General features: G+C 33.2%; 3 protein-coding genes across 3 annotated transcripts; 1 reads left to right on the top strand and 2 right to left on the bottom strand.

The window, feature by feature from the left end:
- The first annotated feature begins 35,065 nt into the window (after window positions 1-35,065).
- LOC139858001 (uncharacterized) lies at window positions 35,066-38,748 on the top strand. Its single transcript, XM_071846856.1, has 6 exons — window positions 35,066-35,132; window positions 35,230-35,272; window positions 35,400-35,480; window positions 36,804-36,993; window positions 37,190-37,457; window positions 38,502-38,748. Exons 1-6 carry the CDS (start codon window positions 35,076-35,078, stop codon window positions 38,706-38,708), a joined length of 846 nt encoding a protein of 281 aa, XP_071702957.1. The 5' UTR covers window positions 35,066-35,075; the 3' UTR covers window positions 38,709-38,748.
- Window positions 38,749-44,689: 5,941 nt separating this feature from the next.
- LOC139857019 (UDP-glucose 6-dehydrogenase 1-like) lies at window positions 44,690-47,451 on the bottom strand. The gene is made up of 2 exons (XM_071845726.1): window positions 47,385-47,451; window positions 44,690-46,415 (listed from the first exon to the last, which is right to left on the bottom strand). The coding sequence occupies exon 2, from the start codon at window positions 46,407-46,409 to the stop codon at window positions 44,967-44,969; it is 1,443 nt and encodes a 480-aa protein (XP_071701827.1). The 5' UTR covers window positions 46,410-46,415; window positions 47,385-47,451; the 3' UTR covers window positions 44,690-44,966.
- A 2,573-nt stretch (window positions 47,452-50,024) lies between these two features.
- On the bottom strand, window positions 50,025-63,869 carry LOC139858729 (sister chromatid cohesion protein SCC2). Its single transcript, XM_071847567.1, has 28 exons — window positions 63,536-63,869; window positions 62,467-62,576; window positions 60,493-60,629; window positions 60,316-60,412; window positions 59,958-60,220; window positions 58,933-59,040; window positions 58,662-58,773; window positions 58,351-58,456; window positions 58,057-58,243; window positions 57,543-57,980; window positions 56,923-57,449; window positions 56,604-56,814; window positions 56,459-56,509; window positions 56,211-56,369; window positions 55,953-56,120; window positions 55,499-55,795; window positions 55,273-55,422; window positions 54,251-54,420; window positions 53,502-53,610; window positions 53,074-53,241; window positions 52,896-53,000; window positions 52,557-52,790; window positions 52,293-52,426; window positions 51,869-52,159; window positions 51,413-51,770; window positions 51,166-51,258; window positions 50,815-50,940; window positions 50,025-50,704 (listed from the first exon to the last, which is right to left on the bottom strand). Exons 1-28 carry the CDS (start codon window positions 63,772-63,774, stop codon window positions 50,465-50,467), a joined length of 5,388 nt encoding a protein of 1,795 aa, XP_071703668.1. The 5' UTR covers window positions 63,775-63,869; the 3' UTR covers window positions 50,025-50,464.
- Between the last annotated feature and the right edge of the window lie 8,220 nt (window positions 63,870-72,089).

The following is a 72,089-nucleotide window of genomic DNA, read 5'->3' as shown; positions in this document are numbered from 1 at the left end:
GTGTATACACTGGGTCATGGATTTATTCAAGATAATATATATATATCGATTTATTTTTGTACATCTAATTGTGGACAACTAATTGTAGGTTACTAACGAGGACAGCTGACTTAATAAACTTAAAACATTAAAATGTATTAAAAATGGTGTAAATATATTTTAAACATACTTTGATATATATGTACATATTTGTTATAGGTTCGTGAATCGACCAGTGGCCAAGTCTTACTTCCCGACGAAGTAAAAATCTGTGAAAGTGAGTTATAGTCCCACTTTTAAAATCTAATATTTTGGGATGAGAATACATGCACTTTTATAAATGTTTTACGAAATAGACACAAGTAAATGAAACTACATTATATGGGTGAATGATCGAAGCCGAATATGCCCATTTTGCTTGGTAACGTAAGAATTAGTAAACCGATCTACTAATTGACGTGAATCCTAAAGATAGATCTATTGGGCCTAACGAACCCTATCTAAAGTACCGGATGCTTTAGTACTTCGATGTTATTTTATCTTGTCCGAAGGATTTCCCGAAATGATAGGGGATATTCTTATATGCATCTTGTTAATGTCGGTTACCAGGTGTTCTGTAGTGACCCGAACTTTTCCATGTTTATATATATTAATTGAGATTGATATTTACATGACTAAATGTTTCCAACGTGTTAAGCAATCAAACTTGTTAAGACTTGATTAATTGAAATAGGTTTCATATAGACAATTGACCACCCAAGTTGACCGGTGATTCACGAACGTTAAAACTTGTAAAAACTATACGATGACATATATATGGTTATATATATAGTTAACATGATTTGATTATAAGTAAGTATCTCATTAGGTATTTTAACAATGAGTTATATACATAAAAATGAGACTATTAAATTAAGAAACTCGAAAACGATATATATATATATAACGATTATCGTTATAACAACGTCTTACTAGGTACATATAAATCATATTAAGATATTGATACACTTGTTTAATTATGTTAAATGATAAGTAAATATATCATTAAGTGTATTAACAATGAACTACATATGTAAAAATAAGACTACTAACTTAATGATTTCGAAACAAGACATATATGTAACGATTATCGTTGTAACGACATTTAACTGTATATATATCATACTAAGATATATTATATATTATATAATATCATGATAATGTAACAATTTAACATCTCATTTTATATAATAAACAATGGGTTAACAACATTTAACAAGATCGTTAACCTAAAGGTTTCAAAACAACATTTACATGTAACGACTAACGATGACTTAACGACTCAGTTAAAATGTATATACATGTAGTGTTTTAATATGTATTCATACACTTTTGAAAGACTTCAAGACACTTATCAAAATACTTCTACTTAACATAAATGCTTACAATTACATCCTCGTTCAGTTTCATCAACAATTCTACTCGTATGCACCCGTATTCGTACTCGTACAATACACAGCTTTTAGATGTATGTACTATTGGTATATACACTCCAATGATCAGCTCTTAGCAGCCCATGTGAGTCATCTAACACATTTGGGAACCATCATTTGGCAACTAGCATGAAATATCTCATAAAATTACAAAAATATGAGTAATCATTCATGACTTATTTACATGAAAACAAAATTACATATCCTTTATATCTAATCCATATACCAACGACCAAAAATACCTACAATTACTTTCATTCTTCAATTTTCTTCATCTAATTGATCTCTCTCAAGTTCCGTCTTCAAGTTCTAAGTGTTCTTCATAAATTCCATAAGTATAGTTTCATAAAAATCAAGAATACTTCCAAGTTTGCAAGTCTACTTCCAAGCTTTCTAATCCATTCCAAGTAATCATCTAAGATCAAGGAACCTTTGTTATTTACAGTAGGTTATCTTTCTAATTCAAGGTAATATTCATATTCAAACTTTGATTCAATTTCTACAACTATAACAATCTTATTTCGAGTAAAAATCTTACTTGAACTGTTTTCGTGTCATGATTCTGTTTCAAGAACTTTCAAGCCATCCAAGGATCCTTTGAAGCTAGATCCATTTTTCTCATTTCTAGTAGTTTTATCCAGAAAACTTGAGGTAGTAATGATGTTCATAACATCATTCGATTCATACATATAAAGCTATCTTATTCGAAGGTTTAAACTTGTAATCACTAGAACATAGTTTAGTTAATTCTAAACTTGTTCGCAAAAAAAAGTTAATCCTTATAAATTGACTTTTAAAATCAACTAAACACATGTTCTATATCTATATGATATGCTAACTTAATGATTTAAAACCTGGAAACACGATGAACACCATAAAATCGGATATACGCCGTCGTAGTGAAATCGGGGGCTGTTTTGGTTTGGATAATTAAAAACTGTGATAAACTTTGATTTAAAAGTTGTTCTTATGGAAAAATGATTTTTCATATGAACATGAAACTATATCCAAAAATCAAGGTTAAACTCAAAGTGGAAGTATGTTTTCTAAAATGGTCATCTAGACGTCTTTCTTTCGACTGAAATGCCTACCTTTACAAAAATGAATTGTAACTTATATTTCCGACTATAAACCTATACTTTTTCTGTTTTGGATTCATAAAATAGAGTTCAATATGAAACCATAGAAATTTGATTCACTCAAAACGGATTTAAAATGAAGAAGTTATGGGTAAAACAGGATTGGATATCTTTGATCTTTTTAGCTACGGGAAATGTTTAACAAATCTATACAAATCATATCCTAGCTAACTTATATTGTATTATACATGTATTCTAATATATTATGTAATCTTGGGATACCATAGACACGTATGCAAATGTTTTGACATATCATATCGACCCATATATATATATTATTTGGAACAACCATAGACACTCTATATGCAGTAATGTTGGAGTTAGCTATACAGGGTTGAGGTTGATTCCAAAAATATATATACTTTGAGTTGTGATCTAGCCTGAGACGTGTATACACTGGGTTGTGGATTGATTCAAGATAATATATATCAATTTATTTTTGTACATCTAACTGTGGACAACTAGTTGTAGGTTACTGTGATGACCCGGAAATTTCTGACCAAATTTAAACTTAATCTTTGTATGATTAACATTTCTGACACGAAAAGCAAAGTCTGTAAAACTGAATCTCAAAATTTTTGAACTACTTTTATATATTTAAATACCCTTCGGTTGTTTTTGACGATTCGCGAACAATTATATGTAAATACATACATATATACTATAACTTGAAAAGGTAACAATGTATTAATTGTTTGATACCGTACATTAAACTTATTGTTTTAAATATTTATTTGAATATATATGATAAGTTGAAATATTTATTATTAAAATTTATTTATAAATAACTTCCAATGTGTATTTAAAAACTGATTTATGTATATTAAAAAGATATATACATATATATAATTTCAAGTTATTTAGTAAACGATAGTAACATTCGTTTATTGATTCGATTGATATTTAGATAAGTTAACTAAAGCATTTAAGATGAACCAGTAAAACACTAATTTGCTACAGTATTTTCAAATTGCTACAGTACCCAAAAATGCTACAGTGTTTTCGAAAATCACTATTTGCTACAGTGAAATTGACTTTGCTACAGTGAATTGCTACAGTAAAACACTATTTTAAAATGTATTTTAACAAATAGCGAGATGATGATTTATAGAAGTAAATGACCAAAACACTCAAATGTATAAGTTATATTTCGAGTGATATAATTTAGGGATAATTTAAGGCTATATTTTGACTAAGGTACGTGTCCCAAAATGTAATGTACAAGTTTTCTCAGCGTACGAAAGGACATTCGAAAAACCGGAACCGGGACATAAGTCGAGTGACGACGTACGACATATCGAAACAAAAATTACAAGTCAACTATGCACGTGAATTTAATATAATATATAATTAATTATATAAATTATATATATTATATATTAATATAAAAATTATGTCGACAAACGTTTGGACAAAAGCTTTGTGAGCTGGAAAAGGACCCCATGCGATCGCATGGGAATCCTTCTACCAAGCCATGCGATCGCATGGCAGTGGATTTCAGGCCAAGTGCTATAAATTCGATCGAATTCTGTTTTTGTTTGCTCATCCACTTCTCTCTTATATTCCTCCGTATAAATATATTATTATTATTATTATTATTATTATTATTATTATTATTATTATTATTATTAAGATTAATATTATTATTTATCTTAATATTATTATTAGTAATATTAGTATTAGACATAAAATACTACGACGAGGTCATGAGAGTGTCACTTTCAAAATGAGTTTTGAATGGGTTAGAGCTAAGGAAACTATGGGTTATTGCCAAGGAGGTTATGGGTAATGTTCAAGGGTATTGTTCTCAAGTCAAACCTAGTGTTTATCATCTCTGTTGCGTCTACGTACTTTTCTAAAATATTAAATCACAATATTGATACGTTGAGATCTACGGTTATTTGGTAATCCGAGTTTCGGTCACATTTTGGTGAACGACTTTATATGCTGCTAAGGTGAGTTTCATTGATCCCTTTTTAATTACTTTTGCAATATATATTTTTGGGCTGAGAATACATGCACTTTATTTTAAACGCAATGGATACAAGTACATACTAAATTCTACACTGAGTTTGAACCGAAAATCCCTTAGCTTTGGTAACTGTTAACTGCCAGTTATAAGAACTGGTGGGCGAGAGTAGTAGTATATGGATCCATAGGGCTTGATATCCCCGTCCGAGCTAGAGCACTAGCCTTTTAACGGACGTATGCTATTTGAGAAGCGTACACGTTGGTTTGCGTGTATTATTAAGATGATTATACAAAGGGTACAAATTATATATACGTTAAGTTTAGTTACCAGGGTGCTCAATTTCGTAGAATATTTTGATAAACGTTTCTGGATGAAACAACTGAAATCTTGTGATCCACCTTTATATACAGATTATACGAAACATTAAAACTATGAACTCACCAACCTTTGTGTTGACACTTGTTAGCATGTTTATTCTCAGGTTTCCTAGAAGTCTTCCGCTGTTTGCTTTGATGTTAGACAAGCTATGTGCATGGAGTCTTACATGACATATTTTTCAAGGAAACGTTGTATTCACCAAATCATCACCATGTATCTTATTTTGACTGTATTGTCAACGGAAGTACTGTTGTAAACTATTATTTATGGTGATTGTCTATATGTAGAAATCATCAGATGTCAAAAACCTTTGATTTAAATATTCATTTATGGTGTGCATTTTCAAAAGAATGCAATGTTTACAAAACGTATCATATAGAGGTCAAATACCTCGCAATGAAATCAATGAATGACGTGTTCGTCCATATGGATTTGGAGCGATCGTCACAGTTACTAACAAGGACAGCTGACTTAATACACTTAAATCTTTAAAACATAATAAAAATGGTTGTAATTATATTTTGATCATACTTTTATATATATGTACATATTTATATAGGTTAGTGAATCGATCCGTGGCCAAGTCTTATTTCCGAGGAAGGAAATATCTGTGAAAGTGAGTTATAGTCCCACTTTTAAAATCTAATATTTTTGGGATAAGAATACATGCAGATTTTATAAATGATTTACAAAATAGACACAAGTACGTGAAACTACATTCTATGGTTGAATTATCGAAATCGAATATGCCTCTTCTTATTAAGTCTGGTAATCTAAGAATTAGGGAACATACACCCTAATTGACGCGAATCCTAAAGATAGATCTATTGGGCCTAACAAACCCCATCCAAAGTACCGGATGCTTTAGTACTTTGAAATTTATATCATATCCGAAGGGTGTCCCGAAATGATGGGGATATTCTTATATATGCATCTTGTTAATGTCGGTTACCAGGTGTTCACCATATGAATGATTTTTATCTCTATGTATGGGATGTGTATTGAAATATGAAATCTTGTGGTCTATTGTTACGATTTGATATATATAGGTTAAACCTATAACTCACCAACATTTTTGTTGATGTTTAAAGCATGTTTATTCTCAGGTGAATACTATGAGCTTCCGCTGTTGCATACTAAAATAAGGACAAGATTTAGAGTCCATGTTTGTATGATATTGTGTAAAAACTGCATTCAAGAAACATATGTCGATGTAATATATTTCTATTGTAAATCATTATGTAATGGTCGTGTGTAAATAGTATATTTTAGATTATCATTATTTGATAATCTACGTAATGTTTTTAAAACCTTTATTGATAAAATAAAGGTTATGGTTGTTTTAAAAATGAATGCAGTCTTTGAAAAACGTCTCATATAGAGGTCAAAACCTCGCAACGAAATCAATTAATATGTAACGTTTATAATCAATATGAACGGGACATTTCATGTTCACCATATGAATGAATTTTATCTCTATGCATGGGATGTATATTGAAATATGAAATCTTGTGGTCTATTATTATGATTTGATAATATATAGGTTAAACCTATAAATCACCAACATTTTTGTTGACGTTTTAAGCATGTTTATTCTTAGGTGATTATTAAGAGCTTCCGCTGTTGCATACTAAAATAAGGACAAGATTTGGAGTCCATGCTTGTATGATATTATGTAAAAACTGCATTTAAGAAACTTATTTCTGATGTAATATATTCTTATTGTAAACCATTATGCAATGGTCGTGTGTAAACGGTATATTTTAGATTATCATTATTTGATAATCTACGTAATACTTTTTAAACATTTATCGATAAAATAAAGGTTATAGTTGTTTTAAAAATGATTGCAGTCTTTGAAAAACGTCTCATATAGAGGTCAAAACCTCGCGACGAAATCAATTAATATGGAACGTTTATAATCAATATGAACGGGACATTTCAGTTGGTATCCGAGCATTGGTCTTAGAGAACCAGAAAATTGTATTAGTGTGTCTTACCGAGTTTGTTAGGATGCATTAGTGAGTCTGGACTTCGACCGTGTTTTTCTTCAAAAACGATTGCTTAACATTTTTTTTGTTGGAAACTATATATTATTAACATGTAAATATTATGTGATACATTAATCTCTTAACGTGTTTGATATTGTGTGATGGATGTCTACCTCTAGTACAAATCCAATTGATTCACCTAATAGTAATGAAGAGTCAAATATATTTTGGGAAGATTCACAAATTCTTGAAGAGGAACCGGAAGAGGAGGAACCAGAAGCGGAGGAACCGGAAGAAGAGGAACCAGAAGAGGAGGAATCGGAAGAGGAGGAACCCGAAGAAGAAGAGGTTCCGGAGGAAGAAATATTGATACCTATAGCAAATCGATTAAATAAAAGAAAATCCTCAACCAACGGACCAAAGTTAATAATGGTTGATAATGATAAAAACGAACATATATTTCATAGCATTATCCCTCAAGAAAGACAAGCTTTTAGTTGCAATTGTTCTATTTACAAGTGATATTCGGTTAAATAATAAAAGGTGAAGACAAAAGATAGATTCGACGAATTGAAGACGCAAACGACCAAAAAGCTCAAAAGTACAAAATATAATCAAAGAGGTTCCAATTATTGATAAGAAACGTCTCAGAATTACAAGAGTACAAGATTCAAAACGCAAAGTACAAGATATTAAATTGTACGCAAGGACGTTCGAAAATCCGGAACCGGGACCAGAGTCAACTCTCAACGCTCGACGCAACGGACTAAAAATTACAAGTTAACTATGTATATAAATATAATATAATATATAATTAATTATATATATATATATATTATATTTATATATTAAAACCGTCGGCAGACTAGGATCCAAACTTGTGTGAGCTGGAAACCACTGCTCCGCACTCGCGGAGCCTATAAAGGCAAAAACCTCCGCACTCGCGGAGGTCTGAACAGTAAACGTGGTCCTATAAAAGGCCGAGCATTCGGCCGAATTTTACACATCTTTTTCTTTCCATCCTACGTAAACGTATATATATATATATATATATATATATATATATATATATATATATATATATATATATATATATATATATATATATTTTAATTTTAATTTTAATTTTAAATCCTAATAATAAGGGTATGTTATGGACAAAAACCAGACGGACATATTAAATAATCCAGGACAAAGGACAATTAACCCATGGGCATAAAACTAAAATCAACACGTCAAACATCATGATTACGGAAGTTTAAATAAGCATAATTATTTTATTTCATATTTAATTTCCTTTATTTTATATTTAATTGCACTTCTAATTATCGCACTTTTATTTATTGTCATTGTATTTAATTACACTTTTAATTATCGTATTTTTAATTATCGCAATTTTATTTTATCGCACTTTTATTTATCGCAATTTCATTATCTTTATTTACTTTACGCTTTAAATTAAGTCTTTTATTTATTTAATATTTTACATTAGGTTTTAACTGCGACTAAAGTTTTAAAAATCGATAAACCGGTCATTAAACGGTAAAAACCCCCCTTTATAATAATAGTATTACTTATATATATATTTGTATTTTTATAAATTAAAACTAATATAGCGTTAAGCTTTGTTTAAAAGATTCCCTGTGGACGAACCGGACTTACTAAAAACTACACTACTGTACGATTAGGTACACTGCCTATAAGTGTTGTAGCAAGGTTTAGGTATATCCATTCTATAAATGAATAAATATCTTGTGTAAAATTGTATCATATTTAATAGTTTTTCCTGGTAAAATATAAAGGTATTTCATATACACCTCGCAGAACATCAAGTATTTTTGGCGCCGCTGCCGGGGAACTTAAACGCCGAAAGCGCAACGCTAATGATATAAAAAATAATAATATAATTTTGTAGAAGTTTTTATTAAGTCCTTCGTATAAAAATATAAGTTTTAAAAATATAAAAATACAAAAAGAGTTTGTTAAAAAAAACATATAAATTTAAAAAGTATTTTTATTTTTGAGTTTAAATATAAGTATTTTATTGTTTTATAGAAATATTTATTTATATATATATATTTTATATTTTAGAAAAACAGAAAAAAAAAAAAAAAAACTGAACCTGTGCAAAATCTACCCCTTTCTCAGTTGAAATTTAACCCTCCGCGACTCGCGGAGGTTTTGAACCGGGACCAACCGCACTCGCGGAGGTCCACTGACAGGCTAGGGTTTGACTCTGCAAACTGTAATAATTACGGAGTATTATTAATTATTACTATTAAACCTAATTAGGTTATTAATTATTTATAATTAGTTTAGTTTTAATTATTTAATTTGTATTTTTAAGTTTTAATTAATTTTATAAATATATAAAAATTAATACTTTTATAAAATAAATAATATAAAAATAATATTTTTATAAAAATTGTACTTTTTACAACTTTTAGTATATTTTTATATTTTGTCTCTTTTCATTTGTTTTTAGCGTAATTTTTATATTTTTTGCTCATTTTTACTTTTAAGATATAGTTTTTACCATAGTTATTTTTATTTCTAGATTTTTAGGCTTTGCCGTAAAATCCCTTAAGTGCTTTTTCTTTAGACTAAGATTTAGGTGCTTTAGAATTTTGCGACGTTTTTTTTAGTTTTTAGTACCTTTTTAAGTTATTGCCATTTGGGATATAGTATTTCTTTTAAGCTTTAATATTTTTAGACGCAACTTTTTAGTTTTTAGTTCCTTTTTAAGTTTTAACGCGCTACTTTCTTATTTTTATTTTTCGACGCCTTTTACCTATGTATCAATTATCACTCCAATTAGTAATCTCAATTTGCAATTTTAATTTTAAGTTAGTGATAATAATAAGGTTGGGTTAGTCGAGTGTTTTTAAGTTTTATAGTCACTCTTTTTCTTTCTTATTTTTCGACGCCTTTTATTTTTCAACCCTTTTCTTTTTCGACCTTTTTTGACGCGCTCTTTTTCTTTCTTATTTCTCGTCATTCTAGTTTTTAGGACATAGATTTTTTATTCTATTTCTTCTCTAAATTTCTTTAAATTACGAAAATTTATTTTAAGTGGTTAAATTGATAGACATCAAAATTTTCTGGTTCGTAGTAATAGTTGGATTTGTACGTGGACCGGGTTATTGGAGCCAAACAGTACTCAATTATATTGAGACCAAACGAATCCTGCCCCTCTGCTGCATCTTTTGGCTATTCGAAACGTGGGCAAAATCAGAAAAGTCTATTAATTGGATAACTTATATAATTTTTCTTTCCTTTTAAAAACTAATAGGATATTCAGTGAATGCACCGACCAAGACGTTCACCACCTTTTGTACGTTCACCACCGGTAACTCGATCAAGACATCTAGCAAATATTGTCGCCGTTGATTTTTCTTTAGAATCGTCATCCAGTCGACCAAGTACTCCAATTCAAATTTTCGATAATCCATTTTTTGAACCCAACCTCACAATTGAGAATCCGGAGAATATTCAGGGACAATTCATAGATCCTGAACCATTAATTTTTCCTTCGGAACCACCAATCATTCAAACAGAGATTGTTGAGGAACGAACCATTAAATCAGAATCCTCTAGTGATTCAGATTCAACAAATTCAATTATGGAAAATCTGGAACCTTTAAGTATGGAAGACCGAATAAGAGCTAAACGCACTGGCCAAGGTCACGCAATTACTCATCCAGACATTAATGCGCCAGATTATGAAATCAAAGGACAAATTCTACACATGGTGACTAATCAATGCCAATTTAGTGGTGCGCCGAAGGAAAATCCAAATGAACATCTTCGTACCTTTAATAGGATCTGCACACTATTTAAAATCCGAGAAGTTGTGGATGAACAGATATATCTCATGTTATTTCCCTGGACTTTAAAGGGAGAAGCCAAAGATTGGTTGGAATCGTTATCTGAAGGGGCGATTGATACATGGGACGTTTTAGTTGAAAAATTTCTTAAACAATTCTTTCCGGCATCTAAAGCCGTAAGACTTCAAGGAGAAATTGTTACGTTCACACAGAAACCAAATGAAACTCTATATGAGGCGTGGACAAGATTTGGAAAGTTATTAAGAGGATGTCCGCAACATGATTTAGACACTTGTCAAATAGTACAAATATTCTACCAAGGATGCGACATCACTACAAGAAAAGACATCGATATAGCAGCTGGTGGTTCCATTATGAAGAAAACAGAAACTGATGCTTACAAAATTATTGATAACACTGCTTCCCACTCACATGAGTGGCACCAAGAAAAAGATATCATTAGATCATCTAAAGCAGCTAGAGCCGATTCTAGCCATGACTTAGATTCCATTTCTGCAAAGATAGATGTTGTCGAGAGACGAATGGAAAAGATGACTAAAGATATCCACTCAATACGAATTAGTTGTGAGCAGTGTGGAGGACCACATTTGACAAAAGATTGTCTCAGTATTGAACTAACAATGGAACAAAGAGAGAATGTTTCATACATAAACCAAAGGCCTGGAAATAATTATCAAAATAATTATCAACCGCCAAGACCAATTTACAATCAAAACCAGAATTATAACCGAAATATTCCATACAACAATCAACAAGGTCCTAGTAATCAACAAGTATCCAATAATACTTACAATCAGCAAAGACCTAATTTTCAAAACAAACCACCACAAACCGATGATAAAAAGCCGAATTTAGAAGATATGATGACGAAGCTAGTTGAATCTCAAACACAGTTTTTCACATCTAAAAAACAAACTAATGAACAAAATGCTCAAGCATTTAGAAATCAACAAGCTTCTATTCAAAATTTGGAACAAGAAGTAAGTAACCTAGCAAGGTTAATAGGTGAAAGAAAACCGGGAAGTTTACCTAGTGATACAAATGCTAACCCCCGGAATGAAACAGCTAAAGCCATTACCACAAGAAGTGGTATTACACTTAAACCACCTGAAATACCTATAATTTATGATGAAGCTATTTCTAATCCACAAGAACCACAACCTGAACAAGATAATGAAAAAGAACCGGTAGTTGAAAAGGTTAATGAAGATAACACAGTTAAGGCTAAACCTTATGTTAAACCATACCAACCACCACTTCCTTACCCGAGTAAAATGAAAAAAGAGAAACTTGAAGCCGAGCAATCCAAATTCTTGGATATGTTTAAACAAATAAATGTCAATCTTCCTTTCATTGATGTGATTTCAGGAATGCCTAGATATGCTAAATTTCTGAAAGATCTAATCTCGAATAGAAAGAAAATAGAAGAACTCTCGGCTGTTACTATGAATGCTAATTGTTCAGCAGTGCTGTTGAATAAGATACCAGAAAAATTATCTGATCCAGGAAGTTTCACAATTCCATGTTTTCTGGGTAGTCTTAGTTCAATAGAAGCATTGGCAGATTTAGGTGCTAGTATAAATTTAATGCCGTATTCACTATACACTAAACTAGACCTTGGAGAATTGAAACCAACACGAATAAGTATACAACTAGCCGATCGATCAATAAAATATCCTAGAGGGATAATGGAGAGCATGCTAGTTAAAGTTGGTACTTTAGTATTTCTAGTAGATTTTGTTGTTCTGGACATGGAAGAAGATTCTCAAGTTCCTCTCATATTAGGAAGACCATTCTTAAACACGGCTAAAGCAATGATAGACGTGTTTGGTAAGAAATTGACCCTAAGTATAGAGGACGAGAGTGTTACCTTTTCAGTTGATAGAGCAATGCAACAACCACAATCTGCAGATGATACATGTTATTATATTCAAACTATAGATTCACATGCAGAATTGTTAGAAGAATTTCCAGAATTACAAGGAACAGGAGAATGTTCTTTAGGAGAAGGTACTGAACCAATTGATGAAACTGAAATGTTAGCTACACTAATGACTAATGGATATGAACCAACAACAGAAGAAATTCAAATGCTAAAAGAAGAAGACAGTTATCGATATAAATCATCGATAGAAGAACCTCCGACATTAGAGTTAAAGCCACTTCCAAACCATTTGGAATACGCTTATTTACATGGTGAATCTGAATTACCTGTAATAATATCGTCTTCTCTTACTGAAAATGAGAAATCGCAACTCATTTCTGTGTTAAAAGCTCCTAAACCAGCCATTGCATGGAAGATTCATGATATTAAAGGAATAAGTCCTTCGCATTGCACACATAAAATCCTTATGGAAGAAGGTCATAAAACGTATGTGCAACGCCAACGAAGACTAAATCCTAATATGCAAGATGTTATTAAGAAAGAAATTATTAAACTACTTGATGCAGGTTTAATTTATCCAATTTCTGATAGTCCATGGGTAAGCCCAGTTCAATGCGTGCCTAAGAAGGGTGGCATGACTGTCATTACAAATGAGAAAAATGAGCTTATTCCTACTAGGACTGTAACAGGATATCGTGTATGTATTGATTATAGAAAATTAAATGACGCCACCAGAAAAGATCACTTTCCCTTACCTTTTATTGATCAAATATTGGAAAGATTAGCCAGAAATAGTTACTATTGTTTTCTTGATGGTTTTTTCGGATATTTTCAAATTTTAATAGCACCCGAAGGCCAAGAGAAAACCACATTCACGTGCCCTTATGGTACTTTTGCTTACAAACGCATGCCATTTGGACTTTGCAACGCCCCTGCAACCTTTCAAAGGTGCATGATGGCAATTTTTCACGACATGATAGAAGAATGCATTGAAGTTTTTATGGATGACTTTTCAGTCTTCGGTGATACATTTGAATCATGTTTAGTTAATCTGGAACGAATGCTTATTAGATGCGAACAATCAAATCTAGTACTTAATTGGGAGAAATGTCATTTCATGGTTAAAGAAGGTATCGTTCTTGGACATAAAATTTCAAAGAAAGGAATTGAAGTGGATAGAGCTAAAGTAGATGTAATTGCTAAACTTCCACATCCCACCAATGTTAGAGGAGTTAGGAGTTTTCTAGGGCATGCCGGTTTTTACCGACGTTTCATAAAAGATTTTTCTAAAATTGCCACTCCTATGAATAAACTCCTAGAAAAGGATGCTCCATTCATATTTTCAGATGAATGTATCAAATATTTTAATATTCTTAAAGAGAAACTCACCAATGCGCCGATCATGATAACACCAAATTGGAATCTACCATTTGAACTAATGTGCGATGCAAGTGATTTTGCAATGTGAGCCGTTTTAGGACAAAGGATTAAAAAACGATTTCAACCTATATATTATGCTAGTAAGACGTTACAAGGAGCACAAACAAATTACACAACTACTGAAAAAGAACTCCTTGCTATTGTCTTTACTTTTGACAAATTTCGTTCATATCTCGTTCTAGCAAAAACGGTGGTCTATACCGACCATTCTGCTCTTAGATACCTATTTTCGAAACAAGATGCTAAACCAAGATTAATCCGTTGGATCTTACTCTTACAAGAGTTTGATATTGAAATCCGAGATAAAAGAGGAGCATAAAATCTCACCGCTGATCATCTTTCTCGTCTTGAAAATCTCGAATTAGAAGTTCTAAATGAATCGGCCATACAAGACAACTTTCCTGATGAATATCTATTGAAGATAGATTATAATGAAATTCCATGGTTTGCAGACTATGCAAACTACTTAGTATGTGGATTCCTTGAAAAAGGATTATCGTACCAAAAATGAAAGAAATTCTTTAGTGATATAAAACACTATTTCTGGGAAGATCCACATCTGTTTAAAAGTTGTCCAGATGGAATAATACGCCGATGTGTATTCGGAGATGAAGCTAGTAAAATCTTAAACCATTGTCATACAGGACCAATAGGAGGGCATTATGGGCCTCAACTAACAGCAAGAAAAGTTTATGATGCTGGATTCTATTGGCCTACAATTTACAAAGACGCACACCTTCTTTGCAAATCCTGTGATGCATGTCAAAGGGCCGGAAAAATAAGTCAACGTGATGAAATGCCACAAAATGTCATTCAAGTATGTAAAGTATTTGACATTTGGGGTATTGACTTTATGGGTCTATTTCCAAAATCGCATAATAATCTATATATTCTCGTTGGCATTGATTATGTATCTAAATGGACGGAAGCACAAGCTATCCCAACTAACGATGTACGAGTTGTAGTCAACTTTTTAAAACGTCTTTTTGCAAGGTTTGGAACACCGAAAGCTTTAATAAGTGATCGGGGAACTCATTTTTGTAATAATCAACTTGAGAAAGTTCTTAAAAGATATGGAGTAACTCATAAAATCTCCACTGCTTATCATCCACAAACAAGTGGACAAGTTGAAAATACCAACCGAGCTTTAAAACGTATTCTAGAGAAAATCGTAGGATCAAATCCGAAGGAATGGTCCATTAAATTGGAGGATGCACTCTGGGCTTTTAGAACAGCCTACAAAACTCCAATTGGAACCACACCTTTCAAACTCGTTTACGGAAAAGTATGTCATCTTCCAGTAGAAATTGAACACAAAGCATTTTGGGCTTTGAAGACATGTAATCTTGATTTACATGAAGCCGGACGTCTACGGTTAAGTCAACTAAACGAATTAGAAGAATTAAGACAATAAGCATACAAAAATTCGTTAATCTATAAGGAAAGAACGAAGAAATGGCATGATAAAAGAATCAGAAGTTCAAAAGAATTTAAAGAAGGAGATAGAGTTCTTCTTTTTAATTCACGATTCAAGCTATTTTCTGGAAAATTGAAATCAAGATGTTCTGGACCATTCATAGTCAAAAGAGTTTTCCCATACGGAATAGTAGAATTAATAAATTCAAATGGGATTGAATTTAAAGTTAATGGTCACAGAGTTAAACATTACATAGATAGTCCAATGGAAGTTGACAACGAAGTTAATCACAATTTCGATACCACAGCTAACTAAGTGTGGGGAGAATCAAGTCTTTAAAGGATAATATATATTTCTGTTAGAGTTAGATTTTCTGTTTTCGTGTAGTTCTCGAAAATGGAACCCGAATGGTCTTTCCTTAGCAGACCCTAAAGAACTAGTCTTCTCCCTCCATTCTGAATTTTTATTTTTTTAGGTTTTTACGAAATGAAGACTTCCTGTGAACTAAACCATGGTCTAATGCTACACGCTTTGATCACTAAACGTAATAATGACACACTTCCGAGTGAACTGGTATCAGTAATCAGAGAAAAATTGGACGGAGTAAGAAAAGAATCCAGATGCGAAGATAATAAGTTACAATTTGGTAAAGGAAAATCAAAATCCGCAGCGAAAAGAAGAGCACGACACCTTGAAAGATGTCACAAATGCGGAAAATGGTCACACGAAGGTAAATATTTAAATAATCAAACCTATTCAAACACCGAATTTGTTACTTTATGCAGAGATGGACCGTTCATATGTTTAGAAGAAAAAACGTTAAATGCTCGAGGTTACGCCTATGTAGCCATGGAAAACCAATTAGTCCGACTATCTTATGAGTGGGCTAGAGCATATCACTAAGAAATCTATATCACAGGTAAGTTTGTACAGTTTTCATTTTTTATTTTTATTTTTAACCTTTTGATAATAAACGATAATTTGTTCGCTATAAAGTATTAAATTGGTATTCGATAAAATTAGGTCTTGCGACTGAAATTATTGATATCATTCAAAAATTTATTACATCACTGCGAAATTTACCGTTTATTCTTAAGGTATAAATATCTTTAATCAATCAAACCAAAATATTTCAAAAATTCGTCATGAGTTAAATTAGGTCATGGAACCGAAATTACTTTACCGAAAAGAGGGGCGCATATTTTTGATAATATTTGATTGATTAAAGTGGGATAAAATCCAAAAAAAATTTAATTTTATTTTTACCATGTTTTTAAAATTAATATATAAATATTAAATTAATATTGTAAACTTCTTTAAAATTGCAAATATTTGAAAAATTAATATTTTTAATATAAGTTTGTATGTATAAAAATATAAATATAATATAAGTTTGATGTAAAATTTTATTAATATGAATTTTTAATTTTATGTATTTTAAATTTAAGTTTGGTGTGAATTTATAATATGAATTTTTAATTAAGTTTGGTGTGAATTTAAAAACGAAAATTTACTTTATTTCGTTAAGTTAAAAATATGATTTTTAAAATTCGTCGTGAGTTGAAGACTAGGTCATTGAACCGAAATTGCTTTACCCGAGGGAGGGACGAGAACTTTTATTATCATTATTTTTAATCTTATTGAATTAAAGTATGCCAAAAATATTAAAAAACTCAAAAATCTTTGCTTTTAAAACCGCGCTTAAAAATGACAAATTTCAAAATTTTGTCGAGGGACGGACTAGGACATCGATCCGAAACGCCCTCATCCTAAAAAGAAACAAAATTTTAATTTTTGAATTAATTTTATGTTTTATAAAGTTATAAGATTTTATTTAAAAAAAAAAAAACCATCGCGACTCGCGGTGATTTAAACTGGCCCACCACCGCACTCGCGGAGGTCACAAAACCCAGATGGTTATCTGGTCGAACAGACCAGTTTCAATACACACACACACACACACATTTTTACCCGAAAAACCCACGAAAATTCATCACAAATTTGCCATTTTTCATCAAATCTTTCATAAAATCGCAATGAGGAGACTATTATCAAGGAATTACACAAGGAAATCGGTAAATTTCTACACCTAAACACCATTAAATCTGAATTTTAGTATTCTTAAACAATTTCATACATAATTCGATTTTGATGCTTTCTAGTGTAATAATGCTTCAATTGTTTGTGTATTATGCTTGTATAACCTAGATTGATGCTATTTAACATGATTAGAAGCTTTGAACTTCAATTTTTGAATAATCTAGGGTTTGTGTTCTTGAGTAAAATTAGGGCTTTTTGATATAAACATGTTATGGCCGATTTTTGTCATGAATTATTGTTAAATTGAGTAGTATAACATGTTTAGGTAGTTAAATGATCCAAACATTGATCCTAAACATGATTTTTGGAGATTAAAGTGGACTTTTTAGGTGCAAAATTCATGAACTTGATTAATTTGATATAATTGCCATTTGAAACTTGTTTAATTGTTAGTAATGACTATTTTAACATGTTATTTGAGTTAAATGCTTATGAACTTTGTCTACATTTTCATATGTGCTTATTTGGAAAAGTATAGAATTGTAAAAAAAAAATTGTGAAAATGTGTATAAGTTTAATTTTGATTTAACATGTTATTGTGATTGTTTTAAGTTGTTATCTTGCTAAAACTAATGCATATTTGGATGCACAAAAATTGTGTTTGATATATTTTGCAGACTGAAAGGGGTGAATCTTCATCCCAGGCTCGCAATGCTCCTCCGAAAGATGCAAATCAACAGGAAATTAATAGCCATTACCGACAAGATATGCCTCACCCAATTGTTTCATATTCAAACACTCATGAGGTAGATTTACATCCGAATTTGAGATTTGATAGATATTGGATAGACTATCCAAAATATCAAAAGAACCTGCACAACCTTGTGTCTAATAATGTTGAGGTACCCAGAGTTATAGATTGGGCACCATTAGAGGTAGTGGAATTTGCCGAGCCAATCAGGGAATTACTTGCTCAAAGGTATGATAATTCTATTTTTAGTGATTGGATACGTTTTTTCAACATGCGTAGACCTGTGTATAGAGAATGGTGTATAGAGTTATTGTGTACTATTGAAATAAATGATCGGGTAGATACTTTAACCGATCGTAGTTTTATTAGATTTTTATTAGGAGGGGAGATGCGCCATATGTCTTTACTAGACATGGCTCGGGCTTTAGATATATATACGCCCGAGGAGCTAGCATCTTATGATTGCTAGAGGTTAATAGTTTATGGTAGGAGGGTGGATGAGAATTTTGATACGAATGACGTATGGAGTAGGATGACTAGCCATCGCCGATTCCAGGGGGGATTATACTCTTATCTTGATATTGATAGAGCTGAATTAAGAGTAATCCATAGGTTTTTAGCCAATTCGATTACACAACGAGGTAAGAATAAGGAAAAGGTAAATGAACAGGATTTGTTTTACCACATGTGTATTCGAGACCCACACAGCGCTGTAATTATACCTTTTTATGTGGGTTATTATTTATTAACTATGGTTAGGGGTATGAGGCGTGGTAGCATAATAGGAGGTGGTATATTTATTACTTTAATTTCTGAATATCTTGGTGTGGATAGAAGTCGGGGGGATTATTAATGGCAGAACCAGAACCCCGCGATAGAATAGATTTGTGTGTTTATCATGGTGCTAAGGTCTTAAAGAAACGAAACAACACGGAAGCACGTTATGATGGCAGGCATCCACAGGTTGAGAGAGATCAACAGCCAGGTAACGTGGGAGGGGGAAATGAAATGACAGAAATGCAAAGGTTTATAGCTTCACAAGAATATAAAAATGCTAGACATCGAGCATTTGAAGATTGGCAAGTTCATCAAAACCACATCATAGCTCATTGCCAACACGTAGGTAGAAACTATATTCCTACTCCAAAGCCCGAATTTCCTCCCTGGTCTATAGAGATCCAACCACCGTATCCTACTTATAACTCAGCTGAAGCATTCTATAACACATACGGTTATGCATGGAACCCCTACTGGTATCAGTATCAACCCTAGTTTATTTAGTTTTATTTATTTTATTTTTGTAATGTTACTACATTCAGCACTTATGTTGATATTGTAATAGTTTTTATAATTTTCTAACTTTTATTATTAGATTTTAATAATTTTTGAATGTGGGGTAATATACCAAACTTCAAAAATATGTATATATATGTTTGCAGTTTATCTTATGTACACAACAGGGTAAAACAACGCATTTTCAAAGACTGGCATTAAGTTTAGCAAAAGCAACTAATTTTGACGACAAGATGCAAAATATATGTAAAATAACAACAAGACAGAATGGACAAATGATGTGCACCATTTATCATTCAACACAAACAACAATATGTTTGAAAACTTTGGTAAAATTTAATCATTTTTCTACGCTAATCACCCTCAATAATTTAAATTGTTACTGATTTCTTGCAAATGAGGGCATTGCAAGATCTTAAGTGTGGGAAGGGGTTAAATTCTTTCGGATTTAAAAAAAAAAATATTTAAACACTTGGTTACCATTAAAAATACTAGTAACGTAGTAGTTGTATTAGAATCTAGTGCTCTCTGATAACAAAGAACAACCCTAGTCTTATATAATGACTATCCAATTCTAGTAAAAATTTTCAAAATTTTCAACTAAATGAATTTAAAATCATGTTTATACATATTTATGAACGATGAAAACTAGGTGTTAATACCGAAATTGTCGTTACCTCGGAGAGGACATAAATTGAGAAACAACCCAATATGTTAGAATTCATTTAAGAATGGAATAGAGGAAAATAAAACGGCAAAGAAAAGAAAATAAAAGCCAAGTGTGGGAAATTTTTACCAAGTTTTTCAAAACATATATCACATATTTCTGTAAAAAATAATTGAAGATACTTTTGCTTTGGACTAAGCTAAAATGTTTTACCCGATTTACTGTAAAAAAGATGGATCTACACGATGAATCAATTCTATCATTAAAAGGAAGTAAAGTCTTCCGAAAAAGAAACGCGCTTCTTGATTTAGGTCAAGAAGTTGTCATTCAGACCAGCTGTAGGTCGACGAAAAATCTAGAAAAGTCATCTCTAAAATCAGCAGGAAATCCACGGACCTCAGCATCAAACAGGGTCGCCAAGTGGTCAGACTTATCCTAACCATGAGAGGATCTGTCTCGTAAAATGGGGAGGACGTCGTGCAAATTAGCTGGATAAGACTAATGAATCAGATCCCCAGAAAGGATAATCTCCTTAAAAGATCAAAAAATCAGCTTTTAAGCCTGATATTACTCAATCCTTGAGATTGACTTTAAAGATTGAGAATTACAAACTCATAGAATTCGATGATATCTAAACTCGAGCTTGAACGAGAAAATATTTTGATAAAAAATTAAAACCGATTTGTTTTCTAAAAACCCATTTTCAATGCGTTCATTACCATTGAACGTAAAATCCTAGGAATTCACCTGAAATTCATTAGGTCACCTGAACCAAATCGGGTGTCAACCGTAAGAACGGTGGTTGCATAGCATGGTCGAAGACAGGACTTTGTGCCAGACCGAAAAATTATAAGGATGAGCTTTACTATTGCTCCTACAAAGGATAGTAATTGCATCCGACACGTTATAGACCATAATTAAAAGCATGTCAGGGGACATTGCCTTAACAGTTGCTTGTTCAACGCTTTCCTTTACAACCGGACGGTAGTTTACCGAAAGGTAATATACGGAGCAAGTATACTGGACGTGTTGCTTTCACAATACAAGGTTAGCAAGTGGGTGACACAAAACCACAAGTTTTGAGCTAAAATTTTCAAATCTAAAACCCACCAAACCCACAAAAATATTTTGCAAGCATCGGTGAAGGGTTATTCCGGAAAACTTATCTAGGGTAAAAGCTTGATTGAATTTTCAAGAGATCAAATGTTTTCATAAAGATCCAATGTCCTTAATGGATCTAAATTTTTATAGTCATGTGAGACTGTAAACCACATCGTTACTATCATTGTTCATACCGCCATAAAGAAATCACTGATGTACAAAGTGTGAAGAATAAAGAAGTGATTCTAGTATTTCAAGACTATATTGCTTGAGAACAAGCAACACTCAAATGTGGGAATATTTGATAATGCTAAAAATGAACATATATTTCATAACATTATCCCTCAAGAAAGACAAGCTTTTAGTTGCAATTGTTCTATTTACAAGTGATATTCGGTTAAATAATAAAAGGTGAAGACAAAAGATAGATTCGAAGAATTGAAGACGCAAACGACCAAAAAGCTCAAAAGTACAAAATATAATCAAAGAGGTTCCAATTATTGATAAGAAACATCTCATAATTACAAGAGTACAAGATTCAAAATGCAAAGTACAAGATATTAAATTGTACGCAAGGACGTTCGAAAATCCGTAACCGGGACCAGAGTCAACTCTCAACGCTCGATGCAACGGACTAAAAATTACAAGTTAACTATGTATATAAATATAATATAATATATAATTAATTATATAAATTATATATATATTATATTTATATATTAAAACCGTCGGCAGACTAGGATCCAAACTTGTGTGAGCTGGAAACCACTGCTCCGCACTCGCGGAGCCTATAAAGGCAAAAACCTCCGCACTCGCGGAGGTCTGAACAGTAAACGTGGGCCTATAAAAGGCCGAGCATTCGGCCGAATTTTACACATCCTTTTCTTTCCATCCTACGTAAACGTATATATATATATATATATATATATATATATATATATATATATATATATATATATATATATATATTTATATTTTAATTTTAAGGGTGTAAATCCTAATAATAAGGGTATGTTAGCGAATGTTGTAAGGGTGTAAATCGAAATTCTGTCCGTGTAACGCTACGCTATTTTTAATCATTGTAAGTTATGTTCAACCTTTTTAATTTAATGTCTCGTAGCTAAGTTATTATTATGCTTATTTAAAACGAAGTAATCATGATGTTGGGCTAATTACTAAAATTGGGTAATTGGGCTTTGTACCATAATTGGAGTTTGGACAAAAGAACGACACTTGTGGAAATTAGACTATGGGCTATTAATGGGCTTTATATTTGTTTAACTAAATGATAGTTTGTTAATTTTAATATAAAGATTTACAATTGGACGTCCCTATAAATAACCATATACACTCGATCGGACACGATGGGCGGGGTATTTATATGTACGAATAATCGTTCATTTAACCGGACACGGGAATGGATTAATAGTCTATGGAATTATTAAAACAGGGGTAAAATTATGTACAAGGACACTTGGCATAATTGATAACAAAGTATTAAAACCTTGGGTTACACGCAGTCGATAACCTGGTGTAATTATTAAACAAAGTAATAAAACTTTGTTACAGTTTAAGTCCCCAATTAGTTGGAATATTTAACTTCGGGTATGAGGATAATTTGACGAGGACACTCGCACTTTATATTTATGACTGATGGACTGTTATGGACAAAAACCAGACGGACATATTAAATAATCCAGGACAAAGGACAATTAACCCATGGGCATAAAACTAAAATCAACACGTCAAACATCATGATTACGGAAGTTTAAATAAGCATAATTCTTTTATTTCATATTTAATTTCCTTTATTTTATATTTAATTGCACTTCTAATTATCGCACTTTTATTTATTGTCATTGTATTTAATTGCACTTTTAATTATCGTATTTTTAATTATCGCAATTTTATTTTATCGCACTTTTATTTATCGCAATTTCATTATCGTTATTTACTTTACGCTTTAAATTAAGTCTTTTATTTATTTAATATTTTACATTAGGTTTTAACTGCGACTAAAGTTTTAAAAATTGACAAACCGATCATTAAACGGTAAAAACCCCCCTTTATAATAATAATATTACTTATATATATATTTGTATTTTTATAAATTAAAACTAATATAGCGTTAAGCTTTGTTTAAAAGATTCCCTGTGGACGAACCGGACTTACTAAAAACTACACTACTGTACGATTAGGTACACTGCCTATAAGTGTTGTAGCAAAGTTTAGGTATATCCATTCTATAAATAAATAAATATCTTGTGTAAAATTGTATCATATTTAATAGTTTTTCCTGGTAAAATATAAAGTTATTTCATATACACCTCGCAGAACATCAATGGTCAATGGTGTTTCCGCCTAGGAAGCAAAATATTGGGAAGATTACCAATTTTCCGATGAATCGGATCCCGATGAGGATTCCGATGATGTTATAGAAATTACCTCGACCCAATTTAATAAAGCAAAAGAAAATAATAAGGGAAAAGGTATAAAAATAGAGAAACCCGATTCCAACCCCGATGAACTTTATATGTATCGGCAACATCCGTATTTCCTAAAATGTAACAATGACCCCGGAACCTCTAAACCACCAGGTTTTTCTAAACCATTATGGAAAACGACAGCTCGTATTAGAGGAACACCATATATTCCTAGAAAATTAGGAAAACGAACCAAGTCTGAAGAAGAAGAAACCAGTGATTCAGATTAGAGGATTGTAATCATGTTGTGTATTATATGTATTGTAGTGTGCTTGTACTTTTATGTTCTATGTAAAAATTGCTTGTATTGTTTGTTAATTATCTTTTACGAATCTAATCCTTGTCTATTTTACAGTATAAAAACAAAATGGACGTTAAGGGTAGACAACCGAATATTTTAGAAGACCTACCAGAGGATATGATTGAGGAAATCTTGTCTAGAGTCGGTCAGAATTCATCAGCACATTTAGTTATGGCGAAATTAACTTGTCAAACATTTGAAAGACTTTCCAGAAATGCCTTAGTTTATAAAAGGCTTTCCTTTGATAGGTGGGGTATATCACATTGGGGAGACCGTAAGTTACGCCGTGTTTTCTTTAAAGCATTAAATGCGGGGAACCTAAATGCAATTTTACGCTACGGGTTAAGAACCTATTTTGACTCAACATATCCCAATATAGGATTTAGTGAATTAGAAAGAGCTTCTAACATGCAACATAAAGAAGCATGTTATGCTTACGGGTTAGTGATGTTCGCTTCTTACCAAAGTGAGAAAAAGAACATCGGATTGCAGCTTTTAAATAAAACCTTCCCACAAGTGACAGATTCAGTAGTTGGGGTGAGAAACAAGGTTTTTAGATTATTACGGGGCTGTTGGACATTACGAAACCCTCGTTCTTTTGACGACATTACAACATGCTGCCTAGCCAATGGTCATAACGGTTATTTTCCACAAGATCAAGGATGGGAAGTCGTCTTAGTAAAACCTGAATGCATGACTTGTTTCTGGACTTATGAATTACATGTCTTTATTTCTTTTGCTGAACAGCTTGCGTATTAACTAGAATTGCCTTCATAGCTGCCGAGTAGCAAAGTTATTATGTGCTATATTTCATCCTATATGTATTATAGCGGTATTGTAAGTTTGTAAAATATTGTTTAAAGTTTGAACGCGAAATATTATTGTAATAAGTTTTTCATATAGAATCGTAGTAGTTGAATTGTGTAATAGCTGCTAAGTATGAACTTAACGGGTAGGTACTACCCGAATTAAAACTATAAAATGCTAATATGAAGAAAAAGCTTTTATAAATGAGTTCATATTATGCTACGAAATACTATTGACTACTCTTAATATTCTGTATGATTAACTCGATTCAGTTGGCTATTTTGAAGGAAATGGCACCGACTACTCGACAAACCATGAATATGAGTGAAGAGGAATTTCGTACCTTTCTTGCTGCAAACATAGCCGCAGTACAGGCTGCGCTACATACCAACAATAACTCTGAATCTAGCAATGCAACTAACGGCGCAAGAAATCGTGTAGGATGCTCCTACAAAGAATTCACGCTTGCAAACCTTTGGAATTTGATGGAACCGAAGGACCAATTTGATTGAAACGGTGGACCGAGAAAGTCGAATCGGTGTTTGCCATAAGTAAATGTACTGAAGAGGACAAATTTAAGTACGCTACGCATACCTTCACAGGTACTGCGTTAACGTGGTGGAACACCTATCTTGAACAGGGAGGACAAAATGCTGCTTACGCACTACCATGGTCGGCATTCAAGCAATTGATGAACGAGCAGTACCGTCCTAGAAATGAAGTTAATAAACTCAAGGCAGAACTTAGAGAGTTACGAACACAAGGGTTCGACGTTACCACATATGAACGACGATTCACAGAGTTGTGCCTATTGTGTCCGGGAGCATTCGAAGATGAAGAAGAAAAGATCGACGCTTTTGTAAAAGGGTTACCAGTTAGGATCCAAGAAGATGTGAGTTCACACGAGCCCGCTTCTATACAGAAGGCAAGTCGAATGGCTCATAAACTCATAAATCAGATTGAGGGAAGAATTAAAGAACAGGCGGCCGAAGAAGCCAACACGAAACAACTCAAGAGGAAGTGGGAGGAAAACGGTGACAAGAGTCACCAGTACAACAACAACAATTACAACCAAAATCGCAACAACTATCCCAACAACCGCAACAACAATCGCAACAATAACCGCAATTCTAACAATAACTACAAAAAATAGCCCAACAACAACAACTACAACAATCATTTCAACAACAATAACAATCCCAACAACAACCTCAATAACAACAATGGCAACAAAAACCAAAAACAGCCATGTCATAGGTGTGAAGAAAATCATCAGGGGTTTTGCACGACATTTTGCAACAGGTGTAAAAGAAATGGTCACAGCGCGACAAAGTGTGAGGTCTACGGACCATAGTTTAACAGAACTAAAGGAACAAATAATGTCGAAACAAGTAATGCCGAAACGAATAGTGTCAGAGCAAGTAATACCAACGTTGTTTGTTATAAATGTGGAAAACCGGGCCACATTATTAGAAATTACCCGAATCAGGGGAATACTAATGGGCAGGGCCGTGGAAGAGTTTTCAATATTAATGCGGCAGAAGCACAGGAAGACCCGGAGCTTGTTACGGGTACGTTTCTTATTGACGATAAATCTGCTTATGTTTTATTTGATTCAGGTGCGGATAGAAGCTATATGAGTAGAGAATTTTGTGCTAAATTAAGTTGCCCATTGATGCCTTTGGATAATAAATTTTTACTTGAATTAGCAAATGGTAAATTAATTTCAGTAGATAATATATGTCGGGATAGAGAAATTAAACTGGGTGATGAAACGTTTAAGATTGATTTAATACCAGTCGAGTTAGGGAGTTTTGATGTAATAATTGGCATGGACTGGTTGAAGAAGGTAAGAGCAGATGCCGTTTGTTACAAAAATGTGATTCGAGAGTTGAACAAACTTACCATCAAGAACCGCTACCCACTACCGAGAATCGACGACTTATTTGATCAACTACAAGGCTCGTCTGTTTATTTGAAGATCGATCTACGTTCTGGATATCATCAAATGCGGGTGAAGGAGGATGATATTCCAAAGACTGCTTTTAGGACGCGTTACGGTCATTACGAGTTTATGGTTATGCCGTTTGGATTGACTAACGCACCAGCTGTGTTCATGGACCTCATGAACCTAGTGTGTGGGCCATATCTTGACAAGTTTGTCATTGTTTTCATCGATGACATACTTATTTACTCGAAGAATGATCAAGAGCACGAAGAACATTTGAGAAAAGTGCTAGAGTTGCTGAGAAAAGAAAAACTGTACGCTAAGTTTTCAAAGTGTGCATTTTGGTTGGAAGAAGTTCAATTCCTCGGTCACATAGTGAACAAAGAAGGTATTCAGGTGGATCCAGCAAAGACTGAAACCGTTAAAAAGTGGAAAACCCCGAAAACTCCGAAACACATACGCCAGTTTTTAGGACTAGCTAGTTACTACAGAAGGTTCATCCAAGACTTTTCCAGAATAGTAAAACCCTTAACTGCATTAACGCATAAAGGAAAGAAATTTGAATGGAAAGATGAACAAGAAAAAGCATTTCAATTGTTAAAGAAAAAGTTAACTACGACACCTATATTGTCATTACCTGAAGGGAATGATGATTTTGTGATATATTGTGACGCCTCAAAGCAAGGTATCGGTTGTGTATTAATGCAACGAACGAAAGTAATTGCTTATGCGTCTAGACAATTGAAGATTCACGAACAGAATTATATGACGCATGATTTGGAATTAGGCACGGTTATTTTTGCATTAAAGACTTGGAGGCACTACTTATATGGGGTCAAAAGTATTATATATACCGACCACAAAAGTCTTCAACACATATTTAATCAGAAACAATTGAACATGAGGCAGCGCAGGTGGATTGAATTGTTGAATGATTACGACTTTGAGATTCGTTACCATCCAGGGAAGGCAAATGTGGTAGCCGACGCCTTGAGCAGAAAGGACAGAGAACCCATTCGTGTAAAATCTATGAATATAATGATTCATACTAATCTTACTACTCAAATAAAGGAGGCGCAACAAGGAGTTTTAAAAGAGGGAAACTTAAAAGATGAAATACCCAAAGGATCGGAGAAGCATCTTAATATTCGAGAAGACGGAACCCGGTATAGGGCTGGAAGGATTTAGGTACCAAAATTTGGAGATATGAGAGAAATGGTACTTAAAGAAGCTCATAAAACCAGATACTCAATACATCCTGGAACGGGGAAGATGTACAAGGATCTCAAGAAACATTTTTGGTGGCCGGGTATGAAAGTCGATGTTGCTAAATACGTAGGGGAATGTTTGACGTGTTCTAAGGTCAAAGCGGAGCATCAGAAACCATCAGGTCTACTTCAACAACCCGAAATCCCGGAATGGAAATGGGAAAACATTACCATGGATTTCATCACTAAATTGCCAAGGACTGCACGTGGTTTTGATACTATTTGGGTAATAGTTGATCGTCTCACCAAATCAGCACACTTTCTGCCAATAAGAGAAGATGACAAGATGGAGAAGTTAGCACGACTGTATTTGAAGGAAGTCGTCTCCAGACATGGAATACCAATCTCTATTATCTCTGATAGGGATGGCAGATTTATTTCAAGATTCTGGCAGACATTACAGCAATCATTAGGAACTCGTCTAGACATGAGTACTGCCTATCATCCACAAACTGATGGGCAGAGCGAAAGGACGATACAAATGCTTGAAGAAATGCTACGAGCATGTGTTATTGATTTCGGAAACAGTTGGGATAGACATCTACCATTAGCAGAATTTTCCTACAACAACAGCTACCATTCAAGCATTGAGATGGCACCGTTTGAAGCACTTTATGGTAGAAAGTGTAGGTCTCCGATTTGTTGGAGTGAAGTGGGGGATAGACAGATTACGGGTCCGGAGATAATACAGGAAACTACCGAGAAGATCATCCAAATTCAACAACGGTTGAAAACCTCCCAAAGTCGACAAAAGAGCTACGCTGACACTAAAAGAAAAGATATAGAATTTGAAATTGGAGAGATGGTCATGCTTAAGGTTGCACCTTGGAAAGGCGTTGTTCGATTTGGTAAACAAAATAAATTAAATCCAAGGTATATAGGACCATTCAAGATTATTGATCGTGTCGGACCAGTAGCTTACCGACTTGAATTACCACAACAACTCGCGACTGTACATAACACTTTCCACGTCTCAAATTTGAAGAAATGTTTTGCTAAAGAAGATCTCACTATTCCGTTAGACGAAATCCAAATCAATGAAAAACTTCAATTCGTCGAAGAACCCGTAGAAATAATGGATCGTGAGGTTAAAAGACTTAAGCAAAACAAGATACCAATTGTTAAAGTTCGATGGAATGCTCGTAGAGGACTCGAGTTCACCTGGGAATGAGAAGATCAGATGAAGAAGAAATACCCGCACTTATTTCCAGAAGATACGTCAACACCTCCAACTGCTTAAAATTTCGGGACGAAATTTATTTAACGGGTAGGTACTGTAGTGACCCGAACTTTTCCATGTATATATATATTAAATGAAATTGATATTTACATGATTAAGTGTTTTCAACATGTTAAGCAATCAAACTTGTTAAGACTTGATTAATTGAAATAGGTTTCATATAGACAATTGACCACCCAAGTTGACTGGTGATTCACGAACGTTAAAACTTGTAAAAACTATATGATGACATATATATGATTATATATATAGTTAACATGATATTATGATAAGTAAGTATCTCATTAGGTATTTTAACTATGAGTTATATACATAAAAATTGAGTTTATTGATTTAAGAAACTCGAAACGATATATATAACGATTATCGTTATAACAACGTCTTACTAAATACATATGAATCATATTAAGATATTGATACACTATGTTTAATCATGATAAATGATAAGTAAACATGTCATTATGTATATTAACAATGAACTACATATGTAAAAACAAGACTACTAACTTAAGGATTTCGAAACGAGACATATATGTAACGATTATCGTTGTAACGACATTTAAATGTGTATATATCATATTAAGATATATTAATATATCATAATATCATGATAATATAATAATTTAACATCTCATTAGATATAATAAACATTGGGTTAACAACATTTAACAAGATCGTTAACTTAAAGGTTTCAAATCAACATTTACATGTAACGACTAACGATGACTTAACGACTCAGTTAAAATGTATATACATGTAGTGTTTTAATATGTATTCATACACTTTTGAAAGACTTCAAGACACTTATCAAAATACTTCTACTTAACAAAAATGCTTACAATTACATCCTCGTTCAGTTTCATCAACAATTCTACTCGTATGCACCCGTATTCGTACTCGTACAATACACAGCTTTTAGATGTATGTACTATTGGTATATACACTCCAATGATCAGCTATTAGCAGCCCATGTGAGTCACCTAACACATGTGGGAACCATCATTTGGCAACTAGCATGAAATATCTCATAAAATTACAAAAATATTAGTAATCATTCATGACTTATTTACATGAAAACAAAATTACATATCCTTTATATCTAATCCATATACCAACGACCAAAAACACCTACAAAACTTTCATTCTTCAATTATCTTCATCTAATTGATCTCTCTCAAGTTCCGTCTTCAAGTTCTAAGTGTTCTTCATAAATTCTACAAGTTCTAGTTTCATAAAATCAAGAATACTTCCAAGTTTACTAGCTCACTTCCAATCTTGTAAAGTGATCATCCAACCTCAAGAAATCCTTATTTTTTACAGTAATATATCATTCCAAATCAAGGTAATACTCATATACAAACTTTAATTCAATTCCTGTAACTATAACTATCTTAATTCGAGTGATAATCTTACTTGAACTTGTTTTCGTGTCATGATTCTACTTCAAGAACTTTCAAGCCATCCAAGATCCTTTGAAGCTAGATCATTTCTTGTCACTTCCAGTAGGTTTACCTACTAAACTTGAGGTAGTAATGATGTTCATAACATCATTCGATTCATACATATAAAACTATCTTATTCGAAGTTTTGAACATGTAATCACTAGAACATAGTTTAGTTAATTCTAAACTTGTTCGCAAACAAAAGTTAATCCTTATAACTTGACTTTTAAAATCAACTAAACACATGTTATATATCTATATGATATGCTAACTTAATGATTTAAAATCAGAAAACACGAAAAACACCGTAAAACCGAATATACGCCGTCGTAGTAACACCGCGGGCTGTTTTGGGTTAGTTAATTAAAAACTATGATAAACTTTGATTTAAAAGTTGTTCTTCTGGGAAAATGATTTTTCTTATGAACATGAAACTATATCCAAAAATCATGGTTAAACTCAAAGTGGAAGTATATTTTTCAAAATGGTCATCAAGACGTCGTTCTTTCGACTGAAATGACCACTTCTTACAAAAACGACTTGTAACTTATATTTCTGACTATAAACCTATACTTTTTCTGTTTAGATTCATAAAATAGAGTTCAATATGAAACCATAGCAATTTGATTCACTCAAATCGGATTTAAAACGAAGAAGTTATGGGTAAAACAAGATTGGATATTTTTTGATTGTTGTAGCTACGAGAAATATTGTAACAATTCTATACAAATCATATCCTAGCTAACTTATATTGTATTATACATGTATTCTAATGTAATCTTGGGATACCATAGACACGTATGCAAATGTTTTGACATATCATATCGACCCATGTATATATATTATTTGGAACAACCATAGACACTCTATATGCAGTAATGTTGGAGTTAGCTATACAGGGTTGAGGTTGATTCCAAAAATATATATACTTTGAGTTGTGATCTAGCCTGAGACGTGTATACACTGGGTCGTGGATTGATTCAAGATAATATATATCGATTTATTTCTGTACATCTAATTGTGGACAACTAGTTGTAGGTTACTAACGAGGACAGCTGACTTAATAAACTTAAAACATTAAAATGTATTAAAAATTGTGTAAATATATTTTAAACATACTTTGATATATATGTACATATTTGTTATAGGTTCGTGAATCGACCAGTGGCCAAGTCTTACTTCCCGACGAAGTAAAAATCTGTGAAAGTGAGTTATAGTCTCACTTTTAAAATCTAATATTTTGGGATGAGAATACATGCAGTTTTATAAATGTTTTACGAAATAGACACAAGTAAATGAAACTACATTATATGGGTGAATGATTGAAGCCGAATATGCCCCTTTTGCTTGGTAACCTAAGAATTAGTAAACCGATCTACTAATTGACGCGAATCCTAAAGATAGATCTATTGGGCCTACGAACCCCATCCAAAGTACCGGATGCTTTAGTACTTCGATGTTGTTTTATCATGTCCGAAGGATTTCCCGGAATGATAGGGAATATTCTTATATGCATCTTGTTAATGTCGGTTACCAGGTGTTCACCATATGAATGAATTTTATCTCTATGTATGGGATGTATATTGAAATATGAAATCTTGTGGTCTATTATTATGATTTGATAATATATAGGTTAAACCTATAACTCACCAACATTTTTGTTGACGTTTTAAGCATGTTTATTCTCAGGTGATTATTAAGAGCTTCCGCTGTTGCATACTAAAATAAGGACAAGATTTGGAGTCCATACTTGTATGATATTATGTAAAAACTGCATTCAAGAAATTTATTTTTGATGTAATATATTCTTATTGTAAACCATTATGTAATGGTCGTGTGTAAACGGTATATTTTAGATTATCATTATTTGATAATATATGTAATGCTTTTTAAACCTTTATCGATAAAATAAAGGTTATAGTTGTTTTAAAAATGAATGCAGTCTTTGAAAAACGTCTCATATAGAGGGCAAAACCTCGCGACGAAATCAATTAATATGGAACGTTTATAATCAATATGAACGGGACATTTCAAATGTGACCCATTTGCAGCATTAACCCACACACTACGTCAAGATTACACTAAATCACCAATATCAATCAATTTTGGTCTTAATACATTTATTAACACGAGGTTTGTGCATTTTCATACTCATTAGGCAACTTAGGTCAACCAAGATTCATTTGACTCATTTCAAAGTCAACACACCCATTTGGGTTATCCACCACCCAAATAACACCCATTCACTTTGACACAAAGTGTGCTAGTGATTTACTACCCTTTTAAGACCCATAAACCCAAATCATCACCTCAAAACCCTAGGTTAGTCATTATTGGGTTCTCTTGACCCAATCTCACCGAAAAACCCCAAATCACCAACAAATGGATTTTATGTTTACTACTAACTCAAACCCTAACCCTCAAACAATTCAAAGTAAGGAGAATCAAGATTAGGACATACCACCACAATCAAAATGTAGCTAATAACGAGGTGAACAACTTTAATTCTCGCACTTTGACCCGAATCAAGCTTCTTCCTCCTTGATTTGAGCTTTCTCTCTCAATGAGTTTTTCTCTCTAAAAGTGGATGAGAGTGTTTGTGTAGGTGAAAGATGAGATGAAAAGTGAGATCTAGATCTGATCCAAGGCTTATATACAATCATATGTGAAAAGACCAAAGTGCCCTTCATAATACAATTTAATTAAAAGACCCATTCTTTTCCCCGTCCAGGAGCGGCGCTCCTGAACATAGGAGCGGTGCTCCTAGTGCCTTCTCAAAATATTTTTGGGTTGTTACAGTCCGAATAGTGGTCAGTTTAACAATCGGGCTGAAAGTCTCATCACAATCAATACCAACCTGATGGCTGCGTCCGTTACCTACGAAACGAGCCTTATATCTGCTTAAGGTACCATCGACATAAAAGATTATACGTGTGTAATAAATAAAGAACATAAGGATTATACATTTACTTTTGTTACAATCTATATTTAATTTTCAAAATCATCGTTAAATTAATTTAATATTTTATTGAATATTCATTGACCTAATCCATTAGATATAGATATGGATGGATAAAATAAAATAGAATGGATATAAATAAACAAAAACTAATAGACATGAATGTGAATATGACATCACCACCCAATCGATATCCAATACATTATAAATAGTAATCTCAACCAAAGAGGCAGCTAGACAAAATACACACTTATGAGTATTATCTATATATATTAATTATGATGACATCATCATGAGCACTATTCACCATGGTAAACGTGTAATTACCTCAAACTTCTGGTTATATTGGTAATTAGGCATTTAAAAAAAAATAAAAAATTCTCCCCCTTCTTTCCAACTTTTTTTACTTTTTTTTTTTTTTATACATTTAATTAACCAACCGCTAACCGATCAAAACCATCGATCGTTAACCGCACGAGGCCACCCCGTAGCTTATACCCCCTCCGTCCCATATTAATAGTTTACAGACAAAAAACACACAGTTTAAGGAAGTGTCATAAAAGTACTGTACATTCTGTTTACTTTCCAGTTTTACTTTTACATTTTCTTTCTCCTTTAATCCTGTCTACATACATTAATGGCATAATAGAATTTAAGCTTCTTATTCTTCTCTATTTATAGAAGTGGACTATTAATTTGAGACATCTCAAAATAAAATACTGGACTATTAATATGTGACGGAAATACTAATTATGATTAGATAGACACTATTCACCATGACAAAAGTGTAGTTACCCCCAATTTCAAGGTATTTTGATAATTTAGTTTTTTCTCCAAATCTTTTTCCATTTTTACAACCTTTTTTTTACTTCTTTTCTCATTCTATTTTCAAACGTTCAATTAACAACCGCCAACTGATCCAAACCATCGATCGTTAATCATACGCCATCTCGCAGCGAAGCGCCGATTTTTCCCCCCTCCATTTATGTCTCGACTCTCTTCCTGATTTGGATTCGGGCATGCCCAAGAAAGAAAATACCGACCCGACTTCTTGACCCGGAAGGCCCGACCCGGAAGGCCCGTGAATGAGAGATTAAGCTGTTGACGTGAGAGAGTCATAATAATAGAGATAGAAAATATAGATACATACGCAAATTCTACTACAATAGTAAACACAGATCTGTTAGTCCGGCAGGTACCGGAGACATCCATAAATCCCAAATTGATTTCATTCTTCGCCGGAATTTTGAAAAGATGATGCCCGGAAATTACACTCCCATTGACAACCAAAATGTTTCTGGATCTGTTCCTGTAAGTCTAAATCCTTCTCCTATCATCTAATTCTTAAATTAATAACTTTTGAATACTAGATCTAAACCCTAATTTTACGTTTCTATCAATTTTTCAGGCTGTTTCAGATCCTCCAGGTCACGTCTCCGTTAAATTTAACGGTAATTATACACGTTACATCTAATATCTAATTATAGTTAATATTATTATTGCTTATAATTGTGATTTTTGTTCGTTTTAGTTGAATTGTTTTGTAACATATGTATGTATGTATTTTGGTTGGTGCAGATACAACACTTCAAACATTTCCTCCTTCTGGAGCTCAAGGAAAGATTGCAGGCGGTGCCGGACCGCCTCGTGATGCTGATGGTGTGTTTCTATTAAGTTTTGAAGTAGCTGAATTTTGTTTTTAAATTTATTAGTGCAATGTGGTAGTGTTAATTGGCTTCTGGCTATTTAGGTTTGAGATATTTTGATATGCAAGGATGTATTAGAATCTGGTAATACAATCGGATGCACATAATGAACAATAATTGAAAATTGTATGTGAATATACAATGTTTAATCAATGCCGTAACAATTACCCGTAGATAGGAACTAAGAATACTTCAAACTTTATCTGGTTAGTTTAAGGATAATGCATAGGTTTATGTTATAAGATTCTTAAGTGCAACTTAATGGAATGAAAGGTTTAGAATCCATGGTGAACTCGTATGTGACTGGAGTTCGGGAGGAAGATGGGTAGTGAGGATAGTACTGGATGTTGAGTATGAACATGTTTGGGTTTTGGAGAAATATAGAAACCTTCTTATGTGCTGCAGAATCCAGTAGGTTAGGGAAGGCGTATCCTACATTGTGCCGGTTTGCTTTTCCCTCTTTATTAAAATTGACAATCAAGGGAAGAACTTTATTCATGGTAATTAGGGACTTCACACGTGCTGGGAGGAGGTGTTTGGTTATTATCTTTCCCTTTTTAAGCTGGGTTAAAGCTAAGAATAGGTCATATACTTTCATTTTTGTTCCGATGTCGGCTATATACTAAAAAAAATACTAGTGTAGGCTATGAACTTGTTTATGTGTCATTACCTGCATATATATAAAGGTTTGACCTCATAAATGAAGTATACATTAAGCATGTTAACAGCGTTAATTTTTTCCGTTAAAATAGAGTCATGGACATTTTTGTCTTTTTATTTTTCTCATCCTTTTCATTTAATTGATATTTGTCACCTTCAATTTAGCCATCTTCATCTTCATCACCAAAAACTATAAACACTAATCTTAAATGATTTGACTTAACGGACTTTTTTAATGTCCGTTAGTCTCAGGAACTGCACATGCAAAATGAGCAAACCACGTGTATTCTTTTCGGTTAAAAATGACATATAATTAGTGTAGCCGGTCTATCAGATAACCGGTACATTTTGTTTACATTAACACACATTTTCAAAGTTTATGACCTACAATGGTATTTTTGGGGTATATAGCTTTAACCCTTTTAAGATACTTAGTCGACAAAAAGTCACAAATGGGTGTGCAGAGGGTAATATCATGGGCTTTAGTATGTTTCCTTGAAGTTTGAGGTTAATATCATGGCTTTAGTGTGTTCCCTTAAAGTTTAGGGTAATATCATGACTTTTTTTTTTTATTATCTTTTTCTCCGTGAAGACATAAATTGACCTATATACACAGATACATTCTCAAAGCCTGTACCTGGTTCATCAAAATCAGAGCAAAGTGGTGGTTGGTTTAAGATATTCACTATTGCTGCTTACCAGCCTTATTTTGATGTCGACACATCTGATGTTCTTGAAAGAATTAAAGATTCTCTCTTTCCGTTCGGAGGGACCTTCAACGAGAAGACTGCTAACAAACCAGATTTGTAAGTTCATAATCTACAGGTTATTTGTTAGTTCATAATACTGACTATCCCTTAATGAAAATATCATGTTATCAAATAAGCATGAAAACATGTGGTTGGACATTATTAAACTTTGCATCTTTCTATGCTTCGTTATGTCTTATTTTGCAATGTAGATGTAGATTGATCATTATTTCCAATTACTTAATATTATTAGGTATGGACCTTTCTGGATATGCACTACCTTGATATTTGTGGCTGCTTCGATTGGTACATTTGCTACATATTTGGCTCATAAGTTACAGCATAAAGAATGGAACTATGATATTAATCTGGTGACTTGGTCTGCTGGTGTGTTCTACGGCTACGTCCTTATTGTCCCTCTATGTTTATACGTAATTCTCAAGTACTTCTCTGCACCCTCAACCCTTGTCCAGCTGTTCTGTCTATACGGATATTCCCTGTTTATCTTCATTCCAGCTATGGTAAGTTTTTTTTTTTTTTTTTTTTCCCTTCAAGTTTCTTTATATCTTCTGAGTGCAAAAATTTGGATGATGTCTACACATGTATGTCTACCAAGGTTGAAAAAGACGTGAAATGGGGTCGAGACTGTCGGGACCTTAAAACGTCGAGACGGGGTCGCGACGGACGTTGACTAATATTAACTTTTATATATATAAATATCAATATATATACACATATTTTAAAGCCAAAAAACCTTTGTTGAGCAGTTTGTACCTATAATCACTATTATCATTATCATTAATAATAATACAAACATGTAACACTAAACAAAACTATGTCAATTTTGATCGATTTGACTGATTTTTGACCGATTTTAACCGAATTTCTGACTTTTGACCGGCGGTGACCCGACCATTCTTGCATTTGACCCGACTATTGACCGTTGACCGACTTATTAGACGACAGGACGGGGTCGAGACGGGCTGGTAACCAAAACGTCGTAACGGGCGTCGCAACGGACGTCGTTTACTACACTGATATTTACGGTGTGTTCGGATGTGTTTTTTAACTAGAGGGGGAAATTTTGACACAATTTACTTATGAATACCCCTAGAGGTCAAATGGGTATACGTGAAAAATAATGTTGAAGAGGAAGCATGTTAAACTGGACTAGAATATCCGAGAAATGTATTTTTAACACATAAAACCTCTCAAATTGCTTTATTTGAAAAATCTAGATTATTATTGTGTTTAACTCATTATTTAACAAGTATCAATAGATGGACAAAAAATGTTTTTGGGTCTAGACAGCCCATTTTAACCTGCATTGTTGGCCACACTGAGTCACTGACCCATTTGCTGGTAAGCAGTTGCCATAAGAAACTGATTATTGAGAGGTAAATGTAAAATGTTAAACCATCTATAGTTTAGTGAAAGATTTAATTAGCGTTGCAATAGCACTTTAAAAGCAAACATTCAAAAATCATACGGTGTGCATCAATTGAACTTTAGCTACACTCTTAAAAACTTGTGGCTTGATATACTTTATGTTTGGTTAAATGCAGTGCCTATCTATTATTCCAGTGGAGATATTTAGATGGGTGATAACAGGTGTGGCTGGGGTCATGTCGGCGTTGTTTGTAGCACAAAATTTACGGAACCACATAGTGACGGCTGGTGAAAGGTGGTTCCTGATTGTGGCTGGAATTTTCTTGTTGCAGTTGGCTCTTTCAATTGTACTTAAGCTCTATTTATTTAATATCAGTGTTTAATGTTTCTTTTATTCTAACAGAAGAATCAAATATTGGGGGGGGGGGGGGGGGGAATATCTTAGAGTAAATGGGCTTTGTGAACTTAGGAAAATGTTGTTTAACTATTTGAATGTATTCATGCACAACAAACATATCCTTTTCTTTTTTATTAACTCAATTTTTGATAATATACATATGAAACAAGGCAATAATTTGATGATGATATGCTATTCTGCAATCTCATTTATACTATCTACATCTTTGTCTTTTGTTATATTAAGATTTGCAAAAACAATGACATTTACAAGTCAATACTAATTCATAAAATCTCAAAGATAATATACACAAAAGCCCTTCCTTTTTTTGAACAGTAGTTAGGAGTCACTGACACAGGGGTACGAACGTGTTGTCGCAACTCACCTACCCGATCATTCGTATCATCTACAGTCCTACCGCCTATCGGGAGAAATCCTCACGATAAACCCGTAAGGGCATCGCGTGTGGTAAAACCTTCTCGAGTGAGGCTCGAAGGCATAGACGTCCGAGGCCCATGAAATGAGTGGGTAATCACAAAGGATATATTTTTTGCAACTCATGGGGGTCGAATCTTTTACCTCCCTTATGTAATTATGTTCACCACCAATATGCCAACACCTTACCCTTTGTGTCAATTGAGTCTCCAAACTTCTATTTGGTCGTTTTAACATGTATACCATCTTTGCTTTGTTCAAAATCTTGGTACTTTTAAGTTTCTTCCATATGTTAGACCAATATTTTTCTAATCCTCGATTTACGCAGCTTATCGGATTTATCTGTGACTGTTTTTGATCATTTTCCTGAACACTCAAAAGTATGCTACTAGTTCAGGGCCTCTACCATTAGGCTGTCTTGAGACTATCGAGGGCGACTCATATATCTTCATCAATGGTGTGTGTGTGATAATCGTCAGTCCAAAAAGAATAGAAATTGTTAAATTTAAAATGACACATCATGGAGCTTTTCGAATTGTCAAGAACTTAATCAAAAGATCATAAATTCCTTGTTACAATTCAATCTTGTTTATATTTAATTTATCACCCTTGATTGATTAGTAGAAATAACATGTCCTTTCCTTTGGTAAGATATCCCAACAAGATCCGGTCGGCCTCAGATCAAGCTAGAAATACAAAATCTCATGTACTGAAACAGGTTAGAGTACATATTATATATGCTATGTAACTGATACATAATTGTAGCAATCAAACATAAAATCTAATGGTAGAAGTTTTGTACTGGCTGGTGGTTTTAGATTTTCCTGAATAAAACACTAGTAGACTTAAGATTCATTCATACTTATTGTTAGTGTTAATTAATAACAACAAATGTAACTGATAAAAATTAAACATTAGTGACTATATATATATATATATATATATATATATATATATATATATATATATATATATATATATATATATATATATATATATATATATATAGTGGTAGGATCAAGAGGGAAGTAACCAATCGGGGGAAGCGGGGGAAGCAAATTTTTTTTTTTCTTTTTCGTTTTTTGAAAAAACTTTGTTCACGAACATTATAGATGGGATGAAAATATGAACATTTAGTAGAGACACTTTGTGATAAATGTTTTTATTTTGGCGGGAAAACGCTCGAAGAAATAATATATAACAATTATCGTGTTTTTCAAGCGTATGTTGAGGTTTTAGCTATTGGGGTTTAGATATTAGGATTTATAGGGTTTAGATATTAGGGTTTAGAAATTTAGGGTTTAGGGTTTAGATTTAGGGTTTAGATTTAGGATTTAAATTGAGTTTTTAACACGAACGGTTTAGAGTTTAGGGTTTAGGGTTTAGGGTTTAGGGTTTGGTGTTTTGTATTTATGGAATAAACCCAAAACCCTAAACTCTAAATCGGGCTAAATTTTACTTCACAAAACATGAAAAAAAAAAAAAAACGTTCATATTCTTCACGAACAATATTATCTTGAATGTTATTTTTGTCGATCGTTTTTCCGCCTAAATAATAACATTCATCACGAAGTGTCTCTTCTAAATGTTCATATTTTCGTGTGATTTTGATGCCGGAAAAAAAAATTCCAAAAAAACGAAGAAAAAAAAATTGCTTCCCCCCGCTTCCCCCGATTGGTTACTTCCCCATTGATCCTGCCCCTATATATATATATATATATATATATATATATATATATATATATATATATATATATATATATATATATATATATATATATATATATATAGGGGCAGGATCAATGGAGAAGTAACCAATCGGGGGGAAGCAAATTTTTTTTTTTTTCGTTTTTTTTGGAATTTTTTTTTCCCGGCATCAAGATCACACGAAATATGAACATTTAGAAGAGACACTTCGTGATGAATGTTATTATTTAGGCGGGAAAACGATCGACAAAAATAACATTCAAGATAATATTGTTCGTGAAGAATATGAACGTTTTTTTCTTCTTCATGTTTTGTGAAGTAAAATTTAGCCCGATTTAGAGTTTAGGGTTTAGGGTTTGGTGTTTTGGGTTTATTCCATAAACCCAAAACACCAAACCCTAAACCCTAAATTCTAAACCGTTCGTGTTAAAAACTCAATCTAAATCCTAAATCTAAACCCTAAACCCTAAATTTCTAAACCCTAATATCTAAACCCTATAAACCCTAATATCTAAACCCTAATATGTAAACCCCAATAGCTAAAACCTCAACATACGCTCGAAAAACACGATAATTGTTATATATTACTTCTTCGAGCGTTTTCCCGCCAAAATAAAAACATTTATCACAAAGTGTCTCTACTAAATGTTCATATTTTCATCCCATCTATAATGTTCGTGAACAAAGTTTTTTCAAAAAACGAAAAAAAAAAAATTTTTGCTTCCCTCCGATTGGTTACTTCCCTCTTGATCCTACCCCTATATATATATATATATATATATATATATATATATATATATATATATATATATATATATATATATAGGGTTTGGTTATCCTAAAAAGTTGTTTAAAATACAAAAGGTACAAAGTTATATTAGCCGTTGGATCAAACATATTTAAAAAGTGTTTTATTGTAATTTAATTCAAATGTAAATATTAATCAAGGGCATAACAGTCTTTACGATTATTTTTTTAAAGTTTCAACTTTTTTATGTGGACTCAACGAATGGGTTAATAAATTAGATTCATCTGCATCTCTAGCATTTCAACTTTATTAAAGTCATAAACATGTTTTACGATTAATAGATGATAGACAATATTCAGAAAAAATGATACAGAATATTTTTGAAAAAAATTATTTGTAAAACTCATGTACATGCTCTACATTCAAATAATACGTTGTATGCATCACTAATAGTGGAACAAACATTAACGATGAAAAATCTATCTTCTCCTATTAATCTATAACTTTATATTAATCTATAACTTTAGAAAATGATACACAATTCATACAATTTGATAAGCGTGATGTAGAAAGTTGATACAATGATGCATATGCATTGGTTATCTTTTATTTGCTTGAGATAAAACTCAAAAGAAAATTAAATCACTACTTATTTACTATAAATTGTTAAATACATAGTGTACATATTATCCACAAAATAATTGATGTATACATGTACTCGTATATAATTTGATACAACAACTATAAAAAAATAAATGCATTTCGTACACATTATTAAATTCAGGTAAACTTGTATTAAATTTTTTTGATATATTAGACATGGAAATATTAATATTAATATTATGAGTAATATGCATTTATTCATGGTTCTTATGAGCAGTTATGATATTTAATAGTTAAATATAAACAATCCAATAATCATGGAAGAAGTTGCTAAATTTTAGTCCACATCCCACGTCTCAGTTGTTTTAGTTAAATAGAAAATAAAAATAAATGAATAATCAATTTTTACCAAAGTACCCTTTATCATATGGAACATATCCTCATTTCTAGTGTACACTTGTCAATAAATGAGTGCTATCCTACCCTAATGTATTTTAAGGTTCAATGTATATGAACCAATGCCTATATATATATATATATATATATTAAATTTTTTGGCGAAATAACGAATACTCATATAGAAAAGAGGTCGTTTTCTAAAGGAAAACGTCCTCAACAGGGATACAAAGGACGTGGGAAAAACAAGGAAGCTCACATCTAAAAAGAAACAATCGAAACCAAAACTATCTATAAACGAGCTTTCCTAACATCTCGAAAAAACTACAAACAAACTAGTCAAACAAAAACCGAGAATAACATTAAAAAACAAGGAACGAAACCAAGCGTAGAACATAAGACGGACCACAACAATCAACCTCGAGGACCCGCCCTTTTCAATTTTCCGTTAACCGCCTCTTTTAAATGAACTTATGTTATTTGATAGTTTAGGCAAGTATGGTTCAAAGCCTAGGAAAATGATGGATAGCACTAATAAATGGAGCTAAAACCGTACATTTGTGTAATCAAATCAATGAGCAAAATGAGAGAAACATGTTAGGCCATGTGTTAGGTGTTGAATAAATTAAATTAGTTCTTGTAATTTTAGGTCCACCGCAAAATTAGTTTGCCTCTTTTGTACTATTTTTCAATATTAGATGGCTTATTTGATAAAGTAAAAAATAATTGATTAAGGCGTCGAGATTAAAGAATTGAGGATTTTATCAAAGATATCCGAGTTCGTCGTCCTTGCATCGTGAGTTCTTGTGTCTTTGTTGGTATAGAGTTTGGTGTCTTTGTTAGTTTTGTTTTTAGCGTTGGTTTCTTTCCGGTTTGTAGTTATTCCCAATAGCTTCGGTTTTGGTTCGGTATGTTAAATTTGAAGCTCGATAGTTTGTAAGTTAGCCGCTCTCTAAGTATGAGTCTCATCGGGATTATCTCGTTGTATCCTTGTTGAAGACGTTTTCTTTTCGAAAACGTTTTTCGTTTTTATGCAAGTTTTCGTTATTTTTACCAAAAAAGGTACAAAATAAATGTTAGGACCTAATCATTTCACAATAGTCTACTCATCCAGGTGATGATATTCTCACAAGAAGATTCATGTTCAAACTTCATTAAACCATTTGTAGTGGTGTGTGGTGTTGGTTGTTTTTTGCACTTTTATGATGATTATTATGATGTGTTGGTTTTTGATGTGGAGTATTGGTGGTGTTGGTTTTGGTGTGGATTAGGAGTATTGTGATGATGTGTTAAAATATAATTGGGTAAATATTAAAAGGGGATAAAAATAATATCTTTAATTTAATAAAGAATGAAAAAATCAAACCAACATCCGTTCGTTTTGGTGTTGGTATCCAACCAACTCAAACTAAACGCCTGAAAACAAAACCTAATACTTGACAAAGTTGGCGTTGGATTTTTGCCACCTCACCTCTAACTCTCGTTGCATATACCCGATACAAGAGGTCTTAGTAATATATTTTGGAGTACCCAAAGAAAGGATAGAAAAGGTCGGAAACGGTCATTAGATAACCCACTAAGACCGTATACATTTAAGTAAAAATACTCGTAATCCATCAATTTTCTACTATGAATGCGTACTTAAGAGATTTTTTTAAGGCTTGGTTGGCCATTAAATATTTTCACTAAAAATAACTGAAGTACTGAACAGCCATACACAGTCATATTATTGTCAGTGGCGGAAATAGCATGGGGCAAGGGGGGGGCAGATGCCCCCAGTCGATTTGCAATTTTTAGTGTAAAAATTTTGAGTTTTTCGATTTTGCCCCCGGCGGAAAAAAATTTTTGCCCCTAAGCCACCATATTTTGCCCCAAAACCTTCATATTTTGCCCAAAAACCTCCACATATTGCTCAAAAATCACCATATTTTCCCCCAAAACCTCTATATTTTACCAAAAACAAATTGATACGCTTTAAAAAAAAATTCGCCCCGGGTGAAAAAAATTCCTGTTTTCGCCACTGATTATTGTTCTCCATATATGAAAAAAAAAAAAAAAAAAAAGATTTAACATCATAATAACACACAAACCAGTATTACAATACAGACATTATGAAATTTAGATTTTAAATGTGCATACAAAATCTCCTTGTTCTACTCATTCCTACTCTACAACTATTTGTTTAAAACGAGGGAAATACAGCATCAGAATGTATAATAGTGTCCGGAGATATATATAATAATAATGCAAATAAAATGTAAAGCTTCTTAGACAGATCAGATCAGATGAATAAAATCACGACAAATAGTTACCATTCAGTGATGGAGAGAATTACGAACACGCGTGAAGATTGATTTACGCGATAGCAGGCATGTCCTTAAGCCACGCATCCAATGGCTTACCGATCGAGTAAACAATGAAACCAATCTCCCTTAGTTTTTCGCTGTCAACAACGTTTCTTCCATCAAAGATAAAAGCAGGTTTCTGCATGTTGTCGTAAATCTTCTGAAAATCTAGGGTTTTAAACTCATTCCATTCGGTTAAGATACAAACAGCATGTGCATCTTTAGTGGCTGCATATGCGTCCCAAGCAACGCTCACCAGCTTCACAGTTGTAGGGCTCATTGGCTGAAGGTGAAGTGGGTGGTCCCAGTCAAATTTGTTCATCGAAAGGTCTCTTTGGATCTGGTCTTCGGTGACTTGTGGATCATAGATGCTCAAACGGGCCTTATCACCTAACAGACCCTTGCAAACGTCAATGGCCGGGGTTTCACGAGTATCACCAGTGTCTTTCTTGAACGCAAATCCAAGAATGGCAACCTTTTTGTTTGCAACAGTGTTGAACATAGAAGCTACAACACGGTTAACAAAACGCGATTTTTGGTAGTCATTGATCTTGATGACTTGTCTCCAGTATTCGGCTACTTCAGGTAAGCCATTGCACTCACAAATGTAAACCAAGTTCAAAATGTCCTTCTGGAAGCAAGAACCACCGAATCCCACACTCGAATTCAAGAACTTTGAACCGATTCTAGTATCCTTCCCAACTGCATACGAAACCTCACTAACATTTGCACCAGTTGCCTCACATAATGCTGACATGGCGTTAACAGAAGAGATTCTTTGTGCCAAGAAGGCATTAGCAGCAAGCTTTGACAGCTCAGCGGACCATAAATTGGTAGTGATGATGTTTTCTTCAGCGACCCAATGAGCATAAACAGCCTTCAATGTTTGGATTGCTTTTTGGCCTTCTGGTGTTTCTCGACCCCCGATAAGAACTCGATCAGGCTTGAAAAGATCTTCGATAGCAGTTCCTTCAGCAAGAAATTCGGGATTCGAAAGAATCTGGAAATTGATTCCGTTGCTGTTATGAGTCAAAATCTTTTCGATCGCCTCTGCAGTTTTGACAGGGACGGTTGACTTTTCAACTACAATTTTGTCTGACTTTGACACATCAGCAATCATACGAGCAGCACTTTCCCAGTAAGTCAGATCTGCAGCTTTTCCAGCACCGAGACCTCGAGTCTTGGTTGGGGTATTGACGGATACGAAAACGATATCAGCCTCAAATACGTGTTTCTCCACATCTGTGCTGAAAAACAGGTTCCTTCCCCTGCACTGCTTCACAACGTCTTCAAGACCTGGTTCATAAATAGGGAGCTGGTCACTGTTCCAGGCCGTGATACGAGGCACAGAAATATCAACAACTGCCACTTCAATATCAGGACACTTGAGTGCTATGACAGCCATAGTAGGACCTCCGACGTATCCAGCTCCAATGCAACAGATCTTCACCATTTTATCCTGTTCCAATTAATCATGAATTCGGTAAGAATCAGTAGTGAATAAGCATAAACACAAAAACTCCATTTATACATACTTAACTCTAAACTATTAGTTCTGCATTAATACCCCTTCCCATATCCTCCCTCCGTCCCATATTTACTGTCCGGTATTCTTTTTTGGAGCGTCTCAAATTATTTGTCCATTTCGATAATTTGAAATAAAGTTCATTTATACCCTAATGTATGTATGTAAGACAAAAAATAAGTAAAAAGGGGTAAAACTGTAAAGTACACAAATAGTACAGTATAATGTAATGATGATATTTCTAAAACTGTATAATGTAATGATGATATTTCTAAAACTAAGTGTTTTTTTGGTCCGGTGACAATTAAATTGTGACGGATGGAGTAGAAAGTATCTTAATTGCATTTAAAAATACCAGATCCAATGATGATACAATTGTACTAGATCCTACCAGGTCTGCATTTATTATACCCTAACAAAAACTCTACTAATGATCACAAGTGTACACGAATTTAATAATTTAAAAATTGCATGTCATTTTAATTAGGTTACAATTTAGCATCGATATTGTTTGTCTAAAAGCTCAGCTGAATATAGTAAAGTATCTCACGATATTTAAGTCTTTAACTTAAATCTCAGATCTGATGCAAATTCAAACAGCTACTAAAAATATAATATCAATGTAACGGAATATAATTACACACATTGAGTAATTAACACACAAAGTACAGATCTAATGTATATACTTCCGATCAGTAACCGACAACACATAATTCAGTTAATTAACAGAACTAATTCAAATCAATTTCACACTGAAAAACATTTAAATAGATCTAATCATTCAGTTATAGATTAAGCTAAGAAACTAACAGATCGGATCATATATAGCATGAACAATGCGATTGAAAACTTATAACACTATCATTTTAAATCAGTTTAAAGGGAATTAATATTAAACGATACCTGTTTGATATGTAGCTGCTGTTACACCGGAGATATAGATACAAGGAGTGTATGTATGTATGTATGTATATAAGTGCGCGTTGATGTGAGAGAAATAGAAATGAGAGAGATCTGTAATTGTAATACGAAACAAAGAAAGCGGGGGACATGTTGTTTATAGTCAATAAAGTTACAAAAAGACCCCTGCTGTTGTATTTGTTACAATTATCTACCTTACGTTAAACCATTATTTCCATTTTAGGTTTTAAGCCTTTTTTTTTGTAGCAATTTTTTTTTTATGTTCCCTATAAAAGAAAGGAAGTGAATAGTAATGAAAAGGAATGAAATGGGATCTTTATAATTTAGAAGGAAATATTGTAAAAAAAAAATAGTTTAAAATCAACCGTTCTCTTTTTTTTTTTTCCTTTCTTCCGTACTAGAACCCTCAGGATCACACCAAAAAAAAAAAAAAAAATATATATATATATATATATATATATCATTTCGTTTCATTTTCATTTCTCTACAATATAGAGTTTGAATAAGTTTTGCAACTCACACAATCATAATCATAAATTAATTGACGAATACATACATTTGTCTTTTCTTAAGAATTGAACCTCCAACCTTACGATTAAAACAACCTTAAATTGTACATGTATCTTAAGAATATATACACTTCCTGAATGAATTTCCTTTATACTCAGATTTATAAAAACAATCACTTTGTGAATCTACTAGTTTTTGTATAATCAGTAAGTAAGAAGTTGTAGTTTGATATTTAAAAAAATTGTTGCGAATTCAAATATCATAAAATAGACAAATATCTATTTTGAAGTATATAAATGACCATATATAAATACATCGTGATAAATGATTGTCAGATTATTTTTTGTTTACACAAAGTCTAGTTAAATTGTATCATTGATATTTCTTTACATTTGTTATATCTTACATACATTCTGTCTTTGATCATATTAGTTAACTAACGCTGTTAGATAATGGTAATAAATTACAGAGACTGTTCTATATTTTAACCCTGAAAAGAAAATAGATTTATCAAAAATGATCGAAAATGAAGATGAAAGGGAATGGTCAAGAAGAAATATAGATGCATGTTCAACTAATCATATAAAGCAAAAATTATTATATACATTTAAAAAACTAGTAATTAGAAAAAAGTATGTATATAATTATGACTTGAGTCTTAAAAATTACTGTATATAACTTCAATAAGGTTACTCCCAATGTTGCCGTCCACATCTCCGCCCAAGCTTTAGTCCTCCTGGACACCAATGGCAGCAACTAGTCCAGGTAGGCGCCCAGGGTCTAGTCCTCCTTCTCGTCCATTATTTAGTCCTTTTGTGAAATTTTCGTGGACGGAGGAAGTAGTTTATATGTGTGGTACATTTTGTTTATTTAGTTGTAAATTTAGTTAATTAATTAATATAGTGGGTCCCAATTTATTGGAGGAAGTATGTCATGGTTGAGAATGTTTAGTCTTGGGTTTAATCCTGAGAAGGAAGTGGAAATAAAGTGCTGATGTGGCGCTGATGTGGTGCTGAGGACTAAGGTGGAGACACTCCTCCATTGGGAGTGCTCTAACATGTTTATTTTCCCAACATATAATTGATGCTTTAACTTGAAATGGAAGACTCGAAAGTCAAATTGCTTGGAGTTGAAAAAGCAACTTGGTCTAACTTGAGTAAAATACAAGTCTCAAACTAATATAAATGTTACTTTAAATTAGCTATTCTATAAAAATTAATATTAGATGAACATAATTGCTAAATCTATTTAACCATCCCGGTCTAGCCTGGGTGGCCACCCATGAAATCTCCCCTGTTTTCAGCAATGGTGCAGAGTTTTCCCTGATTTAATTTCCCAATGGCTTTGAGAGTGAAATAGATCTCAGAGCCCTCTTGTGAGATTCGATCCTGGGTTTCTCCTCGACGCGTGCGTGTGTCTAACCAACTAACCAGCCGTTAAAAAAAAAAAAAAATTGCTAAATCTATTTTTTTTTTATAAACAGGAAAAAGGGAAAACCAACTTTAGCATACATAAATTAAGACAATAACTTTTGTAATAAAGTTGTAGTAATAATAATGATGTTAAAATATATGAACTTTAAACATATTCCGATGTTAAATAAGCCGGACTTATATGGCTAAATAATAATAATATTACTCCTTTCACCCCAGAATTACTGGTTTGACTTTTTATTTAATCTAATATATGTTTGTATTAGTGAATTATCTGATTTTCCATTGATTTGATGATATCTTAGTAATGGAAACTACTAATTATACGATTGATTAGTTGATTTTTATAAATGGGTAAATACAATATTTACTATTTGTCGTATTTAAGTTAATTTCTCAAAATAACAGAAAAGTGCGTAAATTAGTTACTGATGGTTAATTACCACAAACTACAATAAAACAATGGATGTCTTAATCTCTTAATAATAAACCTTTAAAGATATATAGATAGAAAAATTCTTATTTCATTGTCTAAAAAGCCCAATAGTTGACTCTTAACTCTTAAGTGGAACTTTAATACATAAATTTTATTTTATTTTGCAGTAAAAGAAAACTAGTAAACTACAAATCAATTTGCCGTCAGCTCAATCAAAGGTCACAGTTTTAGAAAACAGGAGAATGGAAAATGGTATATTATGCTCATGATTTGGAGTTAAAAAAGAACATATACACCTAACACCACCTAATAATGAACAAAGCATGGTATGACCCAAACAACACAAGAAATTTGATCCAAGAAATAATGTACCGATAGAAATTGGTCTGCTCTTCTAAACTATCCAATCTATGATAATATACATACGCCACCCACCTTCGGTCTATAATCCAAGGGTGCACTCCCCTTCTGACCCACCCGACTAACAATAAACCAGAATGATAACGACCATGTAAGGAAGAAAAGAAATCTTCAAAAATTAATGCAATACTATTTCAGGGAGGGAAAGTTGGAACTAAAAAAACTGGGAGTGCAAGAGGATAGATACTGCATGCTGCACCAAGGCTTCTTTCTTCTACCAGCTGTACATGTTAGCTTGTTGGACCTGTATGGTGTATTTACAACTATAACCTCTGTCTACTTCTGGTACTAATACTGCCTCTCCTGATGCCACTTGCTACACGGGTCCCACTTCCCCAATTCTCATCATCGTCATCATCAGTGTCGTCTCCATTGTTCCCTCCATTCATACGAACTGGTACTGCCTTGGTGATACTCCTCCTTCCAGGAGGACGCTTCCTTTTAATATTTGATGTATAAACCGAATAGTCCACTGTGTCTTCCTTCAAAGAGTTCTTGAAGTCCTGGTGTACGTGTCAAGTAAGATCACAAGAATCATAAATCAGAAATTTGAAGTACAGGTAACAAAGAATTATCTACATTTCAAACTGTTCATAAAGGTAAATAAACTTACCTGATATCTTTTTAAAATTTCTTCATAGGTGGTTGGTCGAGTAATATCCATCTCCCCAACATTGAATGGAATGTTTTGCCGTGAAAGGAACTCCCCAGGTTTAGGCGGTTCAGTTGGAGAAAAAGCCTACAACATCATGGTACCACATTAAATCTGAACTTCTAAATAATCCCACATAATAGCATAACAGTCAATGCATTTCATATAATATAGCATGGATGATTGAATTTACAGTTTCTTTCGTCCTTTCAAGTTTATAATAACAAAAAAGTAAATCAGTTGATGAAAAAAGTCAAAATGTGAAGTCTTGTAATTAGGAGAAGGGATAATTATCAGTAAATGAAGCAGTACCTGGCATCGAGCATCATCTAAACCATATACTATTTTTAGGTGCCTTTTGAGCTTCAGAAGTAGTTGCAGGGCACAAGCTGCGAGACAGTCAGCCTGTATAACAATAGAGAGTTGAGTAAGCAAATTTCCACTAAACGAGTAACATGAGATTAAGTAAAACATTCCATACAGAACTGAACATGCAGAATAGTAAAAAAATAAAAAAAATAAAAAAAAACAAATATTTAAACAGGTAAAATATACTTACCTGGATTTTTGGCAAATCATCAGGTGAGATGATAATAGGATTGTCTGGGTTTACAGAACGTTGATCAGACTCGACAGGCTCAGCCTGAGTAACGGAAATCTCAGTGGGATATTCTTGTTGTGGTACATCATTATTCGCAAATGCACTCTCACTGGGAATAGGTTGAGCCAATGGCTGACATACTATCCCATTTGCAGGTTCATTTCGACTAGTGTCTTGCAACTTATGCAAGAATGTTTTCATATTGGACTCTATTCCCCCAGATCTAACTTGTATTACTCGATTTATAGCATAAATCAAATACAAAGGCTCCTCGGGTAATGCAAAGGGAAGTAAAGAAAGGATCTCTGCACAGTATCTGAAAAAAAAAGGAAGCAAGTTTAAGCTACATCACGAACTGTAACTATCAAAAGAGCTGAGGATAAGAAAGATGAGACGTGAGAAGTGAGAACTCACATCAGAAAAGAAACCACTGAGTTATGCCAGCCCGGAGTATCGAATTTGCGAACGATTGAGGTCATAAATTTATTTCTTGATACACGATTTCCACGAATAACCTTGTAAATTCGAGAAACCCCTAATCTTGCATAAGAGAAAGAGCTACCGTCTGATTTCCCTTTTGCATTAGGTGTCTTGGGTTGGACTTTTGGGTTTGGGTTTTCAGAAAAACTCTCACTCATCGATTGCATGAAGATAAATGACATCTGAAGCCCATCGCCAAGGCGACTTTCAAAAAACGCTGGATACCTGATAACATGCTTACATATGTTAGGCATTGGAACTTCAAGAATTTATGTTGTCAATGCAGCTAATTGCACGTCTTTAAGTGCAAAAAAGAGATAAACAGAAATAAAACATAATAAGGGGTGCAAGGGTTCACTTTTCATTCATATTCATCAGCAGATGATGAGCCAGCTTAGAGTTTGCCTCCTGTGGATCTGTTTCAAGTGCTATAAGGTATGGGACACAAGTGATTGGATGAACTAGACCTTGGCGCAACACGATTTCTACAATCTGATTCACAACAACAGCCAATAACAACTATGGTTACAAAAAAAGGAGTATGAACTAAAAAACATCTCTGCAGTTCCATTTTGCACATACAGAGATTAATAAAGGAAATATCTAATAAAAAGATGCTTGCCTTAAGAGCAGACTGACGCACGTCCTCATCTGCATCCAAACATCTCCCTAAAATGCTATTCCAATATAACTGAATAATTCCACCACATATGTTAGTGTCACCTGCACCTGCAGCAACTGGCACACTTCGTGCATCAGTATTATTATTGATGATGGGATCTATTTCAGGTTTATCATCCTCCAACTGACGTTCCGAGTCAAGAAGGTACTCATATAAGTTCTGTAGTGACTGCATCTGAAAACAAAAAAAAAAAAAAAAAAGTAAAAAAAAAAAAATTAATAAACAGAAACAAGCCCAGGGTCACCCTATAGAGAGCTCGAATTGATATGTATTTTTTACCTTCAGGCGAGCATCAGTAGAAGATGAGAGTGTTCCCTCTAAGATCTGTCCGATGTCCTTCTCCAACATATATTGTGGCCGAGTAATTAAAAAGTAACCTAAAGCCTGCAGACAAGATAATCGACTTCAGTGGGATATAACAAGAAAAGGACAGAATATAAAGAGCACGATGGATTACCTGCAATGATCTGATTTTTAAAGCAAAATCCTCTGCATGGAAATACTTTTTAAACACGCTTAGAATGTCAGAAACAACCAGATTATATTTGCTTGACAGTGACATATCCAACGTAGGATTTCCATATCGAATAAGCAATCCTAAACAGAAAAGGGACCGGCACACTTGCTGAAAATTAACACATATGAGTTGTTTTAGGCTGAAGACCATAGCAAACAAATTATACAGTAGGAGCTAAGCATAAAGTGTAGACTTATAAGTTCAAAAGATCAGCACATTTCAAATGTCCATGGAAGATAAATCATTGTTCCACACATTGTATAATATGTACACATAATAACGAAATTGAAAAAAAAAAAAAAAAAAAAAAAAAAAGAAAAGACATGCACTCCAAAATAAAATACAACACATTATAAATGGTAACAAACCTGTGTGCTATTAAAACCAAGAGAATCCAAGCGTTTAGAGAACACTTGAATAAGATATTCAACAACTGAAGTGCTATGTCCTGCAACTTTGCTCATGGAGCACAGGCACCTGTAAGTAGATTTATTAACATCATTATCATTAATACAGATAAAAAAAAAAAAAAAAAAAAGGGTTGATGAAAAGGTTAATGAGTAACAAAAAAGCATATATTCATGTTTTAGCAAGATTGAGATTTATAGATAGGATATATTTACCAAGTTATAGGCAATCAAATTGCAAACATGACATGTAACCACATATTACATACTTCTGGGTTGTAATATCAGCAGCCAAGAATCAGCACAAAGTCAAAGTCTAGAATAAGTTTCGATCCATACACCATCATTAATTAATAAATATTTTACTTGATGAACATATATAAAAAACACGATTAGGACATCTTGACAAACAGTAGCAGATATAAATTTATCAACGTGGAGCATATGTTCAGAACACATATACAAAGATACACGTGTAGCATTTCATGTTAAATCCCTGCACCAGCTAAAACTACAAACAGAAAAGAATCCAATTATATGATTTAAATCACAATCAAGTTAAAAGGCATGATTCCTAAGACCAAGAATTGTAGGTTTTTAGAAAAAATTACTCAACTGCTTCAGGACAAGGTAATTTCATTATATATTGTCATCATCTATCATCTATAACAAATAATTTAAAGCATAAAAGAGTGCAGATTGTACTGTACTTGATAGAAGCATGTACGACAGTCAAAAATGAATGTCGGACAATCATCTGCTTCAAGTCTTGTTCAAGATCTTCAACTACACTTTGAGGAAGTTTTCGTACAAAGGGCAGAACTGAGTCGATCACAAATACAATACTTTCCACTAGCTGGGCAGCTGCTCGATTATCAGCCTGATACAAACATAAGTACATATAAAAGAGATGACAATTATGTGCATGAATGATGCTTTCTCAAATATTTCCGTGTCATATATGGTATAATGCTTAACGTAAACGAACAGACATCGCATTAAGTTGAACAAAGAAATCTCCGCCCATATGTCTCACATCTCAATATACTTTGGTCCAAAACACTCAAAACCCCCAAAATATGAAATTCTCCTACATAAAAATAAAGTTACATTAAACTTACTGATGCCTACTCAAAGACGACTTTCAGGTTATTTAATTGTTATCCGCATAAAATATTGCTCCTTCCTTTTAGAACATATAAGAATCTTACTACAAATATTTAGAGAAATACCAAAACTGTTGATAGTAAACGACCCATCTCCCGCTCATATATCTGGCATTGGTTTGTTTTTGATCAAGTTTCTGTTGTTCAACATACTTTTTTTGCAATTTTTGTCCAGGATATAGAATGGCAGAATTTGTTTGTCAACTGGGGGAGAAGGAGAAAGGAAGGTATGAAGGTCAAAAACATGATATCAGATAAAACTTTGAGTCAGATCTGATATTGTCAAGTTTAGTTGGGTAAATATGAGATAATGAGGATATCTGAAGTTCACCAACTAACAGTAAATTCACTTATTTGTTTAAAAAAACTAAAGTTTATGTTAACGAGGATATCTGAAATTCGCCTACTAAACAATAAATTCACTTAATTGTGTTAGATAACTAAAGTTTATCCATATTACACCAGGCCACCAGGAGATGTCACAAGTCACAGAAAACTAGTGCGAACAGTACAATTATTCTGTATAGTTCTCTAAATAGTAAATACCAAAAGCAACAACTGTGTACCTGTTTCTTTAAATAGGGCTGCAGAGTGACGATAAATTGAGAAGGATTGGAGGATGGTGCACAAAGTGAAGGATCCACTAGACAAAAAGCATGCAAGAGCATTATATAATGCAGTGCACCAACATCCTTTTCATTAACATTTTCCTCTACCTGTTATTATATATAAGAAAGTCAATTTTGAATGGACAGTGTGAGACATGTTGGTCAACTTCTCAGAAAAGCATACCCGTAATATCTTCTCCAACAGGCACTTGCACATAAGCTCACATCGCTTGCGTACTGAAGCAAGCATCACAGGACTGATTCCAGCAGCCTTAGCTGCTTGTGGCAAAAAATCAAGGGCTATATTTCGCTTGATAACAATCACAAGAGATTGATTGCTATGCATGTTTCTTAGCATTTCAACCATTTGCTCAGTCTTCTTTGCTATTTCCAGTGTTACAGAACTACCTTCTTCAAAAATCTGTTGTGGACTCGAAGATTCTTCAAACCAGAACTCGTAGAATGTCTTGCACACAAGATCCTGTATGCATGATACAATAAATATCCCCATCAAAAAAGTAATTATAAAAAAGATCTATGGCTGAATCTGTAATGCATCTTAATCAACCGCCAACAAAAGTTATATGGGGATCAACAATCTTATTTAACCACTGCATAGAAAATCATATGTATTGTACCTGAATACCAGATTCTTCATCACTAATACGGGAAAGAATTTCGATGCAAGCACTGTTGAACTCTGGGAAATTGACATTAGAAGAACACATATCCTTTATGATCTTGATGGCTCGTTTCCGGACACTCACTCCAGTGTCTTTCACTCTTTCAGCTACCTTCCCATAGTACTGATAAGAAAACAAGTAAACGGAAGTTAGTATATTGAATAGAAAAAAGTCGGTAAGTCGGTAACTATGTGCAAGGTAAATAGACAATACCCTTAAAGCAACATTAGGATGTGAAGCGATGTATCGGCCAACAAGTTCCAGTGCTGCTTCTCGTACAGATATAGCAGAATCGCAAAATCTTCCTTCAACAGCTGTCTGGACATGTTTATCACCCAAAACCTCTGGATCAGCCTCTACGATAATACTAACCTGCTCTCAGCATAACATTGGACAAACAAAAAAGGGTGAGAAACTTTCTTCCATCAAATATGAGCCCTGGAATATAAACTTTCACTTACTGCACGCAATGCTTTAGCACGAATAACTGGAGAACCCTCCCTTAAACTTGCCTGCAATGGGTAAAGGAATTTAAATAAAGATATCAACAAATTAACCATAGTATAATCATACATAATATAAGTAAACAAAAGATAGCTAGCAGACCAGAAGCAAGACAAGAATTTTGTCAAATCCTCTTGTAAACGAGCACTTCTGTCCCAGTGCCAATGTTATCTTCTTGACAGAACTCCTTGTCAATAACGATGAACCCATCCCAGAACCACGCACAATTGCTTTCGAGTTCATCCTAGCAAGGTAGTAGAGAAACTTCTCTTGACTACAGGGATCATCTTTGTACCACAAACACATATAGAACCTGCAAACATCAAATTCACAAGATTAATAAAAATTATGTTCCCTTATGAGACCAAAGATTCATAAGGTGATCAATAAATGATTAAATGTTAGTGTACGGGTTACAAACCATCTTGTGAATATATGCACATCCTCAGCAGACCCAGAATCCTGGAGGTAATTAAATAGCATCTGCTGAACCATCTCCAATTTTGATATATCAGCAGCCTCAGAAGACTTGGACTTTTTACGAGTGTGATCACCTTCAACAGTACCTTGGGCCTTGCAATAAGATTGTATAAACAGAAGTTGTTTTTTACAGAGACAAAGCTGACACAACCAGTTGCTACCAGAAACATCATTTTCTCTTATTCCCAAGCAGTCTATATGAAACGATCTCTGACAACCATCACACAAGACCAATGGCTTTTCTATCTTTGAGTCTAAACAAACAGAACATGTATCAGTTGGATAGTCGTTATCATTTTCATCCCCAACTAGTAACTCCTGCACGATCCAAAACTTTTCCTTTTTACAGAGAACAGCTTCACGTTTTAACCTAGCAGCAACAGTACCAAGAATATCAATGGCAACAGACCGAGCAGCAACATCTTTTGATTTTAGCCCAGCATTTTGCAAAAGTAAGACACAAAGAACCTGCGAACGAGCGGTTTTCTCTACATCAAAAGAAGAAAAAAGAAAACTATACACACCTAAAAGGCTGCAATTCGTATAATTAATAGTTAATACCTCCAGAATGTTAGCTGAAGCAGGATATTCAGGCAAATTTAATGTTGCAAGTAAATCCATAACAAGATTTTCCAACATAATTTTGAATTCAGATGCATCTTGATTTTGAGTCTTTGTGTTTGCAAATCGTTGTAGCACTCGGCTCCAAAAAAGACAACATGCCTCGGTTACCGCCTCTTGGGATTTATGAGGATAGCTAGAATCAATTCCGATATTGAACAATGGGTTGCTGTCAGATGCTTCCCTTAAAGAGGCAGGAAGGTTCCCACTACAATGAATCAGCTGAATCAACAAAGCAGTTATCATTTGAATCTGCCTATGTTCTTCATCGGCAAGGTGATAAGTTCTAGGAATTCGCTTTGAAAATGGTAATTTCATAAGTAGATGAACTAATTCATCCATCATGTAAACCCGATGATGAGGATACGAATAAAATATCTGCCAATGATAACAAAACTAGAATCAAGAACAACCAATAATGTATAATAAGACAACAAAATAAAAGGTTTCATACCCCGCCTAATAAACTGATTGCCTTTATTTGTAAAAGTTGAATGTTATCCGCCAAAAAAGTTGAAAAACATGTTTTCACTAGCTGCAAAATGCAACTATCTGAAAGGCGCTCTATCATTAGCAAATACTTCAGAAGAGCAATTATGGTGCACAGTTTCTGAAGTATGTTGTGTGCTGCAGCAGATGCCCTGACAAAACACAACCTAAATTATCAGCATAAAGCTCACTTCAACTTTGAAAAAAAAATAAATAAATAAATAAAATAAACTGGGTATAATGGCTTATTTATACGGACTTGTTTGCTCCAAATTTTTTCACTTTTACACTCCTAGAAGTACGCCTTCTCTTGCTAGCACTTCCAAACTCCTCATCATAGTCGTCATCATCATCATCTTCTTCATCTGTCAGAACAGCACGGGACCCACATAATAGAAAATGTTAGAGACAGAGGTAAATCAACTGCCATATTTCTAAATAGTTATTCGAGAAGCTATAACATGAGTTTCTACATAAGTTTCTAGAAGCTATAACATGGATTTTAATAAAAACATCTTTAAGTCCCCACCAGACCAGTACTGTGTCTTTATTACAGAAAAGAGTGACTACCTTGCACTCTGCCATTGTCAGTTGATTTGATGGTCGAACGATGAGATGGATCATAAGCTGCCATGACATCAGCTATTTGTCGCCTAGAGAACTCCACGATCCTTTCAATGATCTAGTATAACAATAACAATCATGAGAAACACGATTTGAGCTTGTATATGCATGTACCACCATTAGAAGGTAAAAAGATAATGACCCCCCATGGGGAAAATGCTGTTAAATAAAATATTAGTAAAATATTAATTTGTATGGTTTGAGCCAGGGCACATACCTCTTCCTTGTAAATTTGCTTTGGCATGCCATCAAAAGCCATAAACCCAATAGCGGCATGGATCGACTCAAGTGCCACCCCAATTGCAGACACTGCATCCGAATTAGACTGGACCAAACAATTACCAGAATGGACTGAATTAGATGTCGTTGAAAACCAAAATAATTACTACACACGGATAAATTCATCATAGTAGGATATAACTTCATGTATCAAAGGAACACAAAATATCGTTAGCATTCACACGTACATTTAAGTTACAGACATACAAAACACAACCATGGTAACCATACTAATACTAATGCACTGTCAAAAAAAGGAAATGACTACTTTATATGCTGCAAATATGAGGGGAAACTACCCTACACAAAAGAAGGCACTCCAACTTTCTAACGAAGAGCATCAATAATAAATGATTAAATGCTGAGTTATCTATCGGAGCGCATTTAAGTCTGTTTCGTAGATAAACATGGTCTATTGATTAGAATGTGTCAAATGATTCAATAGGTTCACATTTTCATATGAAGTATCTTTTGTTACATACAGTCTATATTGACATTGATTTAAGTTAATCCATCTTCCAGCCATATTTTTTAAGCTCATTTTAAATTCATCCAATCATCCTAGTGGTCATATGACCATGATACATGCATGACTGCACTCAAGCATCGAATTACAATAATAATATCCAAATATGCAATTATGCATGTACTAGTCTATATGAGTATCACTGCCAAACGACCACTAGATTGAAATTCAAAATGAGCTTAACAGATGATCTCCTTTATGGTTATATGAAGATACAAAGCCTATTAAATCATTTGATAAAGTATTGACTTATATGGTAACTAGTATACAAAGCCTATACAGAAATAACATGCACAAATACAGAAGACATCTTTTCTATAAGTGTAACATGTCAACAGTAGAGGCTCAAGGAATTATATGTTTAACTGTCGAATAACAATTAAAGAATCACCAATATAAATATAAGCAAGACTTAAATACAAAGATCGCAAACTTACATTTTCAGATTGAATAATGGATAGACCTTCTGCACTATGAATTTGATGATCTAGGATTTTTAATGTTCTCTCAATTAGACCAACAGGAACTAAAGGAAGGAATTTGTTTGCACGGATTGACATAACTTCCTTCACAAGATTTCTAATGCTGCTAATAGGCAAAAGTAACCATTCTGTTTCACCTTCTTCACGATCATCCACGGAAATTTCTGCTCTCCCAAACAAATCCTCAAGAACTTCACTAAATTTTTCTACAGCATCATCTGAACAGTTGAGGCATAAATATTAGATTAAATATCTAATTATAACGTACTAACATATTAGGAAAAAAAAAAAAAAAAAAAAAAATATGTTAGACCTTGATGCTTCGTGCCATCTTGTTCGGTAGATAACAATGTGTCATCACTCGCTTTCTTCTTTGCTTTTGGTTTTCTAGATGCAGAGGTAACAATATCCTGCAAATTCATCTCAATAATTAGGACCATAACACATAACAGAAATATAACCATATCAACAAATGTGAGGTTCCAACTACATGGTCAAGTAGACGTTGAGTTTCTCCTTCGTCTTTAAGAACTTCATTTTTGGTGGACAAATTTTGCACGAAAAGCTTCCTTTCAGATGCCTTGTCATTTGGTACTACACTCTTATACATTTGCTCTCTGGCAGGACCTGAGAAACTTATAATTTTCAATACATGAAAGTAAGGGAAACTTATAATGAAAGCATTATTAACGTCTCCGCACACGGTTGAAATATATAAGAAGGGTAAAACCAAATAATCATCATTCAGCGTAACACTTGGAAACATTATTGATGAACATAACAAGCCAACATACACAGCCATAAGATTTCTAAAACTCAAGTATTCCTCCCAAAAAAGTATCAGATAACTCCAGCACACTAATATATATTATATTGTTATAATATATAGGATAATAAAATGTACCATACTATAAATATCAAATATTTAGGATGATATAACACGATATAATATGAAAATATACATATTGTAATATAACATATATAGTACAATGTCGTATAAGATATGATATAAGATAAGATTTATTTTAATAGAGATGTACCATTAAGTACAGAGAAATTATCCTATACTACAAGAAATAAAGCCTAACAAAAATAGAATAAAGTAATACGAAGTATTACATTAGATAGTATAATATGATGTATGTAAATAAGATATCAAGATTCAAGATAAATATTACAATAAAAAAGTATGATACCATTAATTACGGATAGATAATCTTGTTCATTAGGACTATTCAGCAAACTTTCTTATATTTCATCTGAATTTCAAATTTGGAATGGTACACATTTTACATATACAACCAACGCTACAAAATCTCAAGTGCGAGAAATGCAAGACAAATGCAGTAAATAATATTTTCAAGTTAATTTTTTGAGAAATTGCATGCTGGTTTTGACTTGCGGTGAAAGATAGCAATAATTATTTACTATCAGTCTTTTAAATTATGTACCTAAAAGCGTGGAACAATTGAAGTTTCTCCAATGAACAACAAAATTTACCAAAATAAGATGGGAAAGTAACGTAAAAGTAGAACCAGATTAAGAAACAACATAAAACAAATTAAATGATATAACGCAAAGAGAATTGTTGGTTTCTATTTTTTATCTTCTAAATCATACAGAGTAGGACTTTTACAATTTCTATTTTAAGTGTAAAAGGTGTAATCTATTGATATCTAGGGTTTCTATAACAAAATATACTTATGTCGCATCACAGCTCAGGAAATCGTAATTCAGCATTCTTAATTAAGTTCATCATCTCCAACCCTACTTTACTCAGGATATGAAAGTATATATGCCCTAAACACTCGTAAGATAAATGCCACTATCATTTCAAAAATTATCACCACGTCTAAAAGATTCATAAAGTAAAATTTACTGAACTGAGTCCATTATCTATAGTGTGACTATAAGTACATTACTTGTCAAGATAAACTGTTCCGAAAGTGAATATTCTCCTTAATTACCATTCACTTCATTTTGGCTACCAAATAAGCCATCAACCTTAGATATCATTACTTAACATAAACAGTGGTTAAAAATTTAATAGAAGATTATTATTATTACTGTCTGACTCCAGATCAGCTCATAAATACGATGCCAACTACTAAAAATTCATAGTTAGCAATTAGCTAACAATGGTAAGGGTGCCATTTAGAAGTTGTAATTTAATGCAACTTTAGTCTAACTTTTATACTGTCTTACTCCAGATCAGCTCATAAATAAGATGCCAACTACTAAAAATTCATGGTTAGCAATTAGCTAACAATGGTAAGGATGCCATTTAGAAGTTGTAATTTCATGTAACTTTAGTCTAACTTTATACTGTTGAAGGAACCCCCATGTATCATGATAATATTTCTAATTGGTTGGTTTGTTTTCCTCAAAATTGGATCAATAAACATATTGGGCAAACAAGGATACTAGAAAGGAACTTCAGATAAGTGTAACAGGCTTTGTTTACCTGGAGGAATGTGCTCAAATGCTTCAGAATTGTATCTAAGAACCTCATTGTAAAGATCTAGATGTTCTTCCTGACCGTAAGGTGATTGTGTCACCTCCTTTCTAAGATTCCTGCAAGTAGAATTTAATAATACATAAACAATGTGGCTGAAGTGATTAATGGTTTGTGCATGGAAGAAGGAAAAATAAGTCAAGATACATCGAAATATAGAGCCTTAATTATTATTATTATTTTCTTTTTTTGGCAAAACTTTAAACAAATTACCAAAAGGACATTGGAGCTCATATCAGCAGTAATGACGCAACAAATGATGAACAAATGTTAGAGAAAGAACGTCGTTATTTTAATATAGTAGCTATGAAATTTCCACAAATGTGAAACTAAAAAACATCTATCTTCTTAAGTTGCAGGTCCAGTAGGTTTTATTCGATCGGCTAGAAACTGTTGATTGCTTGACTATCATGCATCAAAATGCTATATATCCAAAATCTTTTCATAACCTCCCCTACAAGTTTTCATCTAAATAACCAATATCACCTATCCAATTCATGTGACTACCCAATAATGCACATTTTGTAATAGCCACAACGTTCAGTAAACGTAAACAGATACATTATCAATATCCTTCACAGTTCTATACTTCTATACCATTTGATCTCATCTATTCATGTATTAGTTACATCATGTATAATCCTTAACCTATTGTAAGGCCTACAACCATCCTTGAACATGCTCTTAATGTTCTAATCCTAGCGCAAATGCACAATTGACCTGTACCGAAACTGTTCCTACAAAGGTAAACTAGCTATTTGCTACTCTAGACCTAATTCCTAATTCAAAATTTTATAGCCTTCTCACACGCAAAAATTCATATAACTCAACAATAATAAGTTTTAATTCAGAAATGATCAGCACTACTTCTAATCAAAATGAAAATTCATATCCCTAACGAGATGCTAATTTTAGCTTCTAACTAGCGTAGAGTTACCAAGCACAATTCTACAAAATGTAAACCCTAACAACATTTCGATACATCAATAAGCAAAATTCAAATAGTTACGAAACTCACAAATAAGAGACATCAGTATCCTGAAGCAGTTTAGATATCTTGCTAGCCTGATCGACAACATGACCGCGTGATAACTGCCGAACAGAACCGGTAGGTTCGTCAATCAAACGCAACTCGTGATCAAGTGCACCGCAGAAAACCGGTAGCGACGGCAACGGCAAGCACGGTGCTACTTCAGAATGAACAGTGTTCGCGAGGCTAATACCTTTAGGTATCGCTCCGGCACGAGAATTCGACATCGGAATCAGTTTATAGATGCAGAAAGATGTTCGATTAGTTTCATTTAGGGTGTTATATCGCCAGGATTTAGGGTATTTTTGGTAAAATGTGGGAAGAGGGGTTTTTTATTTGAAGTTGCTGGATTTGAGCCCTGGAATAAACTGGTGAAGAATTGGGGAAAGAGGGGAGGGACAGTTGGCAGAAAAAGTAGTACGTTAAGTGAATACGGAGCGTATTTTATTTCACGACTTTACGACTCTACCGGTCAAAGATTTACTGAATACTGTACTTGATTTGATTGCAAGAAAAAAAAATAGGGGTATTTGTGTTCGACGATTTTACTCTTTAGCTTCTATAACAAGTTCTCGAGTTTATTTGAGCACTCCTATCATCAATTTATTAAAATTAAATAAATAATCGTTTACTCTGTATTAGTTTTTAGTCTGGTTCGAGTGTTTCTATTGACTAGTTTTTTCAATTTTACATGAACAGTTTATCATCATGGTGTATCCTTGATTCTCATTTTTGGATCCTTCTTATAACTCACTTTATTTCTTTTCGAGATCTTGTTTTTGAAAGGCCGCCGAGACGAGATGTCCATCTCCCGAGTTTTTTAGGTCAACGGGGTCAAACTTAATCAAATCCACGATTTCTCGAATTTTCTCGCTCATTTCTCGAATTTTCTAATAAAATCTCATAATTTTCCGGATTTTCTCGCACATTTCTTCGATTTACTTGTAAAATCTCATAAAAATGTAAATAAATGTACATATATTTAATTATTTATATGGATTTATATTATAAAAACTAAAAAGTCAACATAAGTCAATGCCCGAGATCTCCCCGAGATTTTTCCGAGATGCCGAAATCTCCCCAAAAATGTCTAAACGAGATCTCCACAAGATCTGAGATCTCCAACCTTGATCTCACTCAACCACAATCTCGCTCGGATAAGTCATCGTTACCATTCTTGGTGTCTTTGATTGTATTTCTGGTATTTCTACTATTCGGTGACCCGGGTCTTAAATGTTACCATGTCTTCACGACCAAATATCTCGTTTATGTGATTAGACGTTCGGTGGGTTATGACTTCTTGTGGGTTCTGCGATGCTCATATTACTCAAGATTGTCACGAGATAACGCCATTAATTTTCAAGGATGGTCCCTGTAATTTGCATTTGAATCATTGATCTTCCCCGTAGTTTGCATTTTGAATCACCGATGGTTCTCGTAGTTTGCATTTTTTTCGTCAATGATGGTACGTGAGATATGCACCATAGGGACCATTGGTGATTCAAAATGCAAATCACGGGGACCATTCTTGATGAAAAAAAGTTCGGGGATCACCAGTGATGCCTGATACGAAACAGATGGACCATCCATGATAATTTGCCATTATTAATTAAAATGTATTTTTATTTCTATTCGATCATTGGATCTACTATATTATAATTGAATTATGTATTATATATTTAGCAAAAAATAATTACATATTATATATATATATATATATATATATATATATATATATATATATATATATATATATATATATATATATATATATATATATATATATATATAATTTACGTAGTACAAATATTATTATATATATTATAAATATAAATTATTATTATAAGTATATATATTATGAGTTTTACAGCACATTTTAGTGTACATTTAATGAATTGTTAATTTATTTTAAATCAGATTTCGTGTTTAATACACTTACTAAAATATAGATTTTATTAGTTAAAGACCCGCGATTTCGCGGGTTTTATGAAATGATGATAATTTAAGACATTCCTCAACCATGATAACACAAATAAACAATCAAACAATCCAAAAGTTTTATTGTGCAAAAATAAAATAAAAAAATCAGGTTCAAACTACACTAATAGGCTTACATTCAAAAGTAGTAATAATCAACGGTTTGTATCCGGTAATAAGTTTAATGCAGGCGACGATGATGTAACTTTTTTGATGTTATACTGTCACGACCCGGAAAATTTCGACTAATTTTAAACCAAATTCTCGATACGATGCAATATTTTGACACGATTAGCAAAGTCTGTTAGGTTGAGTCTCAAAAATTTTGAACCGATCTCTATGTTCATTTGACCTTCGACTGTTTCCGACGACTCACGATATGATTACTTGTAAATATTTATGTATATTATTAAAATGAAATATTATATATTGTAATTGTTAGAATTAATTATGTAAACTAATAATAATATATAAAAGTTATTATTTAAAATATATCTATATACATAAATGAAGTATATTAAATATATATATGTGGTTTCGAATTTAATTAGTAAACGACAAGGACACTCAGTTATCATCTCATCGATATTAAACGAGTTAAAAATGAACTTATGTGATTTTAAAATAAACGGTGATCCGAAAATGAGTTCTATAAATTTTAGGCTTACTAAAAATATATTTAGGATTTGGTTATTAAAATTTAACACTTTTTATATTTCACCCATAAATGAGAGGGACAGTTGATGTGATATTTATTTATTAAATTAATGATTAAATTTTATACCATAATGACCTAAATAAATAAAGATACTTAAATTAAAATTTTGGAATTTTTTCGAAGACTTTTATCCGCCCCTAATTTTAAATAGTGCACGATACACGGGCCGTGAAGAAATGTCGGCAGAACTAATAGTTATTTCCTCCCGTGATTAAATTCATTTTCAAGTTTACAGGATGTTGGACTTTTCTATCTAAGCACGTTTTAAGATTTTGTAATTATATAATATGCTTTTCACTTTAGGAATCACACGTAACAGTTATTAATCCGTGAATTGAGATTATCAATCAAAATACTGTTGGTTTCTTTTTCCATTTCATGTAACACCACATATACATATTATGTATAATCATCACTTTCTCTATCGCTTTCTCTCTATATATATAGTTATGCATATAGGTTACATTAGAGAGAAAGATAGGATATCACCACATAATACTATAACTTCATCCACCTCTACTATCAAGAGTCAACCGCCTCCATTGTCATCTACAATCAACGGCTCAACATCCCCGACACCTTAATCACCACCCTTTTCCACCTTCACTAACTTACAAACTGTCAACCATGCTATTCAATCATACCAAAACCTACTATCTCTCTTCTCTCTTAAGTTTAAACATGAACACCCACTCGCCACCGTTGGCTAATATTGAACCACCATCGCCTTCTATATTACTTTGAATGAAACTCGAAAACTTGCTACAATCAAACCCATCATCACTACACCTTTCGTTTGTAATCGCCACTACAACCATCACAATCACCGTAGAAAACCTCAGTTACCATCCACCACCTTCGGATCACCACCACGACAATCACCTCTCCCTCTCACTATTGTATTCTGTTTCGAACAAACCCAGAAACCCTCACGTTTAGAACCCTACAACACCCTAACCCACCACCACTAACAACGATTATGTTCAACCGCCACCACCCTAATTGTTTCCTGTCTAAGTAGCCAACCCAAACTCCACTAAAACCACTTGAACTACTACTACACGCGGTTCATTGTTTTTGTTTTGAGTTCGAAAAGCCAACCAAAAACAATTATTTTCAAGTTCTAGCTACTACACACTTATGTTTCTAATCGTGGCCATAAATGAATAAAGATGATGATATTGAATTTAAGATGAGGTTTAATACATTAATTGTGGGACTAGATTCAAATACAATGGCCGACAATTTCAAAACATTAGAATTGTTTATTTAGAATAAAACTTCTTTTTGCAAGTGGGAAGAATCCTAGTGGACCAAATTATACAGACAATGGGATTATGTCCCTTTATTTTTGCATACTAGTGACAATATATTATTGTGAAAATTACACTAAAAAGGTTGAAGACCCAAGCAACAACCAAATCACTGTTTTGCTATTTTTTTTTACGAAAATTGATATCAAAGTTGTTCGGTTAGATGTTTCTGTTGGACTGCATTATTTACTTGGGCCGTTAGTTATCTTGTGTTTCAGTTGGGCTCGCATTAAAGAGAGTAGCATAACTCTTGTGTTGTGGACTAAAACTCCATCATGGGCTCGTAACAAAATTTTATTACTTGAAGAAAGGTGATATGATACGTGACGTAGTTGGTGATGATGAACGATTATGGTGTCACGATAGCATTGGAATGATAATGATGATTTACGCTAACAATAATATTATGATTATGATATGTAATTATGATATAGATGATGATTATGATGATGGGGTTAGGAAAGTTTAGGTTAAATAATATGTGTATGAAGATGATAATTTCGCTGTTATGATTTTGATGCGATGATAATGGGTCACGATATATGTTGATGATGATGAGGGTAGGAGACGATGATTGATGAAATTTTAATGATAATTAGAATAAGATAGAAGGTGACGATTAAAATAATGGCAGGATGATGATAATAGCGGTTAATAATGATATAATGATGATAGCGTAGGATGTTGATTGAAGATGTTTAAGAGGAGATAGAAATGATGATGTTATACGATGAAATGATGATTTGATATGATTATGATTATGATTATGATTATAATCATGATGATGATAAAGGATTATGATGATGATTGTTGAGGATTCAAAATAGAAAAATAAGTTAAAATAAAATCTTAATAATAATAGAAAAACTGATACTGAGTAATGGTTAAGGACGTTATCGGGTTAGCGGGACGTCGCGGGTTCAAACCCGGACTTGGGCATTTTTTTAAGTCCTTCTTTGAGGTAGTTACTTATTACTTATTACTTATCATTATTATTATCATTATTATTATTATCATTATTATTAGTATCATTTTTATTGAAGATTATCATTTTTGTTAAAAGTATCATTTTTATTATTATAATCATTATTAGAAAAATTATCATTTTTATCAGAATTATTATTATTACTATCATTATTATTTTTATAAAAAAAAACCATATTATTATCATTATCAATATTACTACTAATATTATTATCATTACTACAATAAAAATTAGTCATATATAAATATACTTAACTAAACTATATTAACATTTTTATTTAAAGAATATAAAATAAATACATTTAATTAAGTTACTAATGAAACACATAATTTATTAAAATAACAAGTATATCAAATAATATATAAATTTGTTTGATTACAAATATGTGTGTTAATATATAAGTAAATGATATAGGTTCGTGAATCCGAGGCTAACTCTACTCTTGTTAAATGACGTCATATGTATTTTTACTACAAAATACAGAATTGTGAGTTTCATTTGCTCCCTTTTTAATTGCTTTTGCAATATATATTTTTGGGCTGAGAATACATGCGCTGCTTTTATAAATGTTTACGAAATAGACACAAGTACTTAAAAATATATTCTACGTTGAGTTGTACCACTGGCATATTTCCCTGTAGCTTGGTAACTACTATTTACATGGGTATTGTAAACGCGAATCCTGTTGATAGATCTATCGGGCCTGACAACCCCAACCGGACTGGACGACCAGTATTCAACGGTTGCACAGTACTTCGTTTTGGTGACTACACTTGGTACGGTGTAGTGAGATTTCATAATAAAGGGAATATGCGACGTTGATTAAATGTTAAGTATGGTTACCAAGTGCTCAACCACTTAGAATGCTTTACATACACTTGCGAGTGTATTATGTTTATGATTATGAAATCTTGTGGTCTATTAACATATTGAAATGATTGTTATGATAAACCTATGAACTCACCAACCTTTTGGTTGACACTTTAAAGCATGTTTATTCTCAGGTACGAATTAAGTCTTCCGCTGTGCATTTGCTCAATATAAGGACATTACTTGGAGCCGATCATCGCAATGGGACCAAATGTTGATGACTTCATCCAGGGGGATTAGGACGGGTTATGACAGTTGGTATCAGAGCTGGTTTAATGCCGTTTATGAGCGGGTTAATCGTAGAGGGGTTTCTCACAGTGTTACCTGTGACGAAGCATTGGCTCTTACTCCTCGCGGTCCCTATTAGGGTTGGCTGTACGTTGCCGAGAGGCGGGCCGTAAAATCAGTGTCTGAGGTACGCTCAGTGGTCACCAGGCGGTTAGCTGGGAAGGCACTGAGTGGGATTCGTCCCCACTGTTATTACAGTTGGTATCAGAGCGTTGGTCCTAGTGAACCAGGTCTTGCATTAGTGTGTCTAACTGATAGTTGTTAGGATGTATTAGCGAGTCTGGACTTCGACCTTAGCTGCATATTATACGTATTGTTTATCATTCCTAGTGGAAAATTTCCTGCTTAGCATTCCTAAGTCTAGACACGTCTTACTGCCTTAATTGCATAGATAGTGTATAGATAAATTCATATCCTATTGTATCCGTTACTGTAGACTTTATCTGACACGTTTCCTTAAATCCCTTCGTAATCTACGGGATCTTCTGTACTATGTATAGGTATTCTATATAATTAGAATATCATCCGATATCCGAAAATCATTTCATATCGAAAAATCCTTTATTCAATCGTACGCAATGGAACTCACCACTAGTTCAAGTCCATCGGATTCCGATATGGATTTTCACTCGAGCTCTGAAGACAACGTCACCAGAATGAATCAACCAATCAGCCATCCTCAATTTATCTGGTGGGTTCGTAGTAGACTTAACCAATGGAGACGAGAAAAAGGTGATCCTTTCCGCCCACCAACCTGCACCCTCAGCGAAGAACCTGAAGCATTTACCGGTGAACCTATCTGAAACACCATTTTCACCCTCATTACCCGAATATCTCATCAGGATTATATATTATCTCAAAATTCAAAACCTTATTCATCCGCTCGTTCCGACCGACAATCATCCCGGAATAATAGAAGAAGTCAACGAACTTCGCGCTCGAGTAATCAATTTAGAGAATATGGTGCAAAATTTACCAGATTCAGCAACGTCACCGGCACCAACAGTACCATCAGTAATAGCACCAGTACCATCAACAATCCATACCTCAACATCGCAATCTATACCTCAAGCATAATCATCGTTCTACGAATCGTTCTACATAAACTATCTTCGTCCTTCATGGCGATTATGTAATCTCTAATGTTTTAGAGATTATGTACTCTAGTTCTAGCCGTAAATCTGATGAGTTTAATATCACATTGACTCATTAAATCCATGATTACATCTGAAGAAAATATATATGTATATATGTTTTCATATAGATTGTAATTAAAAATTCTTTCGTACAAACTGTTAATGGTAAAAATATTTTAACGGGTAGGTAATACCCGGGGAATATTTAGATTTTACATTAATAAGTTACACTGTACATTCTTCCAATCTGATTCAGTAGTCATTTACTATCCTACTTACATCCACCGATATACGTATCCGTTCACCAAAGAACAACTATTTTCATTCATATTTGGATTTTGACCTATCAGAATCCAACAAGTGGCATAATGAAGAAAACATCGGACAAAATAAAATTTGTTAGAAACAAACAATTTAACTAATGGGAAGAATTTTGTTAAGAATCCACGCTAAATGTTCCTAGCTAACTGGTTACATTTTAATTATCGCAATTTACATTCTCGCAATTTACATTCTCGCAATTTTATTTATCATCATTTAATTTCTGTATTTATTTTACGCACTTTAAATAATGGGACACGTATACAAGGTTTCGACATATCATATTGACCCATCTATATATTTATCTTGGAACAACCATAGACACTCTATATGCAAATGACGGAGTTAGCTATACAGGGTTGAGGTTGATTCCAAAATATATATATAGTTTGAGTTGTGATCAATACTGAGACCGGTACATGGATCACGATACGAATTAATTAATTCAATTATTATATATTAAACTGTGTATGAATTATTGGACTGTTAACTGTGGACTACCGACTGTGGACTACCAACATTGGACAATTAAAATGAATTAAAATATTGATTATAATATATGAAACTAAATAATTCTTCAAGGTTGCCACTTGATTCCATCTTAAACCTCTTTTTGTATCTTGACGATTACAATCTGCAGTCAAACCTTTCATGATTCTTGAAAACACCTCAATCGAGAGGATGAACCAATCACACTTCATCTACAGAAGGAAAGATTTATGCATATAGTTATGCACCTGGAAAAAATTCTCGGAAACTGAGTAAACGTTTAACACGTATCTGTGCTAGCTCCTTTGGTATTAATATTACCAAAAATCACTTTTCAATTCCTTTTCAAATTAGCCAATTTTGTCACAGCTCCAGCAAGACAATTTCGAATTTTCGTTCAAAACAACCTTATTATAACTTTGATATATATGTGAGCTCTTTTATT

This window comes from Rutidosis leptorrhynchoides, chromosome 7, assembly GCF_046630445.1.
Source record: "Rutidosis leptorrhynchoides isolate AG116_Rl617_1_P2 chromosome 7, CSIRO_AGI_Rlap_v1, whole genome shotgun sequence".
Taxonomy (NCBI): Eukaryota; Viridiplantae; Streptophyta; class Magnoliopsida; order Asterales; family Asteraceae; genus Rutidosis; species Rutidosis leptorrhynchoides.
Note: the sequence above shows the minus strand (reverse complement) of the source record. Positions and strands in the feature narration are given on the sequence as shown.

Coding starts and splice junctions, on each gene's coding strand:
- LOC139857019 (XM_071845726.1), bottom strand. CDS start 46,409: ATGGTGAAGATCTGTTGCATTGGAGCTGGATACGTCGGAGGTCCTACT.
- LOC139858001 (XM_071846856.1), top strand. CDS start 35,076: ATGATGCCCGGAAATTACACTCCCATTGACAACCAAAATGTTTCTGGA. Junction 35,133..35,229: donor ATGTTTCTGGATCTGTTCCT/GTAAGTCTAAAT, acceptor TCAATTTTTCAG/GCTGTTTCAGATCCTCCAGG. Junction 35,273..35,399: donor CGTCTCCGTTAAATTTAACG/GTAATTATACAC, acceptor TGGTTGGTGCAG/ATACAACACTTCAAACATTT.
- LOC139858729 (XM_071847567.1), bottom strand. CDS start 63,774: ATGTCGAATTCTCGTGCCGGAGCGATACCTAAAGGTATTAGCCTCGCG. Junction 53,001..53,073: donor TAAAAATCAGATCATTGCAG/GTAATCCATCGT, acceptor TCTTGTCTGCAG/GCTTTAGGTTACTTTTTAAT. Junction 52,160..52,292: donor CTGATGAATATGAATGAAAA/GTGAACCCTTGC, acceptor GCATGTTATCAG/GTATCCAGCGTTTTTTGAAA.